The sequence below is a fragment of the Centropristis striata genome, chromosome 9 (assembly GCF_030273125.1).
Source record: "Centropristis striata isolate RG_2023a ecotype Rhode Island chromosome 9, C.striata_1.0, whole genome shotgun sequence".
NCBI lineage: Eukaryota > Metazoa > Chordata > Actinopteri > Perciformes > Serranidae > Centropristis > Centropristis striata.
In genome coordinates, this window is record NC_081525.1 from 38554008 (window position 1) to 38626096 (window position 72089).

General features: G+C 35.4%; 2 protein-coding genes across 2 annotated transcripts; both read right to left on the minus strand.

Annotated features, from left to right (window-relative positions):
- Positions 1–17511: 17511 nt before the first annotated feature.
- On the minus strand, positions 17512–18959 carry rxfp3.2b (relaxin family peptide receptor 3.2b). Its single transcript, XM_059342014.1, has one exon. The coding sequence runs from the start codon at positions 18720–18722 to the stop codon at positions 17529–17531; it is 1194 nt and encodes a 397-aa protein (XP_059197997.1). The 5' UTR covers positions 18723–18959; the 3' UTR covers positions 17512–17528.
- An 18682-nt stretch (positions 18960–37641) lies between these two features.
- Positions 37642–57485, minus strand: creb3l3a (cAMP responsive element binding protein 3-like 3a). The gene is made up of 10 exons (XM_059342008.1): positions 57190–57485; positions 55694–55810; positions 54374–54617; positions 50627–50760; positions 48675–48785; positions 47749–47855; positions 45902–45970; positions 45611–45695; positions 42646–42739; positions 37642–40479 (listed from the first exon to the last, which is right to left on the minus strand). The coding sequence occupies exons 1-10, from the start codon at positions 57208–57210 to the stop codon at positions 40163–40165; spliced, it is 1299 nt and encodes a 432-aa protein (XP_059197991.1). The 5' UTR covers positions 57211–57485; the 3' UTR covers positions 37642–40162.
- Between the last annotated feature and the right edge of the window lie 14604 nt (positions 57486–72089).

Sequence of the window (72089 nt, forward strand, 5' to 3'; positions counted from 1 at the left end):
TGTAAGACTGAAAGTCTGTATATAAAAGGAAGGAAAGTTTACTTTGTTGAGAGAGATTACTGAGACTCTCTCCGTGATATTTGCTGCTGTGGCATTACTGCACACATGGAAACGTTCACGACTGAAAGCAGTCTCTCTAATCATTAAACCTCTCGTACAGCAACATAACTTAATAAACAACGTAGCCTATGGCAGTGGCTCTCAACCTTTTTGAGTTGCGACCCCCAATTTAACATGCACATTGTCTGCGTCCCCCGCTCACTGAACAGAATTTCACGCGCACAGTTCAGATCAAAAAAAGACACAAAATGACCCAAAAACACATACAATTAAGCAAAAAAGACTCAAATTGACCACAAAATGACCACAAAAAGACACAAAATGACCAAAAAAGACACAAAATGAGCCAAAAAAGAAACAAAATGACCAAAAAAGACACAAATAGACCACAAAATGATCAAAAAAAGACACAAAATTACAAAAAAGACACAAATTGACCACCAAATGATCAAAAAAAGACACAAAATGACCAGAAAAGACACAAAATGACCAAAAAAGACACAAAATGACACAAAATGACAAAAAAAAGACAAAATTACCACAAAATGACCCAAAAATAGATACAATTAAGCAAAAGAGACTCAAATTGACCACAAAATGACCAAAAAAGACACAAATTGACCAAAAAAGACACAAATCGACCACAAAATGATCAAAAAAAGACAAAAATTGACCACAAAATGATAAAAAAAAAGACATTAAATGACCACAAAGACTAAAACACATTAACACATGAACACTTGTGGAGACAGAGCTGATTTCCAAAATGATTTGGCGACCCCCAAAAATCATCTCGCGACCCCAATTAGGGTCGGGACCCCAAGGTTGAGAATAGCTGGCCTATGGGACTGATAAAGGGGGGAAGAATTCATTCAGATAATGTTAAGACAATCTGTACATTCCTATTACACACTGTGTATTTGCTCAATGACTTGGCCATGCAACAGTTAGCTATAGATCATATAAACAGGTCCCCATTGACGTTTATCAGGTATAATATTCACCTCACTCACCTTCTCAGCTTAGCCTGCTGTGTGTGATAATAATGGCCCCAGATATGGATGACAGGATCTGTCCCATTCTGGCCTCGTCTGTTTCAAGCTTTCTTTGTCTTGACATGAGCTTCATTACGTGGCAAGGAACAACAGATAAAGCTTGAAACACTGGCTGGTATTTTAGCTAATCTATGTTCCTCAAGGCTGGGTGAGATCATCATCATGAGGGAAAGGTCAGCAGGCCTGCAGCAGCTGATGAGTTTAAACGCCAGAGCTGTAACCCAAAAAGCCTTTATGTGAAATAAGAGCAGGTCAGTGGAATGTTGCAAAGAAGGGTGAAAACGGTACCAATTAAAATACTTTCGCTGGTTTATTCACCACGGCCATATTGGTCTGTCAGTCCGCTGTTTAGTGTCAGTCTAAGGCTACGTTTACACGAGGACGGTCTGAACAGAAGACGCAAAAGTGGCGTCACGTCTTCACTTTTTATTCCTCGTTTAGACGAGCGTTTTCAGGAGGAAATCTGCTGCATACGGTGACGCAAAAGTGTGTGGAATTGGATTGTATGCAGCCAGGCGGCATCACTTAAAGCCATAAGAGCATCTTTGGGCATGCAGAAGTTTTCACGCCACACATTTCCATCAGCTACTCCTTCCACAAAGTTCTCCTCCATCACTAGATCTCCCAGGTCTCCTCCAAAGCCGTCTGGCTCCTCCCACCAATCGCTGCATCCAGAATGTGATGGAGGTAATTCCAGATCCTTCTCTGTTCACTAATACTATCTGTACATATCCTGGACATTTGGTGGAAAGACTCCTGTAAGTTTATTAGAGCTGCCAGAGCAGCTTGAAGGTCCCACCATGGAAATAATCCCACGTTTCTTTATTTCCTGTACTGGAGCATGTATGTGACGTAAACACATACGTGACGTGAGCAGATCAGATCAGAGTTTTGTGTCTTGTCAGTGTAGACGACACGCTACGGAGGAGAGGATTTAACTTTTACGCTCTGGAGGGTGGTTTCAGATTTTTGCGTCTTTAAGCCCCCAAAAACGCCGTCACCGTCTAAACAAAAGTTCGTTTTTACCCACAAGCGTTCTCGTGTAAAAACGGGGCCTAAGACTATTATCACATGAATAGTAAAAACTCAAGTTCAGTGGATTGCAGCATTAGCATCGAGCCCAAAGCACTGCTGCGTCTAAGTACAAATTCACAGAGCTGCTGGCGTCTCAAGCCTTCAGATTATAAGAAAATTTCCCTTAGCTCACCACGAGAAGGGAACAGTGCAGCTATACGTAGGAAGCTAAGTTAACATTAGCTATGAAGTTAGCTAAGTCTTCAGCCCAATCTGAATGCTTTGGGGAACTTAGAAACACCAGAGACAGTTTTTCTTCCACGTTCCTCCCTGCTCGCTTATGTCACTTGCACCAAGCTGCTGTCTCAGTGGTTGCACTTTGAAATTAAGCACCGAACAAGTTAAAAGTTTAAATTATCTAAACATTGAACGCAGTGCTTGGTGGCATTTTTGAGAGGCATGTAACACCAATTTTACAGCTGATCATAATGTAGCTTTTAGTCTCATTTTAACATACGTTATTTCTTGTGTAGGCCTATCCACTGGGTAAAAAAAGATAAACAATATCTACTCAATAAAATTGAGGCAACAGATTGCACGCAATATTATTTATTAAATCTAACTACGTTACAAGTTGAGTTAATAACTTAACAGGAAGTGCCTGTCAATTAAAAACAGACAGGATTCATTCAAAATTCTCTTGATTTAGAATTACATGCACATAAAGATTATATTTAATGTGGTGAAATTAAATAGATTCTATCTCAAACATTTTTATATTAAAGTGACTTAAACAACTGCCTCAAAATCAAGGACGCATTTATATTTAATACATTTTATCAAATATATTAAGTAAAATTAAATGACTACAGAATAATTTATTACAGTGTACTGTGTTCACTTGTGTGTAAAAAAGGATGGGTTAAATGCAGAGGTTGAATTTCCCCATTGTGGGATTAATAAAGTAATCTTCTTCTTCTTCTTCTTCTTCTTCTTCTTCTTCTTCTTCTTCTTCTTCTTCTTCTGCAAGACCCAATCAAGAACTTTGGATCATACGTGATTTGACACATTGATGTTCAAGCTGAGCCGATACTTCCCAAAGTAGAAAACCTCCGACTCACCTGGGGGAATGTCTGATCTGGTCTAGGGATGCTCACTGAACTTGGAATTTCAGGTTCACAGAAGAGTTGCTTGACATTGACTTGTTTCCCCCCGGGGGTAATAAAAGAAATCAGCAGTGCTGATCTTATCCTCTCTGTGGTGCCTGCAGTATATCGGCATCATGCAGGCTGCAAAGTTGACAAGACACTTGAGTGACTCAAACAAGCAAAGAGTCAGACAAGTGAAGACACAAGTATCAGCGGGAATAATTAATGTATCATCAGCTCTGTCTTGAATTTGGGTTACTGCTCTGATAAGATAAATATAAGAGTGTCTCTCCTCACTGTTAACCCATTGACGCCGGGAAAGCATTATCGCATTTCTACCATTATTTTTTTTCCAGCTATTTTCGGTCTCTTGGCCGATGAAATGCATCAGAATCATGATCAGAATACATGTGGGAGTGTCGCAATGCAACATCGGACTTTTCCAGAACTTTAAATCATGGAGGAAGACGACTATACTGCCCTACAAAGCCTAACAGCAGTAACTACACAAAAGGTAAAATGGAGAAAAACTGCTTTAAAGTTTTTTAATGTTTTTTAACTGGTCAGCCAAATGGGTTATGGTGAGGTAAGTGATATGACACTTATTTCTACATGTATTGATGATGTAATTTTTATGCTCAAAAATCACGATGATGCATTTGACCTTTGACCCCCAAAACATGGTTTTGCTGTAAAATGATCTAGTAGTAATGCAGAAACAGAGTGAAGTAACTACAATGTTGTTGTCTTCTTTCAGCTTTTTTAATTTCGGTGAATAAACAATTTCAAATGGATTTTGTTAGAAGTGTCTTTAAAAGTGTTTAACAACTATATTCAAAGATGTGTGTATTTTAGACTTAATATTATAAAGAAATGTTATTTTTTTTTAATTTATTGTTTAAATTAGTATATAGACCCAAAGCAGACTGTGATAAGTGCAATTGCTGCTTGGTTTTGAGTTGGATTTTGTGGTTTTTATATAATTATTTCATCTGAAATAAAGCAAAATTGAAATCTAAAACTCTGTCACAAGATAAAACAGACATCAAGGAGTTTATTTTTAGTTATAACTCAATTTTGACCGAAATGTAGTTACTGCAGTTAGGCTTTGTAGGGCAGTATAGTGGAGGAGCTCAGCAGGAAGTGACGGAAGAGATCTGATGAAAACAGCGCCGATCATTTTATTGCTGATCTGGACTTTGAACCTTCGGAACCAATCGACCGGCATTTATGGATGAGGAATATGTTTTTAGACGACATATTTTCACCGAAGAACAGACAGATTTGTGGCCATCTGGAGATAATAATAATATTATTAATAATATATTAATAATGATAATAATAATAATTGATTGTGATGATGATATAATCATGACTGTTTATGTCTTATATTACTTTATGCGTCGTTGAGTACCCTGAAAAGTGCAATATATAAAATGTATTATTATTATTTATTATTATTATTATAATATATGTCATATATGCCGGCTTATGTATATTTTTATTACAGTAGGCTAATGAGAACTATGTCTTGTTCTTCCAATGGTCATATCATGTTTGCATCTTGCTAATGGGCATGTATTAGTATTATGCATAGGATTTTTTATTCAGTCAAATGTAACATTTGCTGAGTTTGTTGATTTTTTAAAAAACTTTATTGAAGATTTGGACAAATAAACTCAACTTCGTATGAAAGCCACGGGTATAAGCTCTCAAATACTTTTTATCTGCTACAGAGGCTGAAAAATCTTTTATTTAGTAGGTGTTGAATTTCCAGAAAAACTTCAGGTTTTAGGGGGTCATTTGAAAATCGCCCAGAGGTTTGACAGGCATTTTTTCCCAGGCGCTTTAGGCCTTAATGGGTTAAAGTCAGCCACAGCAAAAGCTTTAAAATCTCTGTGTGTGATTGCAGCCAAAAAAGTAACCAAAGTTCGCCAGATGAAAGTGGCAAAAGTATCCTGTCTCGCTTAGATTACAGCCAGGCACGGCTCCCACTGGGAATGGTGGGAATTTAACATGCATGTTGTCTGCGTCCCCCGCTCACTGAACAGAATTTCACACGCACAGTTCAGATCAAAAAAAGACACAAAATGACCCAAAAAAACATACAATTTAGCAAAAGACTCAAATTGACCACAAAATGACCACAAAAAAACACAAAATTACCAAAAAAGACACAAAATGACCCAAAAAAGAAACAAAATGACCAAAAAAAGACACAAATTGACCACAAAATGATCAAAAAAAGACACAAATTGACCACAAAATGTTAAAAAGAGACACAAAAAATGACCAGAAAAGACACAAAATGACCAAAAAAGACACAAAATGACCAAAAAATGACAACAAAAAGACACAAAATTACCAAAAAAGACACAAAATGACCCAAAAAAGACACAAATTGACCACAAAATTATCAAAAAAGTCACAAAATGACAAAAAAGACACAAATTGACCACAAAATGATCAAAAAAAGACACAAAATGACAAAAAAAGACACAAAATGACCAAAAAAGACACAAAATGACCAAAAAATGACAACAAAAAGACACAAAATTACCAAAAAAGACACAAAATGACCCAAAAAAGAAACAAAATGACCAAAAAAGACACAAATTGACCACAAAATTATCAAAAAAGTCACAAAATTAGAGTGTCTCTCCTCACTGTTAAAGTCAGCCACAGCAAAAGCTTTAAAATCTCTGTGTGTGATTGCAGCCAAATGAGTAACCAAAGTTTGCCAGATGAAAGTGGCAAAAGTATCCTGTCTGGCTTAGATTACAGCCAGGCACGGCTCCCACTGGGAAAAGAACCATCCAGTAGCTACACCCGATTATCCCAGAGGGTCGTCGGGGCGCTGGAGCCAATTCCAACGGACATCGGTGGAGCAGGAAGCTCAGAGGCAGAGAGAGAGAGTCAGCCTCTCACTAACTCTGTGTTAGTGCTCAGCACTTATGAGGCCTCTTAATAGTCAGAGAGATAAGCACATTCTGTTGCTTTGGGAGACTAAATTGAATTCCATGATGGACTTTTGAAGATATGGGCGTGACTGTGCAACTGGATATGACCAGAAAAAAATGGAGCCACTCACAGATGCGTTGATTGAAAATCTTCAAACTGTTTCCCCCTCGACCTGCGAGAAATATCTTGCAAATGAAAACAACTTCCAGTGAGAGCAAGGTGCTGCTTTGAATGATTAATTAGTCATGACTCAGGTAAATCGTGGCCTGGTGATTTTGTGGGGGGAAAAAAAGAAGAAGGAAAGTGTTTATTAAGCAGGAATACACTTCACGTGTGAGATAGCGGAAATAAATTGTATAAAATGGAGATTTGATTGCAGGAGGGCTTTAACTTTAGGAAAAAATTAAATGTCACACACTAAAAAAAAAAACTTGTTCCCAGAACGTAATAAAATTATGGAAATAATTTCCACCTAAATAAAATGCTTTAATTTAACGAGAAACAATTTTGTTGAGTGAACAAAATGTAAATATGTTGGGTCAACATGATGTATTTGCGTCACTGTTAATTAATTACCAGGGGTCAGTCCAACTAGATTTGTAAGGGTAATTGTAACATACTAACGTAATTTTATTGGGCCATTTAAACGTGTATGACATCATTAAGAGTTACTTAATTGAATGGGGTAGTTACAACTACTTTTTAAATTGGTCCAGTACATGAATTAATTGTGATGAGCCAACAAAACAAAGCTGGGTTGAAGTGGTTTAGCCTAAAAGATTACCTTTATCATATGAAAATGAACATAATAGTAATTATTCATTTATTCAACCTATATAACCCCAGCTGGTGTCAAGTTTAGAAAAGAAAAACACAAAGCAAATTGGGTTGTTTTAACATAAATGATTCTAGTAAATTTAAAATTGTTGCATTTTATGCTTAAACTACATGTTTTAAAATTGTTCAACCACAAAACATCATTGTATATAGTAGAAGCTACATGTTAGACTAAGGAGAAGGTAACAGACACCCAGTCTGCTTTTTTTTCAGTGCACGGACACCGGTCTGTTGGTTGAAGGTCCGGGGGTTTAATCCTTGACTGAATAAAACACATGGTGACAGGGTTTATGTGGAAGTGTTTTAAGTAATAAGACTTTAGCAGAAAAAAGGAGAGGATTTCAATAAAAACAGAAATATAGAGAGAAAAACTGAATTATAAAGTGGCAATAATTGACAAGTGGATGTGGTCTCACTTGTTTTCAGGCATTTTAACAAACAGCCTCCTAATTATTAACTAATGAGCAGTCTGCATCTCCTGCTGCATATATGGCAGCCCCAGCTCTTGGATCTTTATTTATTTATTTATTTATTGTTGTTTGCACTTAAAAAAAACATACAATCGTTAGGAAATAACAGTACAAGAAACAGTAAAAGAAAATGCAGGAAAGATCAAAAAGCCCAAAGGGCTTATACGCGACCCTCCCTCTTAAACCTATAAGTAACTATACTTTACTTAAATTACATAGCCAGATGAAAATAAAAAAAATACAAACAAAATTTAAACAAAACAAATACAAAGGTGTAGAACATCTATATCTTCAACAGAAAATCCTATTTATTTTATATAATATTTTTGTAAATTACTTTTAGCATATGTAAAGCACTTTCAATCAGCTGGTGCAAGGTGCCATACAAATAAACATGCTCTGCTCAGCCTTTCATGAGCCGCCCAGTTAGCTGCCTTACATGTATAGATAATCGATACAGCAGTGTGGGGTCACTTTCACCTCAGGAGCTTTTGATGGAAACTATGTGACATTCAGACGCTATGTGTCTCACCTGCTTCTAAATAATCCCACCCATGTTTGAAAAAGTCCAGCTGAGTCTTCCCCTGTGTATTGCTAATGAGGGATGATTAAATATTCTAAAGATGCAAGTGTTGTTAGGCTATCATTAGGCCATAGAGAAAGGTCAGCGCCCAGGGTGTCATGCAACCTTCTACTACCACTTCCTGTCCCGGGGGAAACTTGGATGAGTATTGATCAAACATCCCAACATGAAGTGCATGTTGATAAGTCCATTAGTTTACAGTTAAAACACCATTAATGGCAGTTACAGCAGGGCACTTCCACTGTTGTGCAAGTTCTCATTACACAAGAGCTAGCTTAAAGTTTAGTTCACACAGATTAACCCATAAGAACCCATGGTGACACGTGTGTAACAAACACTTTAAATGTTCTATAATTTCCCATATACAGCTTTATGCTTCACCATAACTCATTAAATCCCTCAGCAAGACTGTTTGACTGTGACAGGAAGTTACATCTCCAAAATATGTGTGTGACTGAAAACTGAAATGTGAAAAAGTAGCTAATTTCAAAAATGTTATTTTTTGTTACAAGGCTAAATTTAAACCCATTTAACAATTCTAATTCGAATCTAAGTACATTTGACCAAATATAAACAAAAAATAATCCTATTCTATACTGTCACAATTGTGTTGTGGAGATGTAAAGAAAAGGGCAAATTTGTGTTTCTGTAAGCAGAAAAAGTGTCTAGTTTATTTATTTTAAAATAAGAAATATCATACACATAACTTCCATAAACGCCCAATGTAACATATATGTCATATCACAGATCTTTGACATTTAGGGGTTGTATTTTTTTATTAAAACATCATAAATGTGTTCTATGTGGTCCACTTGTTCTGTGGTATATCCCCCATAATTTTCCGTTAAGGACAACTGGGTCTGGGTTCTTATGGGTTAAAATAATCTAGTTCACAATTTTGAATTAAGTTCAAGGCCCGAAAAAATTAACAAGATTCACGTTCATTTCTTTCATTTTCTGTTAATGCTTCAACTCCATGTCTTGTTTCAATTCCTGGCCAATGTGACTGATTTTCAGACTTGTTTTATACAGACCTGGCAGACACAATTTGCATTAAAATTTTTTTTTTTTTTTTTTTTTGGAATCTGTAAAGGTTTTTACATATAACTCTTTCAAATAGCAGTACCAGTGTTTACAAGTGACCGGTTTAACTGGTGACTTTAGGCCAAATGCATTGTGGCTGCTTGTAGTATTTAACGTTAGTGGTTGGTGTAGATAATAAAAACAGATGAGTATGTATTTAAAATTGATTATTCGCATTTTTAACAGCAACAAACAAAGTGCATTTAGCTGAGTCACCAGTTAACACACAAATTGTCGGTATCTAACAAGTTGGGAGTGAAAACAGGCTGGAAATACAAGTCAATGCCTGAGTATTGTTAACTGTTGTGGGAGACAGCAATGCTTATGTTTATGTTCATTATTTGCAAACTCATACGTTCAGTTCACTGTAACCTTAGCATGTTCAATAAACACACTGCACAATGGGCACTTCTTTGTGTGATATTTGGTCCTCATAGAAAACTGATAAGATAGAAAGCAACAAAAAATAATATACCGTAAGCCTTTTACCATAATGTGTGAGTGTTAGCACGTACAAAGTATTCATTGAGTTACAGCCTGGTGTAATATAAAAGATAAACCTGACAGCACTGTAATAAAACAGGAGCTCAAAGTCTTTCTGAGGCCCCAGCTTCCTGCCACGCCTCCAGGTCCCGCCTTACAGGTGTTTTTCCACTTTTCTCACTGGAAATGTTTGCTCCATTAAGTCTGAGGTCATGGCTTTCACAAAACATCCTTTTACTTTAAATGAAAAGCTATTATTTCCACGTTATGGTTCAGTCGAAATCAATTTGTCTTCTCAGTTTGTTTATTTTAACTACATGCTGGCAGGGTTTATGAAAAAAAGATATATGGGAAGTTGTATTCTTGAGGCAAACTGAGCTGCTGGGGGCAGAGATTATTGTGTGAAAATTATTTTTCTGTTCGTAGCTACACGCACACACACACACACACACACACAGAGAAAGAGAGTCTCAGGCTGCTGTAGTACACTGTAAAAAAAGAAAATCTGTTTAATTTACGGTAAAATACCGGCAGCTGTGGTTGCCAGAACTTCACCGTAAGAAATACAGTGAGCGTATGTAAATGTAAATATCAGCAAAAAAACTGTAATTTATACTGAATAATCCCATTACTTTCCGGATAATTGTGTCATCATGGTATATCTCCATTCATTTTACATGAAAATTGTTTATTTTTACATTACAACTGTGTTTTCTACAGTTTATGACAGTAGAATTTAAAATTTTATGCTATTCTTTGATTTACAGTAATTAAAAGTATCTACTACGGCAGACCTGGGCATTGGGCGGCCCGCGGGCCACATCCGGCCCGTTGGCTGTCCTTGTCCGGCCCGCTTGAGGTTACCAAGAAATTAGAAATCAATATAACTGCAGTGCTTTTATTTTGAAAAAAAAAAATCGCAAACATTAGCATTAGCACTAGAGCTAACAAGCACTTTTACTATAGTTAAGACAAGAAATATAGCCACTAATATATATAGCAGAATAAAATAAACTTTAACAAACCTTGTGTCCTGTCAGTCAGCCACTATAGAAGCCTTTTGATACTTTATATCAACTTTATATGAATTACTACGCACTCGTTATTATTTACCGTTCGTTTTTCATTTAACCGTTCTACCGGTTATTTCCTGTCACTAGCTTTCAAAATTAAAGCACCCGTTTTACACTGGACGGCACCTTTTCAAAATAAAAGCATCACAACATTGTAAAACACCTTGAAAATGTACAAACATGAAAAACAAGCTATATAATACAAAAACATAAATAGGAACCTTGCTAAAGGTCATTTACAGTTGTGTTTAAAATAAATGGAAAAGTGATATAGTGATTGGAGTATTTACTACTTTTTACTTCTATACTTGATTTACTCCACATTAACAGTCTTATCATAACATGTGTTCCTATCAGTAGCAGCTCAAAACCAGATAATTTACTATATTTTATAAAGCGATTACATTAATATTGAGCAGAATTCAGTTCCGAGTTTTGGTCCGGCCCCTGCAACCTTCGTGGTATTGGTCATGTGGCCCCTTGGGAAAATTAATTGCCCACCCCTGTACTACGGTGATGTACAATGTTCAATTTTACGACCTATTTCTGATGCAATTTGACAGGGTTTTACTGTAATTTCTACAAACATTTTTTACAGTGTAGACCTGTAAATGATAGCACTTAAATGCTACAACATATTTTCCCTACATGGCAGTTAGTCATTATCAGTTTATGAGCTTTGCACGCTTGAGTTTTCATTCAGGCCTTTTTGCTGTTGTTATTGGAATGAGGGTAACCCTGAACTATATTCTGTAGGTTGCCCAGCAGGGTTTAAAGGACACACAGGCTGAAGCTACAAATCTCAGTTGTGCAGGTTTTGGTAATTACAGAAGCAATCATCTACAGCTGAGAGTAATAATAGTAGGCCAAATAATTCTGTCCTCGCTGTGGCTGGATTAAGCCAATAGGGGGCCCCTGGGGCAAAAATGGGCCTTGGTCTCCTGTTGACCACCCTCCTTCAACCCAGTGCTTTGTATATATGTCCAACCCTCAAGTACAGCACGCTCTGCAGATTGATTATATCTTCCCTGCAGCGCCAGAAACCAACCAGTGCTTTCAATCATGCTAAAGCCAGAGGTCAGTTAGTGTATTCATGTTTAATCAATTTTATGAATACGCACCATATGCAATGCATAATATAAATAGAAATCATACATGAGTCTTATTATAGGTCTCGGCACAGGGCACCATACAAGACTGAGCATCTAGATTAGGTCCCAATACAAAACACCTAAAGGGAGAATATGTAACAGCAAACATCTAGATATACACTACCGGTCAAAAGTTTTAGAACACCCCAATTTTTCCAGAATTTAATTGAAAATTATGCAGTTTAATGTCTCAGTGTACTCGGAAATTAATGCACATTTGCAACATTTAAAATTCTTTATTGAGCATGATAGTATTTTGAAAGTAAAAAAAAGATTCAAAATCACATTTTATGTTGGACTAAAGGACTAAAAAAAGACACAAAATGACTAAAAAAAGACACAAAATGACGAAAAAAAGACACAAAATGACTTACAAAGACATGAAAATGATTCAAAAATGGTCAAAATAGCCCAAGACTCCATAGAGTTAAGTTGTTAACCCATTTCTTGTTCCCTGAAAAAGGCCTACTTGTATAATTCTGAAATGTACATTATTTTCCAGTTTTGGTTAAGCTTACCTTTTTTTATTTACCTCTGGCAGTTCACCACTTACCTTTGTACCCTTTCAAGCTGTTCATTTGACTTGAACTGCTTGAATTTCAATAAAAAACTGGAAAAATTAGGGTGTTCTAAAACTTTTGACCGGTAGTGTATGTTTTATATTTTATTGAGTTGTATAGTGACATTATCCCAAATGTTTCCAACAATTTTCTGTAATTTTAATTCAGGTCACAATCCATGAATTGTTTGCCTTCAATGGTGCCATGCATGCATCAGTGTCATGCAGCTAAAGTCATAAATTTACTTTATTCAGTTTTAAGCTACATTTTTACAAGACACGTCTTGGTTGTTTGTAACTATGTGTATTAACTGGTAGAATGATTTTATTCTTTGGACATCTGGATCTTAACCCATAAGAACCCAGACCCTGTTATCCGTAAAGGAAAATTATGGGGGATATACAACAGAACCTTCTGGGTCTGGACCACAAAGAACACATTTTGATGTTTTTAAAAAAATACTACCCATAATTGTCAAAAGATCTGTGATGTGACATAAATGTTACATTGGCCGTTTATGGTGTTTGTTTATGATATTTCTTATTTTAAAAATAAAAAAACTAGACACATTTTCTGTTTACAGAAACACTAATTTGCCTTTTTCTTTGCATCTCCACAACATTTGTCAAAATTGTGACATTAGTTTGTTCAGGAAATATGGTCAGAACAAGTTAAATGTAATACAGGACACCCTGTTAACAGATTATAATTGTTAAATGTTTTAAACTTAGATCTGAAAAATAAGCTTTTGAAATTAGCTAGCCTACTTTTTAAGGGTTTTTTAGGTTAAACAAAGAAACAAGCTGAGCAAATGTTAGCTGCAGCTCTCCGAAAAAGTCTTGTGTGCACCAAACATCACCAGAGAAACACAGATTTTTTAACATGAAATGACTTTATTCAGATTTTACACTGGTTTAAAATACCGGGACCATTTGTTTTGGAGAGGAGGAGACATTCCTGGTAAAAATGAATCCTGAACAATAACCCTGCAGGAATCCTGACTGTGAGAAGCGGACTACTATGACCAATGGTGATGAAAACAACAACTCCCATGATCCCACACTTCACAATATCACCAAACTTTTGCAACTCTTTTGTTATTGTTTCGATTGAGAGACCCCCAGCATCAGAAAATCACATTTTTTGTGTATAATGTTCTTATCATCTCATACTTTACTGTACTTGTGTGACATATTTCACTATAAATCAGCAATTAATTAAAATACCACAAATTAATTAACAAACTCCGAGGCCACAGGTTACTTCGAACCAGATAAATATAACATCATGGTGTTTTTTTAAAGTATTTATGTCAAAATATTTTGAGTAGGCTTTGTTATATTCACACTCCATCACACGGGAGCTCTGATTCAAAGAGAAAATTAAATTTTTCACTTTGTCCCAGCTCATCAGAGAGAATTAGGAAAATCTATTCCTTCAATCTGACAGCAATTCTTGTTAACAGCACTTTACTCAGCACTTTGTTTATTGGTTATTTGTGCAGTGCAGTGCTGATGTTAGTCTTTCTGATTTAGATGTGCTGTGCAAACACAGAACGAGAAAATTAAATCTTATTAATAAAATTAGAGAGGCTCTGTCTATCATCTGAGGCCCTTCTGTTAGCCAAGGATTGTTTTACTACATTAGTCCCACTTTATTTTCTTCTTTCTATATGCTCTGAATTCTAACTTGTCCAATTATTGCAAATAGTTCAAGCTGAGGGCTTTTAATTTCATCTTTCCTTCACTGAAACATACCATTGAAAACATCATATCAACAAATGTCTTGATAAAAGATCATGATTATATGAGTACAGACAGACGTCACATTCGCAGAAGACCACATTATCACGTCAGTTATGTCCTCCAACATACATAACGTGTAATTTAACAGGGAAGGAGAGGCTGGTGTTGACATCAATGAGCCATCCACAGAGAAATGCTTCATTTGTATTAATGGCCCTGTGTGAATATGCTGCAAAGATACACCAATCTGCAGATGTAATGTGGATTTTAAATGAATAATTTTGTTGTTTAACCTCACAAATTTATAGCTAAAATAAAACTGCACCCGGTCAAAAGTTTTAGAACACCCCAATTTTTCCAGTTTTTTATTGAAATTCAAGCAGTTCAAGTCAAATGAACAGCTTGAAAGGGTCCAAAGGTAAGTGGTGAACTGCCAGAGGTAAATAAAAAAAAGGTAAGGTTAACAAAAACTGAAAAATAATGTACATTTCAGAATTATACAAGAAGGCCTTTTTCAGGGAACAAGAAATGGGTTAACAACTTAACTCTATGGAGTCTTGGGCTATTTTGTCCATTTTTGAATTCTTTTCATGTCTTTGTAAGTCATTTTGTGTCTTTTTTGGTCATTTTGTGTCTTTGGGTGTCTTTTTTTGTCATTTTGTGTCTTTTTTTGGTCATTTTGTGTCTTTTTTTAGTCCTTTAGTCCAACATAAAATGTGATTTTGAATCTTTTTTTTACTTTCAAAACACTATCATGCTCAATAAAGAATTTTAAATGTTGCAAATGTGCATTCATTTCAGAGTACACTGAGACATTAAACTGCATCATTTTCAATTAAATTCTGGAAAAGTTGGTGTGTTCTAAAACTTTTGACCGGTAGTGTATATATATTTTTCACATGTGCAAATATATATGCATGTAACATATAGTGAGCATAATTAACTCTACTTTTGTGCATACAATACAGTTTATGTGCAGCTTGAGCGAGCCTTGCAACATTGGTTGCCCTTTCGAATCCCCCCAACTCCTGATCCTCAGGTTCCCTTTGGGATCAACTTTGCACACGCTCTGTTGAGCACTTTGACGCAATCTGTCATACTGCATTACTTGAAAAACAACAAGAAATTGATTTAAGTGTTTGAACCTTGTATTGATTTATTTGCCTTTTATTTTCTCACAGTATAAGGAGTGAACCTTTTCCCCCCAAGACAGTGCAGCAAGCAACTACTATGCTATTCTTTGCTTCTATAATAAATAGCACAGATGCTGTACAGTGTTTGACCTTGCCATTTTCTCAGTTTTCAACAACTATATACTCATTTGCTCGCTTGTTGCTCTTTAAGATGTAAATACGAGTATTCACTATTAGTCTACTTTTTAAATAATTTGGTTAGGCTTCTTATTTGCCAGTTTGCTTTTACTGTATGAAACAATGTCCACAATTGCACCATATAACAAACACAAACACAGCAACTGACCAACACACTGGGAAACCACCTCATTACTCACAATCTACTCATTTTTTCCAATGCATTTGGTTCTGATTTACTCTTGTTTCCATCTAGTAAATTCCTCACCAACTCACAGTCTCACAGAGAGTTTGATCAGTGAAAATCTCATTGCCTTGGTAAATGTTAATTGAGGTTGAGCTCCTCTCAGACAAGTGTCTGAGTGCTGCAACTATTTAAGTCTCATTTATGGTTGACAACTATACACACGACAAATTAGTCAAAGGCAGTGAGACAAAGAGAAAGAGACACAGCGCGGCGAGAGAAACACAGGGAGAAAAAGTCATTTTATGACAAGTAAAAATATTTGCTGAGCGAACCTTGGCAATAAAAAGTGGGACAAATCTCACTGGGTAGTCCGTTATGATTGTGTTGTTTTTAAAAGCCAAAAAGATGCTGACAGGGTCGAGATGGATGCACAGTCATGGTAAGCAGCTCCAGATCAATAGTATAGGCCAGTAGTTCTCAACCTTTTTGAGTCGCGACCCCCAATTTAACAAATGCACGTTGTCCGCGACCCCCGCTCACTGAACACAATCTCACACGCACAGTTCAGGTCACCCAAAAAAGAAACAAAATGACCAAAAAAAGGAAACAAAATGAACAAAAAAGACACAAATTGACTACAAAATAATAAAAAAGACACAAAATGACCAGAAAAGACAAAAAATGACCAAAAAAGACACAAAATGACCCCAAAAAGAAACAAAATTACCAAAAAACCACCAAATGACTAAAAAAAGACACAAAATGACCAAAAAACGGAAACAAAATGACCAAAAAAGACACAAATTGACTACAAAATGATCAAAAAAGACACAAAATGACCCAAAAAAGAAACAAAATGACCAATAAAAACACAAAATGACTAAAAAAAGACACAAAATGACTAAAAAAAGACACAAAATTAACAAAAAAAAAGGAAACAAAACGACCAAAAAAGACACAAATTGACTACAAAATAACCAGAAAAGACACAAAATGACCAAAAAAGACAAAAAATGACCCAAAAAAGAAACAAAATTACCAAAAAAACCCCAAAATGACTAAAAATAAGACACAAAATGACTAAAAAAAGACACAAAATTACCAAAAAAAGGAAACAAAATGACCAAAAAAGACACAAATTGACCACAAAATGATCAAAAAAGACACAAAATGACCAAAAAAGACACAAAATTACCAAAAAAGGAAACAAAATTACCAAAAAAAGGAAACAAAATTACCACAAAATGATCAAAAAAGACACAAAATGACCAGAAAAGACACAAAATGACCAAAAAAGACACAAAATGACCCAAAAAGAAACAAAATTACCAAAAAACCCACAAAATGACTAAAAAAAGACACAAAATGACTAAAAAAAGACACAAAATTACCAAAAAAAGGAAACAAAATGACCAAAAAAGACACAAATTGACCACAAAATGATCAAAAAAGACACAAAATGACCAAAAAAGACACAAATTGACCACAAAATGATCAAAAAAGACACAAAATGACCAAACAAGACACAAATTGACCACAAAATGATCAAAAAAAGACACAAAATGACAAAATAACACACACAATGACCAAAAAAAAGACATTAAGTGATCAAAAAGACTAAAACACATTAACACATGAACACTTTAACACAGTGGAGACAGAGCTGACTTCCAAAATGATTTGGCGACCCCCAGAAATCATCTCGCGAAACCCCCAAATTGGGGTCCCGACCCCAAGGTTGAGAATAGCTGCTATAGGCAACTTCCACTTTGTGAGTCATTCCCTCCACTGTCCACCAGTAATCCCAGTCAGACGTCCATCTGAACCAGCACCAGAACAGGCGGCGCCTCGGCCACTTTGGCCTTGCGGTGCAGCAGGTGAGTCAGGCTCCTGAAGGACGGCGTGGCGTGGAGGAGGAGCTCCTTCAGACCGGCCCGGAACTCCTGGCGAATCAAGCAGTAGAGCACCGGGTTGAGGCAGCTGTTGGTGTGTGCCAAACACACCGTGAGCGGGAAGGCGTAGGCCTGAGCGTTGTAGAACGCCTTGCTGAAGGGCACAAGGTCAAATTTTATGAGCACCCCCCACAGAGTCAGCGCCTGGTTGGGCAGCCAGCACAGGAAGAAGGACAGAACCACGATAACGATGGATTTTGTCACTTTAGAGCGACGCTTTTGGCGGCCGAGCTCCACCTCTGGGCCCCCGGCGCCTGCAATCCGCCGGCTGAGGATGAAGCGGGACAGCAGCAGGTAGCAAACACTGATTATGATCAGAGGAATAAGGAAGCCCAGGAGGACCTTTTGCAGCTGGTAGAGACCTAAAAGAAGCTGTGGATCCCACCTGTCTGAGTCTGGGAAGCGAACCAAGCAAAGCTCCTCATCCGACACCTGGACGCTGGTGGAGTAGATGGCGTGAGGCAGCGTGGCCAGCAGAGAGACCGCCCAGATGCCCAGGCTGGTCCACTTTGCTCTGGTAGCCGCCGTCCGCCGGCAGTGCATCTTCAGCGCGGAGGAGATGGAGTAATAACGTGCCACGCTCATGGCCGTGAGGAAGAACACGCTTGCGTACATGTTCATGGTGGTGACAGAGCTGATGATTTTGCACATCACGTGGCCAAACGGCCAACGGAAGTCCAGGGCTGTGTCCACCGCCCAGAAAGGTAAAGTCAGAACGAACTGCAGGTCTGTGATAGCCAGTCCCATCACAAAGCAGTTGATGGATGATTTCTTCTGCCTGTAGCGTGAGTGCAGCAGATACAGAGCCAGTGAGTTTCCCACCAGCCCCAGTGCACACACTATAGAGTACACACAAGCTATCATGACACGCACCACTAAACTGGAGCTGTCTCCTTGAAATTCCATGATGGATTCCTTGGTGAGCAGCTGCAGCCAGCAGTGCAGCGACAGGTTGCTGGTGGAGTCTCCGCTACAGTTTCCAGTGGTGTCCTCCTGTAGTATCTGCTGCTCTGGAGCCAGGGTTTGAACTCCAGTCTGATTCAGCTGCATGGCTGGACTCTCCTGCTCACATATCACCTTGGAAATCAAAGTTGCTACAGCTACATGTTACAAAAAGACAGATAAAGTTTGTGATGGTGCCATTTTTTCAGCGTCCCTGATGTATCAGTGTCAAGTTATCTCCAACTGCGCTTCAGATCCTCTGCCACGATTATCCTCTTCTCCTCTCTTCACGACTTCTCACAGCCTTGCGCGCCACGTCCGTTTATAGGCTCCACGTGAACGCGCAGCGCTCAGTCGCGCGGTCGACGCTCATCTCCTCGACAGCTAAATCATTGGACCAGAGCACATTCACACTCTGATACACGCATCCATATCAAAGTCTCCCAGCACGTCCGTCAGAGGTGAATATAAATGTATTTCGGCATGACACCGACACCTTTTAGATAATCATGTTGGTGCTGTGCCGCTGTGGAGACGTGGATACAACGGTGCGCGTAAAATATGCAGTGATGTGGAGAGGATGCCTGCATGTACTGAATTCCGACTTGACATCATCAAACACACTCCTGTTTGATGCTCTCACACGTTTGATAATGAGGTGCAGGATAAGGTGCAAGGTCAGAGCATTACAGTGAAGCTTTTGTAAAAGAGCACCTCTCTGGGTGAAATACTGCGAGAGCACTATAGTTTCCTTTATGAGAAAGCTGTCTTTGTATGTATATAGTGCAGCCTATGTGCTTAGAAAATCCCCCACCGTGATAACTTTTTAACGGAGAAAGGAAACGAGGTCAGGAGCGTCTCTACAGTTGTTAACGCCGCAAAAATAAACAGCGTTGCTTAAAGCAGTAGTTCTCAACCTTTTTGAGTTGCGACCCCCAATTTAATATGCATGTTGTCCGCGACCCCCGCTCACTGAAGAGAATCTCACACGCACAGTTCAGATCACCCAAAAAAGAAACAAAATGACCAAAAAAGACACAAATTGACCACAAAATGATCAAAAAAGAGACAAAATGACCCAAAAAAGAGACAAAATGACCAAAACACACAAAATGACTAAAAAAGACACAAAATGACCAAAACAATGAAACAAAATGACCAAAAAGACACAAGATGACCAAAAAAGACTCAAAATGACCAGAAAAGACACAAAATGACCCAAAAAAGAAACAAAATGACCAGAAAAAGCAAACAAAATGACCAAAAAAGACACAAATTGACCACAAAATGATCAAAAAAAGACACAAAATGACCCAAAAAGAAACAAAATGACCAAAAAAGACACAAAATGACCAGAAAAGACACAAAATGGCCAAAAAAAGCAAACAAAATGACCAAAAAAGACACAAAATGACCAAAAAAAGACACAAAATGACTAAAAAAAAGACACAAAATGACCAAAAAAAGACACAAAATGACCCAAAAAAGAAACAAAATGACCCAAAAAAGACACAAAATGACAAAAAAAAGACACAAAATGACCTAAAAAGACACAAAATGACCAAAAAAAAAGACATTAAGTGACCAAAAAGACTAAAACACATTAACACATGAACACTTTAACACAGTGGAGACAGAGCTGACTTCCAAAATGATTTGGCGACCCCCAGAAATCATCTCGCGACCCCAAGGTTAAGAACAGCTGGCTTAAAGGAACACACTGAAAATAACGGCATTTTGCCAGTACAACAACAACAACAACAACAACAACAACAACAACAACAATAAGAACAACTAGTTATACTAGTGGTATTTTAAAACGTGCAAATTATCATACATTTGAATATTATAATATTTTTTTTTTATTTATTTAAGCTTTGCAATATTTTGGCTATTAATGTTTAAGTTATTCCATGAAAGATGAAAGGAATTATTGAGGCATTATAAAGCTGTCAATTATGTTTACAATGGTTGAAGACACTAGTTCAACTTATTAGCAAGAAGTAAAGAAAAATAAATTATTTAACATAATACTTTCTGTTACACAGTTTTTCCTAGTCATTTGCCATTTACATGTTAGATAACACTCAATAAAAATAATAATTATTGCATAAATCACTGTTTTGTTTGGTTTTAGGAGCATCATTCTTTCCCGCTTCATGTGAATTTATGTAAAAAATGGATCCCTGTAACTGTCAATGAGACTTCTGCACCTCTCGGCAGGTATTTTGGCCCACTCCTCATGAGCAAACTGCTCCAGTTGTCTCAGGTTTGAAGGGTGCCTTATCCAGATGCTCAATAGGATTTAGGTCGGGCTCATAGAAGGCCACTTTAGAATGGTCCAATGTTTTCCTCTTAGCCATTCTTGGGTGTTTCTAGCTGTGTTTTGGGTCATTATCCTGTTGCAAGACCCATGACCTGTGACTGAGACCAAGCTTTCTGACACTGGCCAGCACATTTCTCTCTAGAATCCCTTGATTGTCTTGAGATGTCCTTGTACCCTGCACAGATTTAAGACATCCTGTGCCAGATGCAGCAAAGCAGGCCAGAACATAACAGAGCCTCCACTATGTTTCACAGTAGGGACAGTGTTCTTTTCTTAACATGCTTCATTTTTTCGTCTGTGAACATAGAGCTGATGTGCCTTGGCAAAAATTGCCATTTTTGTCTCATCTTTCCATAGAACATTCTCCCAGAAGCTTTGTGGCTTGTCAACAAATTCCAGTCTGGCTTTTTTATGATTTGTTTTCAACAGTGGTGTCCTCCATGTCCTCCTTCGGCTCAAACAACGACGGATGGTGCGATCTGACACTGATGTTCCTTGAGCTTGAAGTTCACCTTTAATCCCTTTAGAAGTTGTTCTGGGCTCTTTTGTTACTATTCATATTATCCGTCTCTTTGATTTGTCATCAATTTTCCTCCTGCGGCCACGTCCAGGGAGGTTGGCTACAGTCCCATGGATCTTAAATTTCTGAATATTATGTGCAACTGTAGTCACATGAACATCAAGCTGCTTGGAGATGGTCTTATAGCAGGGGTGGGTAATTAATTTTCCCAAGGGGCCACATGACCAATACCACGAAGGTTGCAAAACTCGGAACTGAATTCTGCTCAATATTAATGTAATCGCTTTATAAATTATAGTGAATTATCTGGTTTTGAGCTGCTACAGATAGGAACACATGTTATGATAAGACTGTTAATGTGGAGTAAATCAAATATAGCAGTAAAAAATAGTAAATACTCCAATCACTATATCACTATTCCATTTATTTTAAACACAACTGTAAATGACCTTTAGCAAGGTTCCTATATATGTTTTTGTATTATATAGCTTGTTTTTCATGTTTGTCCATTTTCAAGGTGTTTTACAATGTTGTGATGCTTTTATTTTGAAAAGGTGCCGTCCAGTGTAAAACGGGTGCTTTAATTTTGAAAGCTAGTGACAGGAAATAACCGGTAGAACGGTTAAATGAAAAAACGAACGGTAAATAATAACGAGTGCGTAGTAATTCATATAAAGTTGATTTAAAGTATCTAGAAGGCTTCTATAGTGGCTGACTGACAGGACACAAGGTTTGTTAAAGTTTATTTTATTCTGTCATACATATTAGTGGCTATATTTGTTGTCTTAACTATAGTAAATGTGCTTGTTAGCTCTAGTGCTAATGCTAATGTTTGCTATTTTTTTTCAAAATAAAAGCACTGCGGTTATATTGATTTCTAATTACAATATTGTAGAGACAACTGATGCTAATAAGTGGACACACCTTGATTTAACATGTCCCTTTGGTTACATTATTTTCAGTCTTTTCTAGGGGTGCCATCATTTTTGTCCAAGCCTGTTTCATGAGTTTATTTTTTTAAATAATTCTGTTGAACCGCGGTTCAAAATCAATGTCGGATTTTCATTGGCTAATTTTCATAGAATTTTTATGTATTATTACTATTGTCAGATTCAAGTTATTTCTGTGACCATTGTGGGTTTTTCTTTCATTAACTAAGGGGTACCAACAATTTTGTCCATGTGTGTAAGTGGTTTAACTGCCTAAAGTTAACCTTTTCCTGTGAACACAGAGGGTTTTTTTTTTTTTTTTTTAAAGCCACTTTGCACCGTCCCCAACACATCAAACGTAAGCAGACCCGTCACAGAAGTAAATAATCATAAGGGAATTAATCACACAAGGTGAAACATTTGAAAACATTCTGATGAGAAAAATGTTTTCTGGCTCATAATTGATTTACTTTCATCTATCTGTGGTTTTCTGTCTAGCCAAATTGTAATAATTGGCTTCTTTTATGCTGCAAAATCACAGCTGTAATCACAATTTGCTTTTCTCAGTTCCTGTTGTCTTCCAGCTGGCATCAACAGAGTTTTACTGGGCAACTTGTTAAAGCTGATCTCATATTTCTCAATACAGGTGGTAACAAAATGGTGTTTCTGCTGACTATGATATCACTGGTGTGTTGCCCTTGAATGTTTTTAACTCACAACCCTTGCCTGTAAGAAATCCCTCTCTTTAAAGTAAATTAAAAAGACGTGACTGGATGAAAAAATATATAATCTGCACTGTTTTAATCCGTTGTGACCCACTTCTTGACATTTCAACAACCCTTAAACCTCCAAATGCGTAAGCTCTGACAGTATGCCCGGTTTAATGTTCGAAGCATTAAAATCTGTGATGTAGAATAATTCTGCACAGGCTGCTTACTAAGCACCTGACATTTCACAGGTTGCATACCAAACCAATTTAATTTACTGAAAGTTATTATGTAACTGTGAAGGACACCTCACATTAACACTGCAATTGAATTGTGGATTAGCAGTCAGTAGAGGAAAGTGCATATCACTAAAACATTTGTGTTCCTTTTCATATTCTGTTTGTGCTCAATTATGGTTCTGCATTTTAACACTAGTTCTATTACCACAGACAAAGACCTCCAGGCTCAATAGCACTGATACTTTACTGAAGGCCTGGGGCCTTCTGACCTTTTTCTAATTAATTATGAAAATAAATAGATTCACAATGGGCTTGTTTTGTACTTTCAATGTAAATAAGATGTTAGAGTACATTAAAAAAATCGGTAACACTTTACAACAGGGGTGTCAAACTCAAATACAAAATGGGCCAAAAATGTAAAACTTGAATAAGATCGCGGGCCAACATTGAACAAAAAAACCTTTTAATATATACCAAACATGTTTTGCTTTAACATTAAATATGGAACCAGCAACGCTTATAAACATACAATATATAACTAAATAGTGCAGACATGCAAAATCAAATTTTATATAAAAAACACATCAATGTCATTAATTTATTAAATAAAAATCGTATGCCTCTTTTCTATTTGCATCCTTCTGATTTAAATATCAAAATAAACTTTTTCAACAGGTTAATACATTTAAAAATAAAATAACAATAATAAATCTAGTAATAGCGGTAAATGCGCCGTATAATACCGGCGGGTCAGCTTTTATAGTACAATAATAATATAATAATTTGATATTGGCTCGCGGGCCAAATAAAATTACACTGCGGGCCAAATTTGGCCTGCGGGCCAGAGTTTGACACCCCTGCTTTACAATAACCATCTAATTGATGTTTATAGATGGTTTATAAACCAATTATTAACCATTTACAAAGTGCTATACATATTTAATCTTTAAATGTTTTCAACCAATTTCTTAAAGAGATATGAATCATTTCAAAATCATTAACATACTTAATATGGTGTTAACATTTTCATAATGAGAGCAAAACTATTAATAAACTAGCCTATTAATTATAATTTAATTGTTTGTTAATGGTACAGTAACAAGTACATTAATATACCATCTATTTGCCATTTATAAATGATAGTTAAACATTAATAAATTATGTATTTAGTTTATAAATGATGATTAAACTTTAAACTATCTGTTTACCATTTATGAATGGTCTATTTACCATCTATAAATGATGGTTATTGTAAAGTGTTACCAAAAAATCATCTAAATAGAGCTTGTTTATCGGAAATAAGGGCCAGGGGAAGATCTCTTGGTTGAAGATGAAAAAAAATGGCTTCTCATTTTTTAAATACAGTATGTTTTGCAAGTTATAGAGAGTTGAATGAGCGAAAAAGAACAATAATTGGAGATTTTTAAACGTCTACTTCTCCGGCATAATTTCACCTAGAGACTCCATTTAAACTTTAAACAGTAGACACAAGTCTTGTGTATCGGTGTATCGACCATGATCATTTTTGGAGAAATTCTGAGATTATAATGGGTGTGTATTGCACGGAATGTTCGTGTCACAGTGTGTGACATCATCGCCAGAGTGTAGAGGGAGAGAAAAAACTGTCAAAAAATAAATTTGAAAACTGCGCTTCAGGCCGCAAATTCCACTCTACAGAAATAATTTATACATAGAAACGTAGGAAAATTAGTCTTCTCCCTCACAATCCTCTGGTAAAGCTGTCAGAGTTATAGTTTGGGTGTAGGACGCACAGATGATCCACCAACACCACCAACAGCCTCATTCTTCTTTTGCAACTTTTGATCCACACAAACCTGACAACCACAACGTCAGCAACTTGAGGAACAGTATCAGCTGTGCTCATATGAATCAGAGTGTCATGTGAGGTGAAGTTGCTTCACAAAGCATTATTGGATAGCGTGTGAGTGATTGGATAAGGTGGGAGTGACCATTGTGAATAATTGTAGGGTAAGATGTGATGCAGATGTCTTCTCTGGAGGTAGAAGATCATTTCTTAGATTGCATTAAATAGAGCACACAGAATGAAGGGCAACTTGGCACAAAGGCATCTAAATTGCTGACATCTTTTCAATGCTCGCTAACAAGGGAGCGTTGAGAAGAGGCAGATCAAGTGTCACACAATTTGTTGTCTTCCACAGGGCTTACATGGTATCTATAGGATAAAGCCTGGTAATTCACTCCCTACCAAGACATCACCAAGATACATGAATGGAGTCCAGATGGTCTGACCACATAGCAGAACCTCTATTCTTAGCCCTGGTGTTGTCCTTGTCCCCAAGGAAAACACCAGACAGGGCCATTTTTGACCACAGGGTCAAAACTAGCCAAGTGCAATCAAACAAGGAGAAGAAAAATGGTAGACTCAAGATATTCGATCTGTTTTCAGCCAAGGACCCCGTACAAAACAGACACTATAACAGTGACATCATGTATGTCCCTTGGAATACTTGAACACATTTCACTTTTTTATTTAAATTTTTTTTTTTTTTTTACACTTTTGTAGTCCTATATGTGTATGGAAATAGGAGAAATGTATAATAAAGATATTAGACATGCATTAAACACCTTTGCAGATTTTACATATTTGAGATTTTTTATACTAGAATGTAATCTATGAACTATATTATTATTATTATTATTATTATTATTATTATTATTATTATTATTATATAATTATTATTATTATTATTATTACTATTATTGTTGTTATTATTATTATTATTATTATTAATAATAATAATAATAATAATAATAATAGTATGGCAGACAGATCCAACTTTAGAATCAGTGCAGTAGAGGATAAAGCCACTACACTGAAATCTTCTGGCAAATAGAGCTGCTGTTGTTGTTGTCATCCAATTGAGGTCGCTAATGAATTAATAATGTACTGTGTTTGTCCCCTTGGGGGAATTTATTTTTTAATTCTGTTGTTATTTTTCTTGATTTGTGATAATATGTCAGAATGACGGACGCTGCAGCACAGCACCTCCAGCAGGTGCGTCTTGCTCAAGGGCATCTCAGAAGTGGCCAGGAGGTGAACTGGCACCTGTCCAGCTACCAGCACACACACCTGAAGCAGATATCCTCTGGTTCTCATGCCAAGTCCTTACAGACTGATGGGTCCTGAAAACTAACTTTTTATTTTTATTATTTTATTATTATTGTTATTATTATTACTTTTACTATTATTATATATATATTTATATAATATATATCATATTATTTTATTTATAATTATTTTATTTATTTTTATTTTATATTGTTACTATTTATTATTACATATTATATTATATATTATATACTGTACTATTATTATTATTATTATTATTACTTTTACTATTATTATATATATATTTATATATTATATATCATATTATTTTATTTATAATTATTTTATTTATTTTAATTTTATATTGTTACTATTTACTATTACATATTATATTATATATTATATACTGTACTATTATTATTATTATTATTATTATATACTGTCTAGTCACTATAGCATTGTTGCTATCATATCATCAGTATAATTATAATTACCATCATCTTGCCAACCTACCAACTGATCTGCTTTTTTAACTTCTTAAGTGTCCTTGTTCTATTCTATTCTATTCTATTCTCTATCTATCTATCTATCTATCTATCTATCTATCTATCTATCTATCTATCTATCTATCTATCTATCTATCTATCTATCTATCTATCTATCTATCTATCTATCTATCTATCTAACACCTGTCTAACACACAGGTGTAAGAAGGATCTGTAGATAGATAGATAGATATACTTTATTTATCGCAAGCTGGGAAATTACAGCGTAGCTTGGCTTCGTCTGGGGCAGGAGGGACAGTGACTCAGCTAAAGAGAAGACAAAGACCTCCTGTAGCTGTCTTACTTGTTGTGTTTTTTTTATTATTTGCTGAAAGGAAGTGGATGTGACATTAAGGTATGACTGTAGCATCCCTGGCGGAATGACGGCCGACTCCTTTACTGAAGTTTCTCAAGATTTATTTATTATTTATTTTATACACCGTAAGAGCGTGTGCCCCCGTCAGCCAGGCACTATAGAACATTTTGGTACCGTATACTAATTTGGATTACGAGGCACTCGTTACTTTAATTTCACCGATTCAAAATAAAAACAACCATTTCACACTGGACGGAACCTTTTCAAAATAAAAGCATCAAACAATCCCAAAACACCTAGAAAATAGGCTATATCATACAAATACACCACAAAAAACCTTGCTAAAGTTAATTTACAATGACTATTCAGCCATTTCAGGGGAGGGGATCATGTAGATCATGCAAATTTGAATGCAGGAAGTGAGCAAACTGCAGCATCTGTCTGCAACAACCTTTTCCTTTTTTTATTGATGATCCCACAGTGACCTCTGTCTTAGTGACCCATGAGACAAGGATGTGAGTGTTGGTTCATCCTAACTGACAGAATCCTTAAAACATGAGAGAATGATTAGATGGATATGTTTTGATGTTTACCTGCCTGGAGTGCTGACTCGGTCTTTGAACGTATAAACAGTTTACTATCTTGTCCCAGCAGGGGCCAGAGATAAAGCCAAGTGCATCCCGCCACATTTTTGATGGCATAAAAAAATCTGTTGTTGGAGCGATGGCTACCAGTTCACAGAGCTGGCTTCAGGCTCAGAGGCAGGGTCACCTTGAGAATTATTAATATTCCAGAGTGGAGAAAGAACAATTTCACATCATCATCTGTTAGGCTAATATTTGAAGCCATTCTGCCATCAAACATTCATCCATGACCAGACAGCTCCTCATCAATTTAAAGTGCTTCATGTGCACCATTTTTCCCGACTCTATCCACAATTCTTATCCACAAGTAAACTCCTTTGTTTCTGTCCTTTGCTCAGAACATGTAAGATTGATTTTATCTTTTCTCCAAAATGTGTAATCCCATTTAATAATTTAAAGGAAATACACAAGAATCTGTCAAAACAGAGTACCCGGTCGACCATGAAGTCCTGTCTTTGAGCTCCATGTGATGTTTTTTGCTACTATTACATCTCTCTATCGAGATTGAACTGACATTTGTGCTTTTAGCTTCTGTAAACACAGACTGGAATAGCTCATTTATGGAGCTTTTTTGGGATTAGTTTAAGTGCCAAGTGGAGCCATGAGCCGTGACACAGTGCCCATTTAATGAAACCTTCATTTGCTTGCACTGTGAGTGTGTGTGTGTGTGTTTGTGTGTGTGTGCGTGTGTGCGTGCGTGCATATGTGTTGACTTTGTGTGTTTACCACCTCCCACTTCACTTCCATATAAATGCACCTTTGTCAAGCTGCATCTGAGCCAAGTAGACTGAAGTGTAGTTTGTTTTGTTGGTAATGAATCATTTGCATTAGAAAAGCCAGAAAGAAAAGCTAAACTCCTCTCTCTGGTTTGTCTACTTAACAAATCATCTCTTAATGGACAACAATTATCAAAAAAAGCCAGAAATTACTCTTGGATATGAATAAATGAGTATGTACCTTACTTCTTTATTAAAGAACCGGAAGATTACAACTATGGCAAGAAGTAAAACTATGACAAAAACTGAATTAGAAAGTTCTGCATGGATTTGCATGTCATTAAACCCTTTCAAATCCTTCGAAGCACTGGCAACTTAAAAAAACAAATTATTTTAGGAGCAGATTAATTATTCTGACATGTTGCTGCCTTTCAGGAACAAAACTTAAATGCAGGAGTGTCATTTTTTTATTTCATCAGTAAATATATTTAAACATCTTCTCAACAGCAGGGAAGATAAAAATATCTCTGTTTAATTACCCCTTTAAGTCAAAAAGTGTACTAATTATACATAACGTCTTAATTGCCAAACATCTTCATAGGGTGACTGGATCCAAAGATGATTTAAAGTGCTTCCAATTCACAGCGAGGTGTCTGCTCTAAATGTTACAGTACTCGTCCTGCCTACACTTCTGACATACTGATTAGAGGCACAAGTAATTGAAGTGACTAGCAGACGTTATTCGGACTGTCTGTGCCTTTAGAATTTATTGAGATTTCTCCATCAGAGCCGTATTAGTTAACTGTTTTTTTTTGTAGGCTACAACCCATGCCTCGTTGAAAATACACTGTGAGGGGATTTTTCTTCTTTTTTTTAGCAAAATATAGGCAACGAAACTGCTGCGCCAACCATCTGTGGAGAAATTCTCCATAAATGCTGATGACAATCTCTGCTAAGACAGATGTGATTTTTTTTTTAATTTGGTAATGATGTTCATTCAGTTCATCCTTGGATACTTTTCCTTGCTGAAAGTTAATTTGTCAAGTCTGTTGGACCAAGGCCACTCTCTTTACACAGCTCCCTAAAAGCACCAGTAGAAGCTGATAATGTAATAAATTCCCGATAATGTAATAACCCCGATAATGTAATAAAAATCTGCACTTGAGTCCATTGGAAATGTAATAAAACCTGATAATGTAATAACTTCCCGATAATGTAATACACTTTTTACCAATAATGTAAATATATATACATATATACATATATATACATACATACATACATACATACATACATATACATATATATATATATATATATATATATATATATATATATATATATATATGAAAAAGGCCTACTTGTATAATTCTGAAATGTACATTATTTTTCAGTTTTGGTTAAGCTTACCTTTTTTTATTTACCTCTGGCAGTTCACCACTTACCTTTGGACCCTTTCAAGCTGTTCATTTGACTTGAACTGCTTGAATTTCAATAAAAAACTGGAAAAATTGGGCTGTTCTAAAACTTTTGACCGGTAGTGTATATATACATACATACATATATATATATATATATATATATATATATATATATATATATATATATATTAGACTAAGTATATACTAGACTAATAGACACTCAAAGTAGTCGATGTTCAGTTTTTAAGTAAGTTACGTACATTTTGATTTTGATTTGTGCTAGCCAAAATTAACACCCCAGTTAATGCTAACATGAATTAGCAGCGACTTCTGTATCTATAACAGAACTGTATTCTATAAAACCGTTAGATTTAAGAATGTCAAAGAATGAATCATGCTTTGTCTCCATGAGACCTGGACTCTTTTCATCTCTGCTCTGCCTTCCTGCAATCTTATCTAAGAGCACAGGTGAAGTCATCCAGCCACGGGGTGCCAACAGTGTTAGCCTCAGGTCTTTTCAGTTTCAGAAGAGCTACACAGAGTGTCAGCATGATGAGTTAAGAAGAGAAACAAGCCTCTCAGTGATGTTGGAGGGGGGAAGGATATCTGAGATAAGAGGAACGTGAGTGAGCATGAATTTGTTCAAGGAATATGTGGCAGATTGGACAAGGAAGGGATGATAGGAGGGGTCAGGACGAGTTGGATTCAAACACAATCAGAAGATTCTCAGAAACACCAATATCAGCGATTTACGGTTGGAGAAGGAGAAACCAGATAAAAACACAAGATGTAATGCGTGACACTTGTGACACTGATAGAATGGGATTAGAAAGGCATGTGAATGTTAGAGTCCCCTAAAATCAGAGTGAGAGGCCATGAATAATAAAAAAGATCAGAAAACTCTTGAATGAAGTCACTGTTTTTTTAAGGTTGTCTGTACACCAGTGCACAGGGGATTTTTTTTAAAGTTGTATTTTAAAAGTAGGGAATGTGTACATTGTATAATAGTTTAACTCTATGGAGTCTTATAGGGCTATTTTGTCCATTTTTAAACCTTTTCATGTCTTTATGTGTCTTTTTTGGTAATTTGTGTCTTTTTTTGGTAATTTTGTGTCTGTTGTTGTGTCTTTTTTAGTTATTTTGTGTCTCTTTTTTTGTCATTTTGTGTCTTTTTTTTGTCATTTTGTGTCTTCTGTGGGTTTTTTTTGTTATTCTGTCCTCTCATTTTGTGTCTTTTTTGGTCATTTTGTGTCTGTTGTTGTGTCTTTTTTAGTTATTTTGTCATTGGTGTCATTTATGTGTCTTTTTTGTGTCTGTTTTAGTTATTTTGTGTCTTTTTTTGGTCATTTTGTGTCTTTTTCAAGACATTCAAAGATTTTGAATGCTTAAATATCATCTTTGCCATTTTTTCATGTGCTATTGTGCCCCTCTGATTAAACACTGGCCCCTCCTTGGCCCCCACAGTAAAATTGGTCTAGAACCGCCACTGCTGCCAAGTATTTCTTGAGAGTACCAGTTTCCAGTACCAGTTTCTCAAACCATCTGGCAAACAAGGTTAAACTTAAATGGGCATGGTAAAGCGGTAAAAAATATTCTAATTATAGCACTAAAACTGATGAACATGTTTGGCTGCTGTGCAATCCTGCCTGCTTCTGAATTCTGAACCATCACTTTAACTCCTTTTTCAGACAGTTTTAATAAGGCTGCACACAGATTAATAAGTGACATATCAACAAGGCCATCTTGTTAATTTACATGAATTGGCACAAAGAAATTTACTCATGCAAAGAAATATCCGTATGGGTTTAGATGAGTCAATGAATTGTCTGTCTGCAGTAGTTGCCACACACAATGAGCTGTTTGATAATTAATTTGTACACAAAAACACCACAAAACACAACATCTGGATGTTTGTGCATAGAATAAAAGATTATAGTGTCATGTCTTTTGGAAAAACAAGATCTCAAGATTCTCAAGATTTCTTATGGCTGTTATTTTATTCATGCATTGTTTTTTAATACAACATGGTATTGTACTAATGCATTTTTGTAAAAGGAGCAAAAGGCAAATGAGAACATCTGTTTATCTAAACAGTAAATATTACTATCTAGTATGAATCTGCAATGTATGTAACAGCCGTCTGATGTGTTTTAATGCTTGCAAATTTTACTGTGGGGGCCAATGAGGGGCCAGTGTTTAATCAGAGGGGCACATTAGCACATGAAAGAATGGCAAAGATGATATTTAAGCATTCAAAATCTTTGAATGTCTTGAAAAAGACACAAAATGACCAAAAAAGACACAAAATGAGAAGAGAGAATAACAAAAAACCCCACAGAAGACATAAAAATGACAAAAAAAGACACAAAATGACCAACAAAAGACACAAAATAACTAAAACAGACACAAAAAAGACACATAAATGACACCAATGACAAAAAAGACACAAAATAACAAAAAAAGACACAACAGACACAAAATGACCAAAAAAAGACACAAAAATGACCAAAAAAGACACAAAATGAGAAGACAGAATAACAAAAAAACCCACAGAAGACATAAAAATGACAAAAAAGACACAAAATGACCAAAAAAAGACACAAAATAACTAAAACAGACACAAAAAAGACACATAAATGACACCAATGACAAAAAAGACACAAAATAACAAAAAAAGACACAACAGACACAAAATGAGAACATCTGTCTATCTAAACAGTAAATATTACTATCTGGTATAAATCTGCAATGTATGTAACAGCCGTCTGATGTGTTTTAATGCTTGCAAACTGCACAAATCCCACAATTTAATTATTATTTTAATTGCCTTTTCTAATTAATGCCAAATTATTACGACCAAAGAATTTAAGCTACTATACCACAAACTATCGGTAACCCAAGTATGACTCATTTCCTTATCGGTGTAGAGCTGCACAAATGTCTGATGTGTGCATTTTTCATTAACTCATGCAAGAATTCTGTCTGATTCACAAATTAGTCATTTGCCAAGCTTAGTGGAAGTTCAGTCAGGGAGACACTTCATGCTCTCATTCTTTCACACGCTCTCACTTCTACTTTATAAACTGACGAGGGGCGTTCATGGTTAAACCGATGACATTTTGCCACAATCTCCCTGAGCCATACTGTCGCTGTCAAACTCCAGACCCGTTCCTTTCTCAGCTGCTGGCAGTTTTTGTTGTTTTAGTGCAAAATACATGTGACCCTCCTCCACCCTCCTCTCATCAGAAGTCCTGCTCCACATCTCATCCATCCAGATATTCAGCCAATTTTCCTCATCTCATGTCTTCACCACCATCAGCAGTGGTGGTTCTAGACCAGTTTTACTGTGGGGGCCAAGGAGGGGCCAGTGTTTAATCAGAGGGGCACATTAGCACATGAAAAAATGGCAAAGATGATATTTAAGCATTCAAAATCTTTGAATGTCTTGAAAAAGACACAAAATGACCAAAAAAGACACAAAATGAGAAGACAGAATAACAAAAAGCCCCACAGAAGACACAACATGACCAAAAAAAAGACACAAAATAACTAAAACAGACACAAAAAAGACACATAAATGACACCAATGACAAAAAAGACACAAAATGACAAAAAAAGACACACGTGAAATAGCCACGGATTTGCTTAACTCAAAATCCGTGGAATAGCCACGGAATCACTCAAATTTCCTTGAAACTGACACGGATTTCGCTACAATGCAAGTTAATGACAGTCATATCCCGTGGCTATTCCAACATACAAAGTGATTATGTACATTCACTGAGTGAATATTTAGAAAATAAAACATATATTTCTTGCTAGAAATGTGATCAAAATCCATTTTTATGCAGAAACTAAGTCAAAATATTGATTTTTTCACTAAAAATGAAAATGTGTGTGAACGGGTGAATGAGTGTAGTGTAAAGCGCTTTGGATAAAATCGCTATATAAGTGCACTCCATTTACAATGAGCCAGACCAAAACACAATGTTTTTTCTGAGTTATGACTAAAAAGAACTTGATACACGCTGCTGATTTTTAAATTGATGTTCAGGTTCCACCTTTCCCTGTTTACTGTTGGTAATACTGTTTACTGTCGAATAAAGATCCCCGGTAACGCTTTATATTAAGGTCCTTGTAATAACCATTAATTAACAAGTAATAAGGCCCTTGTAAGTCCTTACAAGATGCTTATTAACATTATTGTGTGTTTATAAGCTTATATAAGTGTTAATAATGGCATTACAAACACCCATGACCCACCCATTATGTCTTTGCCATGCCTTTATTAATCTTATTTTGTTTGCTTATTGATATTAAAATATACTTTATTGCTCATCTATTATAAGTTAACTATAAGTTAACTATGCTTTTTGCAACTACCGGATCTAAAGCGAGAACAATGCCTTATTACTTGTTAATGAATGGTTATTAAGGACCTTATTATAAAGCGTTACCATCCCCTGTTCTCATCTAAAAAAGACATTAATTGTTCTGTGTGGGTATTTTAGGGTTAATTCTGTCTCTCTTCCTTTGAAGTTGGAAAAACAATTTAGTTAACAAGAAAGTTTGGAGATGCTCAGGAATCTTCCGCCAAACAAGTAACACACCTAAGTGTCAACGACACACCTTGAAAGAGAGACCTTTTTGTTGATAAAAAAAAAAAAGATGAGAGCTCTTAATAGACACTCGGTTCTCTTATGTCCAACAATCTCAGCGGGAGACGACCTTTATGTATTGGCCTGCCGGCTCCAAAGGACTTGGGCAATCAAAGGGATGGGTTCAGGTGCTGATTACGCTGATGGTCAATAGACTTTCACCCTGATTAAAAAGAAGAAAGAAAAAAAAACCCTAAGACACTCAAGTATAAGTAGAAGAGGGACAGATGGAGGTCAGAGAAAGTAGAAAACCAACCAGCTATTACATCATCACTTCATGCTAAGACAGCATATTGTGTCCGCGTGAGGGTACCCAGTAATTAGAAATCAATATAACTGCAGTGCTTTTATTTTGAAAAAAATAGCAAACATTAGCATTAGCACTAGAGCTAACAAGCACTTTTACTATATAATAGTAAAAGTGCTTGTTAGCTCTAGTGCTAATGCTAATGTTTGTCTTCATTTAACCGTTCTACCGGTTATTTCCTGTCACTACCTTTCAAAATGAAAGCACCCGTTTCACACTGGATGGCACCTTTTCAAAATAAAAGCATCTCAACATTGTTAAACACCTTGAAAATGTACAAACATGAAAAACAAGCTATATAATACAAAAACATAAATAGGAAGCTTACTAAAGGACATTTACAGTTGTGTTTAAAATAAATGGAATGGTGATATAGTGATTGGAGTATTTACTACTTTTTACTGCTATAGTTGATTTACTCCACATTAACAGTCTCATCATAACATGTGTTCCTATCAGTAGCAGCTCAAAACCAGATAACTTACTGTATTTTATAAAGCGATTACATTAATATTGAGCAGAATTCAATTCTGAGTTTTGGTCCGACCCCTGCAACCTTCGTGGTTTTGGTCATGTGGCCCCTTGGGAAAATTAATTGCCCACCCCTGCCTTATATGCAAGAAAAATATGTTTTAATTTAAGTTAACATTATTATTCAATTTAAGTTTCTCACTGAGACTTAAATTAATCAAAGTATACACTTCGATGTACACAACCCTAGCCTCTGCAGACAGGTGATATTTATTAGCATGCAATACAAGCCCAAAGCACAGACAGTCATTAATAAACTGAATGGCGACAATTGATTAAAGTTTTTCAGTGATTGTGGAGGAATGGAACCCTCTACATAGAATAGTATTTCATTAATCATACATAAAAATACCTAGAAATACGATAATCCGATGTCCAGGAAAATTAATGTTTGAGGCATCTGATTTTATCTTGGATTTAATTAAACCACAAAAGTTAAAGTATTAACGGCTAAAACTCAACAGCAATTTGTTTGAGTGTAGTTAAGGCCAAGGTTTGCTCAGAAACGTTCAAGCAGTTGCACTCATTTGTACGCACACACAAAAAGTGAACAAAAAAACGTTTGAACCCACCATAATTTAGCAACACTATGGCTCTTGGAATGGAAATTACATGCACAGTGGTCATTTTTTACTCTTTGCTTGGTGCGTCTTCTCCAGTGGTGGAATAAGTTTTCAGATCCCTTACTTTAGTAAAAGTACTAATAGCAAACTGTGAAATGACTCCACTACAAGTAAAAGTCCTGCATTCAAAACTTACTGAAGTAAAAGTACAAAAGTATCAGCATCAAAATGCACTTAAAGTATCAAAAGTAAAAGTACTTGTTATGCAAAATAGACCCACTTAGACTGTTTTATATATTCCAAATATATTATTATATTCTTATTATTGATGCTTTTATGTAAACAGCCTTTTAATTTTCTTAAGCCAGGGCTCATTTAAACTACTTAATATACTGTTATGAGTCTAATCACTCTAAATTAATCACATTTTTTGCGTTAAATCTCGACCTGAAAAGTAACTAAAGCTGTCAGCTAAATGTAGTCGAGTAAAAAGTACAAGCTTTGCCTCTAATTGTAGTGGAGAAGAAGTATAAAGTTACATTAAATGGAAATACTCAAGTAAAGTACAAGTACCTCAAAATTGTACTTAAGTACAGTACTTGAGTAAATGTACTTAGTTACATTCCACCACTGGTCTTCTCCATGAAGGGAGAGTGAGTGAAAACCTAACAAGGTTTGAGGAGGCTGGAAAATTCCGTTGATGCAATGACTTCATGTCAGCTTTGATTCATTATTAAAGACACATTTTTTTCTTAAAAGCCTCTCCATTATTTAAGGTTTCCGTTGTTCTTTCTTTAAATTTATTAACCCTCTATGGTACGGTGTTGCTCTGAGGCAACCATTTTTGGCCTGTTAAAGTTCTACAATGCATGTTTTTGAGTGATGCGATACTTCAAAAAAGAGGGAAGAGTATAGGGAACCAATAGCAATGCTTTAATTTGTCACATGACCTCCAGGAGGCCATAATGAAACCCTATTTTGCAGACTTTTCCAAAGGAAACAGCTTTGCCATTTTGCAACACAAAAAATCACTCAAAACGTCATTTCCTGGCCCTTTACCATCTGGAAACAAATATATTCCTACTGATAGGTGAGTAATCCTTCATTTTTGATAGTTTCATACACTTATATACTGTTCAAGATATTCATTTCAATGGGTCGTTGGTTCAATGGTACAATGTTTCCTTTTGATGTTAAAATTAATTTAAAAAACTTCCTTTTTCACTTGTGCACCGTTATGATGCTATGTTGCCTATGGACTACAAACCCCAAAAACTTCCACAAAAAAAAAAAAGAATTATAACATTTCTTCAGATTATTTTATTTAGTCTATTTTAAGACAAAAAAACACTCCAATTTTTTTTTCCTAACTGGCATCACAATGCGTACCATAGAGGGTTAATGTTATGTATAAGCCAATGTAACAATAATAATCCGTACCTTTTCTGTACCTGAATGTTTTCATAAATCCATGTGTCAGGTATGTTGCAATATTTTTTCATAAAGTCACTCAGTTCAGGGTGAATTTGTTTTAATGTGAACAGTATCGGTGGTTAATTCTTAAGTCAAATAATTTTTATCAAGCCAAAAAAAAAGATACATACAGTATATTTTTGTGTCAGTGCTCATTTCCTTTGACATTACAGAGTTATGAAATTATATTCATGTAAATTCACAAATAGGTACACTATCGGTCAAAAGTTAGAACACCCCAATTTTTTCAGTTTTTTATTGAAATTCAAGCAGTTCAAGTCAAATGAACAGCTTGAAAGGGTACAAAGGTAAGTGGTGAACTGCCAGAGGTAAATAAAAAAAGGTAAGCTTAACCAAAACTGAAAAATAATATACATTTCAGAATTATACAAGTAGGCCTTTTTCAGGGAACAAGAAATGGGTTAACAACTTAACTCTATGGAGTCTTGGGCTATTTTGTCCATTTTTGAATTCTTTTCATGCCTTTGTAAGTCATTTTGTGTCTTTTTGTGTCTTTTTTGGTCATTTTGTGTCTTTTGGTGTCTTTTTTGGTCATTTTGTGTCTTTTTTTAGTCCTTTAGTCCAACATAAAATGTGATTTTGAATCTTTTTTTTAACTTTCAAAACACTATCATGCTCAATAAAGAATTTTAAATGTTGCAATAGTGCATTCATTTCAGAGTACACTGAGACATTAAACTGCATAATTTTTAATTCAATTCTGGAAAAGTTGGTGTGTTCTAAAACTTTTGACCAGTAGTGTAGGTGCAGGTGAAATAAAAGATACAGGGTTGTATTTTGAGATCGGAACAGTATAAAGAATAAGAGAAAAAAGCAAAATAAAAAAAATAATTGAGTAAATATAGACAGAGATAAAGATAAAGTACATGTGTATAAACTAAATAAAAGAGACATAAATAGACACAACATATAGACATGAATTTGATTAAAGATGACAGAATAAGAATACATTTCTGATAAGGTGGTGGTTTATTCTTGTATTTCTTATTATTTGTAGTGGCTCATTTAATCGAAGTATTGAGTTTCCGGTCAGCCCTCGAAGTGAAGCCGAGCTGACCGCTGGGAAAATGTCAACCTGAACATGTCAGACCTTTAGATAAAATTCTGGGCCAAGTGGCACCGAGGATAACAACACTTTCATCCGATCAATGTGCGGTCTGCACTGACCACACAGATACGGTGAGCAACAGGCCTTTAACGAGTAAATATATCAACTTGTCAATTATTGGGAAAGAACTCTGAGTCATGAGATAAGAGGTCATCTGTCTCACCTTTGTCCCAGTTTCCTGCTGTCTCCCTCTCTGCCTCCAGTGACATCCAACCTACTGTACTTTTGTGGCTTGTCTAGACACTGGAGCATATCTTTTCAGGCAGTGTCAGGGGAAATATTGCACAGTGTGCTTTGAGTCCCTTTTAATTATTAAAGCTCAAGAACATGACAGAGAAAATGAAAATGCAGTACTTTAAGGCCACTGTTTTTCACTCTTTTTACATTTTTATTTAATTTATTCGAGGCGCTTTCATCCAGAAATTGATCTAAACAGTTATTTTAATGAAAACGTCCTTTCAAAAAATCCTTTCAACAGTTTACAAATTATCCATCAAGATCAAAACTTATCAAAAAATGTCATTTTTGTCAGCCTTATTTACCCTGACAGCTTCAAACACGCTAATTTACACTTGCATTTTAGCAAAGAGGCAAAGGATACATCTTGACAGGCAATCTCAGAGTAAGATTTAAATCCATTTACCGATATAAAATGTATAACAAACAAGGAAAAGGCACACGGACTGAATATATATATTAAAGGCAAAACAGCTATGATTAAAATCAAATTTTCTCCGTATTTGTAAACAAACAGCAGCTGCAGATTATCCCCTGCTCTAGAAGGATGATTTAGGGCAGAGGTGTCAAACTCTGGCCCGCGGGCCAAATTTGGCCCGCAGTATAATTATATTTGGCCCAGAAAGGCAATACCAAATTATTATTACACAGCGCAAATAATACTACAAATCCCAGAATGCTCTGCTGGTGTTTTGGCTTGAACACAGTAGATCAGTGTGGAGCAAACTGAGCAACAATTAAAGTTGTCTTTATTCAGTTTTTCTTGCTAGTCCAAGGCTTGAATGGTTGCACATTCATTGAAGGATATTATTATTAGTTATTTGGTTTATTATTGTTATTTTATTCTTACATTTATTTTTAGCCTGTGGAAAAAGATAACTGTTAAATTTAAATTTAAAGAAGGCCGCATATAAAATAAAGGGACATACGATTTTTATTTAAATTTTATTTAAGAAATGAATGCCATTGATGTGTTTGTTTGTTTTATCTGATATTCGATTTTGCATGTTTGCAATATTAAGTTATATCAAGCTTTGCTTTTTCCATTTCGTTTGAACTTGTTTAGGTCCATTTTTTCAATAAATATCAATGTTGGCCCGCGACTTTGTCCAAGTTTTACATTTTGGCCCACTGTGTATTTGAGTTTGACACCCCTGATTTAGGGAATTCATGCAGGGATAATTTATTCACTTCTTTTACATGTCATCAGCGTGTGGTCGCAGCCTGGTGGAGCGCTGCGGATCCAAGGTCAAGGTAGCTATGTGACCAGTAATCGGGTCTACGTGGAAATGACCCGCCCTTTCTTCCTGAGTGCCGTTCAGAGACACGGGCTCCGAGCTGGACTGGTCTCGCTTAACTCCCAGTTTTCCCATCATGGTAGTAATATCTTCCAGTCCGAGGTCTCCTGGGGGATGCCGGTGCAGAGGCTCAGCTTCCTCCTCAGCAGAGAACGGGGATTCAATGACATGCAGCACACGTGAAGCCTGCAGGTTCTGCAGGGACCGTGACTGGACTGCGTGAGAAAAAAAGATACGGAGAGAAAATAAACAAGTTGAAGCTTATGCGGACATGCAGCTTTGCTTATTAATACCATGATTTCTATGCTGGCACTGTATTAAGCAGGTGTGAGTGATCTGCATCTTTCTGTGGTGTGACTCAGGCTCTCAGCTACTGTTCGCACTTGAAAAGTAATGCACTGGAATTCATATATAGCCCATGCAATGGTTAGCCAGGAAGTGAAGCTTATTATGCCCCGTGGAACCTGGTCTCACAGGAATCCGTGAAATAGCCACGGATTTGCTTAACTCAAAATCCGTGGAATAGTCACGGAATCACTCAAATTTCCGTGAAACTGACACGGATTTCGCTACAATGCAAGTTAATGACAGTCATATCCCGTGGCTATATCCCATGGATATTTGTTCCTATTGGTTTGTTCCAAGTCACGTGACTTTCAAGGTCCCGGCGGTCAGAACAAAAAACATGGCGGACAGTTCTCTCATTTTTAGTGAAAAAATCAATATTTTTGACTTAGTTTCTGCATGAAAATGGATTTTGATCACATTTCTAGCAAGAAATATATGTTTTATTTTCTAAATATTCACTCAGTGAATGTACATAATCACTTTGTATGTTGGAATAGCCACGGGATATGACTGTCATTAACTCGCATTGTAGCGAAATCCGTGTCAGTTTCACGGAAATTTAAGTGATTCCGTGATTCCGATGATTTTTATCCAGCAGATGAAGGTTCATGTCCCCAGTTAAAAACAAGAAAAGAGGTTGCCAATGATTCCCAAAAGTCTTAAACTTGTCAGAGTTTTTAAATGGAATTACTTGTTTATTTATAGGAAATAAACTACTTGGTTAGGTTTAGGAGGAACTTACTAGTAACCAGTTAGGTTTAGGAAAATACATCTTTACATTGTGTCACATCAAAAAAACCAACAAGTGTTGACTGTTTTTATTTCAAATGAGACATGAACACTAGTCTCCTGGGCCAAAGTCCTGAAGTGGAGTCTCGCAGTCTTTATGTTTCTTCACCTCACTTAATGTTTTTACACCTGTAATATTGCAAAGATGACTTATATGGCTATTTTTTGGGGGGGTTAACACAGTCTGGTGAAACCAGTTATTTTGTCAACTTGTAAGTTAACATCCGTACACAGCTTTTTACTAAAGTAGTTAGTTAGTTAGGTAAACAATCCCATTTTTTTTCTCAATTCAACCAAGTAGTTTTGGTGTCTAAGGGCTTCCAAATGCACCAGAATTCAGTTTGCTGCAGGTGAGAACGTAGTCCGAACCAAAGGAAGAAAGCGGACCAAAAGCAGAGTGCATTCTGGATTGAATTTAAGTGGAAATTTGAAAAAATGAACACCAGGCACGGTAGGAGTAGGCTTGAAAAATGCCTCGTGGACAGACGTGGCCTTATGATTAAGTAAAGGCACTTCTGAAATATGGTTAGATGATCACATAACACAGGTGCTTGTGGAACTGTCCGCCATGTTTTTTGTTCTGACCGCCGGGACCTTGAAAGTCACGTGACTTGGAACAAACCAATAGGAACAAATATCCATGGAATAGCCACGGGATATGACTGTCATTAACTTGCATTGTAGCGAAATCCGTGTCAGTTTCACGGAAATTTGAGTGATTCCGTGGCTATTCCACGGATTTCTGTGAGACCAGGTTCTGTGAGTAGATTAAATTCAAAACTAAAGATATTCCAGACTGTAAAACTAGTAACAAAGTCTTTAGCATTCAGGGAAAGTGCAGGATCTGTTGCTTATCCAAAGCTGTCAAACAGCTTATGGTAACAAATGACACCTTGGTGCTCTGCAGAGCCTGACCTTGCCTCATAATTAAATTTACATTTCGGACATTTGTGCCAATAAATCTATTAATAAAGCAGTGATTAATGGTAATTCATCAGAAGCTGTTGACAGAGCTGCGGCTTAACAACCATAATGATAATACACGATCTCGTGCGTTGGCTCTAATCTTTAAAGTTTTAAGTCGACAGTAAATCCTCAGACAGGCTGCAAGGCTCTGCAGGTGAGAAGAGCTTCCAGCGGTGGGCGAGACTGCTGTTCTAACAAGCTCCTCGGTGGTGACGGAGAGCTGCTGGATTAGCTGGCAGGCGGGGGAACAAAGCTATTTGCTGCTGAAGGTTACTCACTTCTGACTGGACTGAAGTCTCCTTGGCTGACCTTGGTGTCAGAGAAGGGCTTGAGGTTGGGGAACAGGATTAGAGAGAAGGACAGCAGAATCACCTGTAGATGTGATAAAAAATAGATAAGTAAAAAGGGTTGGAGAGAAACAGGAGAATATAGAAAGAAAGATGCTGAAAATCTCTACACTGTAAAAAATGTTTGTAAAAATGACAGTAAAACACTGTCAAATTGCATCAGAAAATTAAAAATGTAATATCACCGTAGTACAGGGGTGGGCAATTAATTTCCCCAAGGGGCCACATGACCAATACCACGAAGGTTGCAGGGGCCGGACCAAAACTCTGAACTGAATTCTGCTCAATGTTAATGTAATCGCTTTATAAAATATAGTAAATTATCTGGTTTTGAGCTGCTACTGATAGGAACACATGTTATGATGAGACTGTTAATGTGGAGTAAATCAAGTATAGCAGTAAAAAATAGTAAATACTCCAATCACTATATCACTTTTCCATTTATTTTAAACACAACTGTAAATGACCTTTAGCAAGGTTCCTATATATGTTTTTGTATTATATAGCTTGTTTTTCATGTTTGTACATTTTCAAGGTGTTTAACAATGTTGTGATGCTTTTATTTTGAAAAGGTGCCGTCCAGTGTGAAACAGGTGCTTTAATTTTGAAAGCTAGTGACAGGAAATAACCGGTAGAACGGTTAAATGAAAAAACAAACGGTAAATAATAACGAGTGCGTAGTAATTCATATAAAGTTGATATAAAGTATCTAAAGGCTTCTATAGTGGCTGACTGACAGGACACAAGGTTTGTTAAAGTTTATTTTATTCTGTCATATATATTAGTGGCTATATTTGTTGTCTTAACTATAGTAAAAGTGCTTGTTAGCTCAAGTGCTAATGCTAATGTTTGCTATTTTTTTTCAAAATAAAAGCACTGCGGTTATATTGATTTCTAATTTCTGGGTAACCTCACGCGGGCCAATGCCCAGGTCTGCCGTAGTAGATGCTTGTAATTACCGTAAATCAAGGAATAATGCAAAACTTTTAGACACAAACACAGTTTTTTCATGTAAAATGAATGGAGAAATACCATAATGTCATAAGGACACAATCACCCTAAAAAATAAAGGCACTACTCAGTCTAAATTACAGTTTTTGCTGATTTTTACATTTAAATTTACAGTAGAAAACTCCCTGTATTTTTTACGGTGAAATTCTGTTTTTTAAATTTTAATAGTGTACATTGTTAAACTTTTTTTTATGGCTTGTATTTTGGATAGTACCACTCTGAAAAATGTTTTTTAATGCATTTCTCAGGAGAAACAGTAATAGTTTTCTCACTGTTCTTTTCTTGTCAAGCAAAGGATTCTGTGTCTGGGAACTGAGGCTCATTTATATTTATAGATTAAAAGTTTTTTAAAATTCTTCTCCACGCATGTTGCCTCAGGTCCTACACTTTATTCCATTGGTGTGATCAAAGGCAATGAATGGCTTCTGTTCAGACAGGGACATAGGGGACTGGGCCTTTTTTGTGTCCTTTGTGCTTTCTTGTCCATTGTGAACATATGTAGATTGCTCTATGGTTGCTCCATATAATGGTTGTTGCTGTTTTGCTTGCTGCAATGGTGGAGTTTTATTTAACTTTGAGTCAAACAGCTTTGTCTGGGTTTCACACACACACACACACACACACAGAGCCGGCCCAAGGCATAAGCGAACTAAGCGACTGCTTAGGGCCCCGTGGCCACTAGGGGTCCCCAAGAGCAATGCAAAACAATATTTTTTATTTTATTTAAAAATGCCAAGATAAAGGTATGTTGTCTTGGTAATGGATTGTTTATCAAAGAGATTTGTGCAGCTGTTAAGAGCAAATTAGCTAGTTGTTTTTGCAATTCGGCTACTTTATATAGTTTGAGATTTGTTGTTTGCACAAATTGTTTGCTGCACATTGCTGTTGCAGTTTTTTGAAGCCAAAAATAATAAACCAGATGAAACTTTTACTAAAATATATATAATATAGGGTTTTTTTAATATAATATTTTACCATTTGGAACGATGTGTAAATCAACCCTAGCTCGCTCTTCTCGTTGAATGTGCTACATTTTGAGATTAAAAACCATATTATGTGACACCCTGGACATCATCTATTCATTGGTATTATTTTTATTATTATTGCATTGGGCCACCCCCATTAATGTGTAAAGACATATCAGTCTGACAATAGGATCATGTAAACAACACTGACAGAGCCACAATGAGTTTATAGTAGGTGTGTGAATATAGGGGTGTGCCATATCGTATCGTTGACGATAATATCGGTATATTTTTTTTATGGTTAAAAAAATGCATATCATGATATTGGCAACATTCCTACTTCTTGATATAGTGGTTAAAGTTGTTTTAATCACAAAAAGCTACTTACTCTCTGTCGCTAAACACATGCAGCTTTCAAAATAAGAGCACAGTGTGTTAAGAGAATCCACCACAGAATTTACAAGAAGACTGTCAAAATAAGATGCCTTAAATAAAACATACAAGAACCTTTATTCTCCTTTACAAAATGTCATTAAAATATGCCCCTGAAACCCCTAAATGGTTATTTTTTTATTATTTGCTCATACTCAAGAGTACATTTTTTTGTATTTGGCAACTGTTGAGATTTGCACTTCAAACTACATTTTATTTTATTTTTTAAATTATTGATACAGACTAAAAAAAATCATATTTCCTATATCGTCAAGAATATCGTTATCGCAAAAATAGCCTGAAATATCGTGATATTCTTTTAGGGCCATATTGCCCAGCCCTATGTGAATGATCAACAATCAATTATTAAATTGTTTAATTTTTGTTTAATTAGAGGGACCCAAAATCGAATTCTGCTTAGGGCCCCATGGTGGCTTGGGCCGGCTCTGCACACACACACACACACACACACACACACACACACATACCAGTACACATGTCCCAGTCTGGGCCGGCTTGTTAGATGAATTCATGACCATCGCCTGCAGCTTGTGCAACTGTTCCATTAGAGTCCTGCAGAGAGAAAGAAAAAAAAGGGGAAAAGTAATAATAAGGAAAAAATAAAAAATAAAAATAAAAAAGACGGACAAAAATAATTGGATTAACAAGGGTTTGAGGGAACGAGATGGTGCAGTAAAATGCTGAAGGCAGTTTCTGAGTGGAAAAAATGTCATTACAAATGTTGTCAGGAATTAGACAGAGAACTTTAAATGTCTCACATGTTACATTTCTGCAGCTGGGACACTTTCCTCTGCAGCTCCTGGTTGTGTGCATTGCAGGCAGCCATCCTAGAGGAGATGATGCACAATTATCAATCCAATCCAATCCAATCCACTTTATTTATGTAGCACAATTTTAGCAAACACAAGGTTTCCAAAGTGCTGCACAAACAATAAATACTAGGGCTGTCAAATGATTAATTTTTTTAATCGCGATTAATCGCAGAATTTCCATTCGCGATTAATCGCGTTTTGAATTACATGTTTAGAATTCTGTTATTTCGCATTTAAAGGCAGTTTTAAGCCCATAATGTAAATCATTTGTTACCATTGTGTCTTAAATGGGAATCAAATGAACACAAAGAAAGAATTTCCTTTTTGACCTTTTGTATTTTCTTTCAAAAAAGTGCCATGTAGATGAACTTAATACACTGTCTACTTCTAATACAGTTTTTCAAATAAAGTACAACTTGTCTATTTCAAAATAAAAAATACAAAAATACAGCTTAAGCAAAATGCTACAACAGTGTGGTCATGAAACCATGGCTTAGAGGCAGGAAACAACTTCCAAGTATTAAGAGGAATAAAGTAACATAGATTAAAATGCAATTAAAAAAAATTAACGCGTTATGGATTGCATTAATCTAATGTCGATTAACGCGTTAACGCTGACAGCCCTAATAAATACATAACACAATACAAAGAGATGTAGTAAACAATAGAACAGTAAGATGCAATAAGATAGAATAAATTAAAAATGGGATAAAAATAAATAAAATAAAATGTAAAATGTACTGCCCGCACAAAATATGTGTTTTTATCACAAACTGGATGCACTTTTTATTGCTGGCATGTATTGTACAGTAACATATGTGTGTGATTAATATTCCATCTGTTTAACACCAAGCTTTTAAAACTAAAATGTATATTCCTGCTCATTCATTCAATCATAACATACTGGAAAAATATGTGTTTAGCCGCTCAGAAAGCTGATGTTTTAAAAAATATTTCAGCAATTTGTCTGACACAGCTCATAAAAAAGATAAAATGGGAAGTAAGGTTGACAGCATGTGACAAAAGTGAGAATTAAAGCAGGGTTATGGGTACCAGCTCATCAGGATGCCACAAGGTGACTTTAATAATGTACTGGAATTAAGTGAACAAGTGTTGCCTGAAGGGCATTTACAGTTTGCTTTAGAAAATGGTTAGCATACACTGTAACAAATTGCTGTAAGAAAACAGCCAAATTGTGACAGTAACATACTGTTTTAAAATGGTATTATACTGTAGAAAACAATGCATTCTGGGCAATATTTGTAGGTAGTTTGCCATTTCCCATAAAAAACTGTAATATACCATACATAGCATTGCATTCTGGGAGTTATGGTAGAATCAACAGCGGTGAGGCTGATAAAATACGGAAAGCTGCTGTATTTCTAGAGGAGACGTTCAGCATACTCTGGTCTTTCCTTTCTTGGAACATCCATTTTAATCATGCATTTCTTGAGCAAATCACTTAATTAAATCAATCATCAATTAAGTTGAACTATGTTTTATTTGTTAGATGATGTTTGCAGTATCAGTATTTTACTGTCAAATCAAGGATGTAAAGGATTGTACTGTAATTCAGTATGTGGTTTTATCAAAGTAACATACTGTAAAAAATAATAAATAAAAAATAACAGTAAGGGAATTGTAAAAATAACAGTAGAATGCTGGCAACCCTGCTGCCAGTATTTTACTGATAATTTACAAGACAATTGTTTACAGTGTATTACATATGCTGTTCAAAACATTTAAAATAATCATAATTCATCTTGCTTCTCGTGAATACATGTGATGCTTACCTGCTCTCCAGTCCATCAATATACTCCTTCTTCTTCTTCCTGCTCTCCTGAGCCGACTGCTTATTGCGAATCTTTCTGCGTATTTTCTTCAGAATCCTTTCTTCATACTAGATTGACAAAGAATGGAAGTTTTTCATTTTGAGCCTCTATATTAGATACACTCGGGTTTAATTGTTTGCATTTGATAAATCTTTATTGTCCCCGAGGGCCAATTTGTTCTGCATTCAGTAGTAAAAAAATGTCACACAACAAACAAATAATCATAATAAATACAAAACACAGAACCAACCTGGTCTCACAGAAATCCGTGAAATAGCCACGGATTTCGCTTAACTCAAAATCCGTGGAATAGCCACGGAATCACTCAAATTTCCGTGAAACTGACACGGATTTCGCTACAATGCAAGTTAATGACAGTCATATCCCGTGGCTATTCCATGGATATTTGTTCCTATTGGTTTGTTCCAAGTCATGTGACTTTCAAGGTCCCGGCGGTCAGAACAAAAAACATGGCGGACAGTTCTCTCATTTTTAGTGAAAAATCAATATTTTGACTTAGTTTCTGCATAAAAATGGATTTTGATCACATTTCTAGCGAGAAATATATGTTTTATTTTCTAAATATTCACTCAGTGAATGTACATAATCACTTTGTATGTTGGAATAGCCACGGGATATGACTGTCATTAACTTGCATTGTAGCGAAAATCCGTGTCAGTTTCACGGAAATTTGAGCGATTCCGTGGCTATTCCACGGATTTTGAGTTAAGCGAAATCCGTGGCTATTTCACGGATTCCTGTGAGACCATGTTGCACAGAACATAAAAACATTAAAGCATAAAAGAATATGGGAGACATCATGGAATATGTAATTTACATTGCTTAAGAAAGACAAAGCGATTGTGCAGGTATTAATTGCAGTTTACCTTTGTAAGAGGTAGTTGGCTGGGGAGAGCCACCCCCTCCTTGGCCAAAAGCTTCTTCTCATCTTCATTGAGAATCAGCTCTTGAATGGACTGCTGGGATGGGTGTGGGGCCTGGTAGTGAGATATGATTACGAATATTTAAAACATAATCTCTCCTGTGTGATTAAATTTTCTCTTAGCCCCCACCCCCCTCTCTCTCCCCTTAGAGGCTCACGGGGAGAAGTAAAATGAGTGCAGACTATCAGGCCGCCTCCATCACTCTCATTTCATGGCTACCTCAAAGCAATTACGGCGTGAGAACCTAGGTTGCATTCTGTCACTCTCTCCATCTTATTAAACTGGTTTGTGAAGATGGGATCAATACCCGGAGTGGGATGAAATCCACAACGCTGCACACACTCAAGTTTCAGAAGAGCAAACACACTAATCTGCTTGTGGTGGTCCTGTGTGTGCACATCCACTTTTAGGAATATTTATTTGGTAATCAAATAATTCAGATGAAATATGGTGGTCTACCCCCCATGACAAATGGGCTATCTTACCCTTAATAACTCTCGGTCAATTTAACCTTTAGAACTGAGCATAGTCAACAACCCTCTTTCAATAAATATGCACACACACACACTCACTAAACCAGTAGTTCTCAACCTTTTTGAGTTGCGACCCCCAATTTAACATGCATGTTGTCCGCGACCCCCGCTCACTGAACACAATCTCACACGCAAAGTTCAGATCACCCAAAAAAGAAACAAAATGACCAAAAAACGGAAACAAAATGACCAAAAAAGACACAAATTGACCACAAAATGATCAAAAAAAGACACAAAATGACCAAAAAAGACACAAAATGACCAAAAGAAGACACAAAATGACCGAAAAAGACACAAATTAACCACAAAATTATCAAAAAAAGACACAAAATGACCAAAAAAGACACAAATTGACCACAAAATGATCAAAAAAAGACACAAAATGACAAAAAAAGACACAAAATGACCAAAAGAAGACACAAAATGACCAAAAAAGACACAAATTAACCACAAAATTATCAAAAAAAGACACAAAATGACCAAAAAAGACACAAAATGACGAAAAAAAGACATAAATGACCAAAAAAGGAAACAAAATGACCAAAAAAGACACAAATTGACCACAAAATGATAAAAAAAGACACAAAATGACCAAAAAAGACACAAAATGACCAAAAGAAGACACAAAATGACCGAAAAAGACACAAATTAACCACAAAATTATCAAAAAAGACACAAAATGGCCAAAAAAGACACAAAATGACAAAAAAAGACATAAAATGACCAAAAAAAGGAAACAAAATGACCAAAAAAGACACAAATTGACCACAAAGTGATCAAAAAAAGACACAAAATGACCAAAAAGACACAAATTGACCACAAAATTATCAAAAAAAGACATAAAATGACCAAAAAAAGGAAACAAAATGACCAAAAAAGACACAAATTGACCACAAAATGATCAAAAAAAGACACAAAATGACCAAAAAAGACACAAAATGACCAAAAGAAGACACAGAATTACCAAAAAAGACACAAAATGACAAAAAAACAAACACAAAATGACAAAAAAAAGACACAAAATGACCAAAAAAGACACAAAATGACAAAAAAAACAACACAAAATGACAAAAAAAGACATTAAATGACCAAAAAGACCAAAACACATTAACACATGAACACTTTAACACAGTGGAGACAGAGCTGACTTCTAAAATGATTTGGCGACCCCCAGAAATCATCTTGCGACCCCAATTGGGGTCCCGACCCCAAGGTTGAGAATAGCTGCACTAAACAACAGGTCCTCTGCATGAGTCAAGCAGCCAAAATAAAATAGACAAACACCAATAAGATACACCCCCCCCCCACCACCACCACCACTATTACTGTAGCATCACCCACAATCAGCCAGGACACACTTACGGGCTCGGGCGTGCCAGACAGCAGCAGATCCTTGACAGTCAGCGGGAGGCCGGGGGACAGCTGTGGCCTCTGGACATGAGAAGGATCTTGTGTAATCCTCGTCCTGCCCGTTGGGAGTCCAGGCTCCCAGCCATCTGCAGCCACAAAGGCACAAAAACACACATAAAGCGCCTGCAAACAGAGATCAGTATGACGAGCTATTGTCAATGTTTGGCTCTGTGATAAACAACAATAGAAGTAAATGCGAAATGGCATTTGGAGCCTGAACATTACACGAATACCAATTACTATGTTGTATTCCCAAAACATAGTAACTGGTATTTGTGTGCTTTCCATAAGCAATAACATCAGTGGCTAGATCATTTCAGTACACAGTCACAAAAGATGTATGTGATCCTACTTTATCTTCTGTGATACAGGAGATCCAGGGATTCATCTTCAAAAGATATTGCAACTTAATTTCACATTCACTACTTCTCCTGGAGCAGAAACGCTATATAACCCTTGTGTTTCCTTCTGGACAAGATTTATTGGTAACACTTTACAATAACCATCTAAGTTATGTTTTTAGATGGTTAATAAATATTAATTACAAATATTAACCATTTACAAAGTACTACAATTAGGTCTACATATTTCATCTTTATAGATTTTTTTTTCAACCATTTTCTTAAAGCTATATAACTAATTTGGAAATCATTAACAAATGCTTAAAATAGTGTTTAAAATGTTATGAGTGCAACTATAAACCATTAATAAAAAGTCCATTGATGAACATTATTAATTAGAATTGAATTGTGTATTAATGGTAAAGTAACTATTAACTTACATTAATAAACTATCCATTTGCCATTTATAAATGATGATTTAACATTAATAAACTATCTATTTACCTTTATAAATGATGGTTATTGTAAAGTGTTACCGATTTATTTTCATTTTTGATTGTAATTAAATCATTTTTGACTGTGTTAATGCATATTGAATATATTTTGCCAATAGTATATATTTTTTTTCCTGAGACCCCGTGAAAAAAGGGGTGAAAAAAATCAAAAACTGATGTGTCCTTTTTATTAACAACCTTTATTAAAAAAAGGAAATTAAATTGACCTTAAAGGTTAAAAACTGTGAAAATAAATGAAAGGCAACCAGAGGGAGTTTATTTAAAGAGACACACAGGGGTTGATGTAGTGTTATCAGGATTGCATGATGATGTTATTAGTAAGCGGGTTAATTAATAATTAGACCAGCTATTCTCAACCTTGTGACTTTTTTGGTTATTTTGTTTCTTTTTTGGGTCATTTTGTGTCTTTTTTGGTCTTTTTGTGGTCAATCTGTGTCTTTTTTGGTAATTTTGTTTCTTTTTTGGGTCATTTTCTGTCTTTTTTGGTTATTTTGTGTCTTTTTTGGTAATTTTGTGTCTCTTTTGGTCAATTTGTGTCTTTTTTGGTAATTTTGGACTCAGACTACCCATAATGCCTTGCACACACCGGTCTACCGGGAGATTTAAAAATGGCGAGCATAGAAACAGCGACGCCGGCGGTGCAATATGCATTTAAATATATAAGTATTTTCAGTTTACACTGAATGTTATCACATAAGCAAAAACATATGCATAAACAAATGCCAGAATATTTAGCTAAAGATAATAAACGTCATCTTGATACATTGCCGGTGAAGTTAATTAATGCTGTCTCAGTCGCTAAAGTTATTGTTAATTGTTATACATTTCTTTATTGTGTTTACAGGGACCGAAAGTCCGCTATTATCCATTATTGCTATTTATAAATAACTGTTATTGTACTGTACTGTAAAATAAAAAATAAAATGTATGTGTCGCTGCTTTTAATGAAACTAAGTAGCGGCCAAATTCAGCCAGGATCAGTTAAATATTCAGGTTTAATCCACTTTGTGGCTTTTACTTGCTAAATGTGGAGATTCAACCTTAAAGCATCTTCTTCCATTTTCACAAATATGTGAAATGAGTGCTGATGCCAAAGAAACATCCATGTCGTGAACTGATTTAGAAATTTAGAAATTTCCATTGTGGATTATCCCCCTTGTGTCTATTTCCCTGTCCGTATATTATCTATTTCTATTTTTGTTTGTCACCCACTGTCTGCTATTGGGTCTGTTCTTCAGGGAACCTTAACACATCTATCTGCTTATACTCTGGTCATTTGCCAGTGGGAAAAAATGAAGACCTTTAATTTATATTTTGCAATCAAAGTAAAAGGCTGGTAATGGCTGTGGGTCTGACTAATGCTTGGAGCAATCATTTACATCCCAAAAGGTTCTTATGCAATGAAAACCACTCCAATGACTAGGACTTGGTTAAGCTGTTAGCCAGAAAGCTCACGTTATGCTAAAAAGTTTTTAAAGTCAATAACATTGTATATGGTTGACAACAAATAGATAAAATGTGACAGTATGTGAAACAACAAGACTAACTAGCTATCCAGCCATGAGACTGTCCCCGAATCAATATCAAGATTTCAATAACAAATGATAAATGATAACTTTATCTAATGTGTACCGTCAGGTAAAACCTGATGTAGTGAGCTGAACAGAAAATGGGACATGAGATGATCATTTATGGGACACAAGGTATCAGTAAGTTTAAAGAAGTAGTGTTCTTATTCAGCTCGTGTGTTACAGTCTCCATCCGCTGGTGTTCAGAGGACGAAGCACTCCGTATTGGAAATAATTAAATTTTACTGCATCCCTGCTGGGGTTTGGTTACTGCTTGTCGGCGCATTAATTCAGAACGGTGAGCAGAAAGTTTAACTGGAACACACCCTGCAGCCAATCAGAATCGAGTATGCACCCAGACTGTGGTATAACAGAAAATGAATTAGCAAACATTTGGAGAATTGAGAAAGTGTGGTTTTCATGGGTCTTGAACATGAATATTTTCTGCATTTCTTCTATAATTGAATAGTCTCTGGGATTTTGACTGTTTGTCCGACAGAACACAATATTTGTTGGGATGTCTCTGGACGTTTTTTAACAATCTTATGACAATTTATAGACTCATAGAGCAGTAGTTCTCAACCTTTTTGAGTCGCGACCCCCAATTTAACATGCATATTGTCCATGCTCACTGAACAGAATCTCACACGCACAGTTCAGATCACCCAAAAAAGAAACAAAATGACCAAAAAAGACACAAATTGACCACAAAATGATCAAAAAAGACACAAAATGACCAAAAAAAGACACAAAATGACCAAAAAAAGACACAAATTGACCAAAAAGACACAAATTGACCAAAAAAGACACAAAATGACCAAAAAAAGACACAAAATGACTAAAAAAAGACACAGAATGACAAAAAAAGACACAAAATTACCAAAAAAAACACAAAATGACCAAAAAAAGACACAAAATGACTGAAAAAAAAGACACAGAATGACCAAAAAAAGGAAACAAAATGACCAAAAAGACACAAATTGACCACAAAATGATCAAAAAAAGACATAAAATGACCTAAAAAGACACAAAATGACAAAAAAAAAACACAAAATGACCCAAAAAAAGACATTAAGTGACCAAAAAGACTAAAACACATGAACACTTTAACACAGTGGAGACAGAGCTGACTTCCAAAATTATTTGGCGACCCCCAGAAATCATCTCGCGACCCAAATTGGGGTCCCGACCCCAAGGTTGAGAATAGCTGTCATAGAGGATGAAAATAATCATAGATTGTAACATATTTTTCATAACTGGATATTTGTGACTCACTGAGGTCGATGGAGATGTTAGCTTCAAGGTCTGCCTTGGTTTGTGGCCTCATATTGAAGTACTGGGCGTCTCCATGAGGGCTTTCAGGGCGCTGAGGGCTGTCCATCTGGTCTGATGGGGGGTCCTCACTGATCCCACTGTCACTGGGAGACGGGGACCAGAGTGGCGAGCCCGACACAGAATCCTTTCCACTCAGAATGGCGTTGAGGAAGTCATCGTCTGTCTGTTCGACCGGCTGCAGCATCTGCTGGGTGGAAAAAACAGAGCTGCCATTAGTCTGTATAATAAAATGATCAATTTATAACAATGAACAATGGAACAATTCTAACCTTTTTTTTTGTTTTGTTCAAACAATATCTCATTTTACACAAAAGGAACCCAGAATGTTACATTGTACATTGTGTCTTTTTTGGTCATTTGTGTCTTATTTTGGTAATTTTGTGTCTGTTGTTGTGTCTTTTTTAGTTATTTTGTGTCTTTTTTTTGTCATTTTGTGTCTTTTTTGGTAATTTTGTGTCTGTTGTTGTGGTTTTTTTTGTTATTTTGTGTTTTTTTTTGTCATTTTGTGTCTTTTTTGTCATTGGTGTCATTTATGTGTCTTTTTTGTGTCTGTTTTAGTTATTTTGTGTCTTTTTTGTCATTGGTGTCATTTATGTGTCTTTTTTGTGTCTGTTTTAGTTATTTTGTGTCTTTTTTTGGTCATTTTGTGTCTTTTTTTGTTATTCTGTGTCTTTTTTGTCATTGGTGTCATTTATGTGTCTTTTTTGTGTCTGTTTTAGTTATTTTGTGTCTTTTTTTGGTCATTTTGTGTCTTTTTTTGGTCATTTTGTGTCTTTTTTTGTCATTTTTATGTCTTCTGTGGGGTTTTTTGGTTATTCTGTCTTCTCATTTTGTGTCTGTTGTTGTGTCTTTTTTAGTTATTTTGTGTCTTTTCTTTGTCATTTTGTGTCTTTTTTGTCATTAGTGTCATTTATGTGTCTTTTTTGTGTCTGTTTTAGTTATTTTGTGTCTTTTTTTGGTCATTTTGTGTCTTTTTTTTTGTCATTTTTATGTCTTCTGTGTTTTTTTTTTTGTTATTCTGTCTTCTCATTTTGTGTCTTTTTCAAGACATTCAAAGATTTTGAATGCTTAAATATCATCTTTGCCATTTTTTCATGTGCTAATGTGCCCCTCTGATTAAACACTGGCCCCTCCTTGGCCCCCACAGTAAAATTGGTCTAGAACCACCACTGCTACAGAACATACACGACACAGTGCACACAAACATTTGCTATCTGTAGCATGCATGGGTGACGTTAGAGATCCCACAGTCTCACGCACATCTGGGTCCTGGACTGGCCAGCTGTAATGGTTGCCATGGCGTCCTGTTTCCTCATGACGGAGAATCCCTTCATTTTGATCAAACAGCCAGTCGAGCATTTCAATGCCATCACAACCCTGAAATGAGATCATGACATTTTATGACTTCTATGTATTTCATGCTTTCCGAAGTAAAGACAACAACAATAGTGAGGTTTCATATATTGCAACAGCTGGGGACTGCTTTTTACTGTCAACCTTTTTATCATGTGTTCATCCCCCAACACACACTATGCTGTACAATATGTCCCCTCAATCTGTCAGCCCCTTAATAATCATTTTACTGTTTAATGCCATTTTAAAGCAGCCATTTTCTGTGGATTAATATGATTGCATTTAATTTGCATTGATGCCTGAACTTTGCTCTGCTGGTTTCCCCAATAACTCATAACGAAACTATAATCTCAAGTTGTCAAATAGCAAGCCTTATGAGTGCAGTGGTACATATCAGTATATGGACCTGAAATAAAAAAAGGAAAAAAAACATGGTGGAATTTTTTTTAACTACACTGTAAAAAAAAATCTGTTTAATTTACGGTAAAATTACGGCAGCTGTGGTTGCCAGAACTTCACCGTAAGAAATACAGTGAGCGTATGTAAATGTAAGTATCAGCAAAAGCTGTAATTTATACTGGGTCATTCATTTCATCATGGTATTTCAACATTAATTTGACATGAAAATTTTATATTTTTACAGCAAAACTGTGTGTGTTTACAGTTTGCAACAGTAGAATTTAAAGTTTTATACTATTCTTTGATTTACAGTAATTAAAAGTATCTACGACGGTGATGTACAATGTTTAATTTTACGACCTATTTCTAATGCAATTGGACAGTGTTTTACTGTAATTTCAACAAACATTTTTTACAGTGTAAAGCTGAGCTCTGTGAATACATATTTGGCTAGCTAATTTTCTACACATAAATAGAACTTTTATACTTTAACAGACCAACTTTCATCATAATTTAGCATAAGCGTGGAACTAAGAGAGAGGCAAACATAAATATCATTAAACATGAAAAAAAGAAGTGAAAGTTTATGTTCACACTCAATTCTGCATGCCATTTTTGTGTCAATGGCATTGTAGTCTTTTTGGAAACTACAAACTAACAAGGTGGGAAAAGACTTCAGGGATAGAGTACATAAAGAATGTTTTGAGCATTTTATATAATTTGATGGCTTATAGTTTGTGTAGATGGAGTACAAGCAGCAAAAAAGAAAAAAATAAAGAAAAAAGATCAGTAAAAGTATTTTTAAAGGTCATTATTCTGTGTTTATGTGATAAAGAAGGCTTTAGTCTACAATTTAAGCCATGTGTTATGAACATTTGACACATTTTTAATTAAAAAAATATGAGGAAGTAATTCATGGGCACTAATCAGGATATAAGGAATGACCCAACTGGCAATCCGCAAAGCAATAAAAAAAATTAAAAGTGTTATATTTGGTTAATTACCTGATCGGGGTAGTGCTCCATAGTTTCCTGGCTTGGGTGGAAAACCAAAGAAGCCTCCAAGACAACAGAGATCCAGCCAAAATATCCAATTTAATTTGTTGTGGGGCGGTTTTGTCTCCGTTCCTACTGTATCTCTCAATGCTTCTTCTCAGGTCCAAAGTGTAAACTCCAACTCAACACACCCAGACAAGTCGCTTGCTTCGTCCCCATTGGCTACAAGGAGATCTAATCTGATTGGTAGCCAAGAGTACACAACTAAGGAACTTCACAAGTTGGTCTATCAGGAGACGGAGGACATGAAGTCTCCACTTAGATGTAAAACAACATAAGGGTCAAAGTCTGCTCTTTCTTTTCCTCTTATTTATTTGATTGCTTATTGACAGAAGGATAGCTCTGACCTCATGGATAGGATTTAGAAAACAAAAGTCAAAACGGTTTACAAAAATATTGTAGATTAAAGGAATTTCTACCATTCTGTAGTAGCATTGTTATCACTGTGTTAGTATTTTAAACTGACTAAAAAGAAATACTTATACACTACCGGTCAAAAGTTTTAGAACACACCAACTTTTCCAGAATTTAAATGAAAATGATGCAGTTTAATGTCTCAGTGTACTCTGAAATTAATGCACATTTGCAACATTTAAAATTCTTTATTGAGCATGATAGTGTTTTGAAAGTAAAAAAAAGATTCAAAATCACATTTTATGTTGGACTAAAGGACTAAAAAAAGACGCAGAATGACCAAAAAAGACACCAAAAGACAAAATGACTAAAAAAAGAAACAAAATGACCAAAAAAAGACACAAAATGACAAAAAAAGACACCAAAAGACACAAAATGACCAAAAAAAGACACAAAATGACTTGACAAAGACATGAAAAGAATTCAAAAATGGACAAAATAGCCCAAGACTCCATAGAGTTAAGTTGTTAACCCATTTCTTGTTCCCTGAAAAAGGCCTACTTGTATAATTCTGAAATGTACATTATTTTCCAGTTTTGGTTAAGCTTACCTTTTTTTATTTACCTCTGGCAGTTCACCACTTACCTTTGTACCCTTTCAAGCTGTTCATTTGACTTGAACTGCTTGAATTTCAATAAAAAACTGGAAAAATTGGGGTGTTCTAAAACTTTTGACCGGTAGTGTATATGTAATATGTATGTATAAATACAGTTCCCATATTAGTGTGTCACAGCAGTTCTTGAGGAAACAATTTATTAAGGGAGAAAATGATTTGTAGAATAAGGATTATTAATAAAAAAGCAACCCGAGGCTTGTCAAAGCACTAATAAGCCGCAATGTGGTTTAAAACAGGAATGTGTCCCTCAGCAAGTACACAAATAAATAGATAAACATAAAGAAAAACCTGAAAGCATAAATTCTTCCTCAGCAAGTACACAAATAGGAACTAGATAAATTAATCTTAAAGGAAACCTGGAAGCATAAATACTTTCTCAGCAAGTACACAAATAAATGAATTCATCATTAAGAAAAACCTAAAAGCAAAAATATTTCCACATTAGCAAAGAAATTATAGATGGACACTGAATTTTCATGTTAGAGTGAAAGAAGAAAGGACAAAAACAGACAAACTAGAACACGACGACAAACAAAATAAGGAGTATAAAATGTTTTTGTATATTTTTTGAAGAGACATGTTTCTGAAGAGACATTGTGAAGCTCAGAAAGAACTTGCATGATAAAATAGCTGCAGGTTTTTTTTGAATATCGTTGAAATGCTCCATTTATCTGGGCAACACGAGCTAACACTGGATTAGAAATGGAGTCCACTAACATTATAAACAACTGGCATCCACCACAACACATAGTTGAACACAAAGTCCATTTGGTCCATTAAGCCTGTCTGGCCAAATGGGAATGTCATTAGCATCAGCAGGGCAATGGATTGTGAGGCTGCAAGTACACTGCAAAAAAAGAAAAGTTGGGTGAACTCAAAATTTCAAGGCAACAAACTTCGATAGAATTTTAACTTGGACAATTAAACTAAATATTTTAAGTTTTGTTTTTGAGTTTGCTCAACTCTGAATTCAGATTTTTGTAAACTCAACTTCAGGCTACATAAGATGGCTCTCATCCCAGAGTATCAAAACACAGGAAGTCAGAATGGATCAGTTCACTTTTTAATATAAATGCAATAACATGCAGCACAACAAAGCAAGATAATAGGCCTGCAGGGGAAAATGGGTGGGCAAATTAGCCTGCAGACACAGAAATGTCCTACTAGCAAATTTAACACTGTCACACTATTATCATAATTTTCACGTCCAACTGTATGCCAGATGGCCAGTCCAGCCCTGCTTTCAGCAGATCCAAGTCAAATAAACTTTCAGCCATCACCAACTGCAATGCATGACATCAGTTACTCTGATAAAATGATGACTCATTTCTACATGGCAGTGACTTTAAAGAGGAAGTGAAGCTGAGATTTTGGTGGAACGGAAAAAAAGTTGTGATTCTGACTTTGTTCTGCAAAGGCAAAATCATGAACATGCAATTGATTTGTGTTGGTCAAGTTGGTAGTGGGAGTTTTATACTGGGGAGAAGCTCTGAGATTTAAAGGAACAATTTTTCCAACCTGCTGCTGGCTGTAGCTTCCCATTCACTGTACAGACATGAGAGTGTCAATCTCAACATCTAACTCTCTAAAAGAAAACAAACAAGCATCTTTCCAAAAATGTTAAACATGATCTATGTGGAAACTTAAAAAGCGCCGATCGTCCATCGTTGAATGGACGCCAATATTACGCCAGTACAGAATCAGTATGAATGTCCTTAGGTACGATTCGACAACAGAACTCATTACAGCACCTTTGCTGCACTTTTACGAAATGTTTCACCATAATTATATTACAGTTATAATCTTACATATCCACAAATATGTGCATTATCTCATTGCTATCCATCTAACATATCTATGTATGTTACAGCTGTGTTTGAAGAAGAAAAAAGTATTAAAAATAAGTCTGTCTTTCATTCGTTTCCAAAACAAATGCCCATGGAAACACTGCTGCTTTTGTCCACAGGGGGCGCCACAATCAACGCAAAATTAAAGTTAATTATAATTGCTTTAACTAAGCGATATAACCTCAACAGGAGGATAAAGCAGCAGTGAAGCAAAGCAGCATCAGTGAATATGAGCAGTGAGATTTGATTGGTATGATAAGGTAGCCTGCAGCTGACACAACACAAAGTCTGAGCGTTAGTCTATTAGGTTTTCATAAAAGAAGCATTATGTAATTGTTATTGCTTCATTATCTGTCAGAGGAAGGTTCCAAAGGTCAAAAGCTCTGTAATTACTCCACACACTGTAGTTGAAAAGCATTTAGTTCAAAGCACTGCTATCCTTTGTCTTACTGAAAGTTATGCTGCTATTTTAAATAACGTCATGTGAAATAAGATTAAAAGTCAGAAGATGATACACGTTAAGGAGCCAATAAAAACATTTTTTAAAGCTTATTCTACACTGTGATTAATATCACATTACAATTAGATCTTTATCTGCTCATATGCATATTTTGCAAAGACTACTAAGATAATAAAATGAATATTTTAGAAAAAATGTAAATTGGAGCTACACTGTAAAAAATGTCTGTAGATTTTACGGTGAAAAACTGCTAAACCATGACAGTAAAAGACGTAAAATGATAAATGAGTTTATTCAGTTTCAGTAACAATGAAACACTGTAAATCTATATATCAGCCAAAACAGTATTTTTTACAGTTTTGTTTTTTTAAAAAATACATTACTCCACTGTTAAATACACTGTAAAATGTATATATACAAGCCACCACTGTAATTTTTGCATTTATCTTTTGTAAAAAAAATACTTTTTCTCACTGTTAAATGAACTAAACACCATATCTCTAACAAAAATGTACTGTAATATTTAAAGGTAAAATCTTTCATATATGCGTTTTCATTTATGAAGTATTTTTCTCGTCAATTATATGGCAAAATAGCGTTTATTATGATGATAGAGGACAAATTTGAATAAAATGGCAATCTTAAATGTGAAATTAACAGTGCCAATATATTTTTACCGTAATATCAAAAAAAGTTTCACCGTATTTATTACACTGTAAAAAAGCCTTTAAAAAGCCGGTAAAAAACTGGCAGCTGTGGTTGCCAGAACTTTATCTTAGTAAATACGGTGCAACTTTTTCTAATATTACAGTTAAAGGATATTAGCACTGTTGATTTCACGTTTAAGATTGCCATTTTATTCCATATTTTACCGTAAAAAAAATCATTTTACACCCTTTTTTGGTAATTTTGTGTATTTTTTATATTCATTTTACTTCTTTTTTTGTAATTTTGTGTCTTTTGTTGCAAACACAGTGCCAGTGTAATTAACAGTGGACTAATTTTTTTTTTTTTTAAACTGTAAAAAAACAACAGCAACACTGTTTTGGCTGATATATACATTTACAGTGTTTTATTGTTACTCAAAATGAATTAACCCATTTATCATTTTACGGTCTTTTACTGTCATGGTTTAGCAGTTTTTCACCGTAAAATCTACCGACGTTTTTTACAGTGTATGGTAAAGTTCTGGCAACCACAGCTGCTGGTTTTTTTACCGTATAAACAATAGGGGTTTTTTTTTTTACAGTGTACATTACTTATTCCTGGCTGAATCTTGGCTTGTTGGAGCTGAATGCTTCTGTGCAATCAAGCGTTTCTGGGCGCACACACACAATTCCAGGTGACCTCCCTGCAAAACATTGCTGTGTGAGTGTTTGTTGGGCTGAGATACATACATACCAAGAGCATACATACAGTACCAGTCTGGACATATGGAGGCAGGAGACATTACCTTCTAACTATAAGGTCAGCAGTCTGACAGCACTGTGAAATATTAATCTAAAGGTGTCTGGACGGATGCAGTTGGATACTTTACAACCTAGGCATACTTCAAGCAATAAAATATAAAAATACAATAAAAATACAATTAAAAAAAATAAGTTTGCAGGACGTAATAGCACTTAAGTCTTCTGGGGCTAAATAACCTACCTACCTGACCTTTGGTCATTTTGTTTCCTTTTTTTGGTCATTTTGTGTCTTTTTTGGTAATTTTGTTTATTTTTTGGGTCATTTTCTGTCTTTTTTTGGTTAGTTTGTGTCTTTTTTGGCAATTTTGTTTCTTTTTTGGTAATTTTGTGTCTCTTTTGGTCAATTTGTGTCTTTTTTGGTAATTTTGTTTCTTTTTTGGGTCATTTTGTGAGGTTTTTTAATGTCATTTTGTGTCTTTTTTGGTCAGTTTGTGTCTCTTTTTTTGGTAATTTTGTGTGTTTTTTGGTTATTTTGTGTCTTTTTTGGTAATTTTGTGTCTCTTTTGGTCAATTTGTGTCTTTTTTGGTAATTTTGTTTCCTTTTTTTGGTCATTTTGTGTCTTTTTTGGTCATTTTGTTTCTTTTTTGGGTCATTTTCTGTCTTTTTTTAGTTATTTTGTGTCTTTTTTGGTAATTTTGTGTCTCTTTTGGTCAATTTGTGTCTTTTTTGGTAATTTTGTTTCTTTATTGGGTCATTTTGTGGGTTTTTTTTAATGTCATTTTGTGTCTTTTTTTGGTCATTTTGTGTCTTTTTTGGTCATTTTCTGTCTTTTTTTGGTAATTTTGTGTCTTTTTTGGTAATTTTGTTTCTTTTTTGGGTCATTTTCTGTCTTTTTTTGGTTATTTTGTGTCTTTTTTGGTAATTTTGTTTCTTTTTTGGGTCATTTTGTGGGTTTTTTTAATGTCATTTTGTGTCTTTTTTTGGTCATTTTGTGTCTTTTTTGGTCAGTTTGTGTCTTTTTTGGTAATTTTGTGTCTTTTTTGGTAATTTTGTTTCTTTTTGGGTCATTTTGTGTCTTTTTTTGGTTATTTTGTGTCTTTTTTGGTAATTTTGTGTCTCTTTTGGTCAATTTGTGTCTTTTTTGGTAATTTTGTTTCCTTTTTTTGGTAATTTTGTTTCTTTTTTGGGTGACCTGAACTGTGCGTGTGAGATTCTGTTCAGTGAGCGGGGGTCACGGACAACATGCATGTCAACATTGCTGTGTGAGTGGTTGCTGGGCTGAGATACATACATACCAAGAGCATACAGTACCAGTCTGGACATGAGCCCCAGGAGACACTGCCTTCTAACTATAAGGTCAGCAGTCTGACAGCACTGTGAAATATTAATTTAAAGGTGTCTGGACGGATGCAGTTGGATACTTGACTTAGTCTTACTACAGCGTCTACTTTTCCATTTACTGTAAGATTGTATTTCAGGCTACTTCATTTCCAATTTCTAAGAGACAATTGTTTTTAAGAACTTGGTCTCACAGGAATCCGTGAAATAGCCACAGATTCGCTTAACTCAAAATCCGTGGAATAGCCACGGAATCACTCAAATTTCCGTGAAACTGACACGGATTTCGCTACAATGCAAGTTAATGACAGTCATATCCCGTGGCTATTCCATGGATATTTCTTCCTATTGGTTTGTTCCAAGTCACGTGACTTTCAAGGTCCCAGCAGTCAGAACAAAAAACATGGCGGACAGTTCTCTCATTTTTAGTGAGAAAATCTATATTTTGACTTAGTTTATGCATAAAAATGGATTTTGATTACATTTCTAACGAGAAATACACTACTGGTCAAAAGTTTTAGAACACACCAACTTTTCCAGAATTTAATTGAAAATGATGCAGTTTAATGTCTCAGTCTACTCTGAAATTAATGCACATTTCTTTCTTTCTAAATTCTTTATTGAGCATGATTGTGTTTTGAAAATAAATAAAAAATTCAAAATCACATTTTATGTTGAACTAAAGGACTAAAAGAAGACACAAAATGACCAAAAAAAGACACAAAATGACAAAAAAAAAAGACACCAAAAGACACAAAATGACTTACAAAGACATGAAAAGAATTCAAAAATGGACAAAATAGCCCAAGACTCCATAGAGTTAAGTTGTTAACCCATTTCTTGTTCCCTGAAAAAGGCCTACTTGTATAATTCTGAAATGTACATTATTTTTCAGTTTTGGTTAAGCTTACCTTTTTTTATTTACCTCTGGCAGTTCACCACTTACCTTTGTACCCTTTCAAGCTGTTCATTTGACTTGAACTGCTTGAATTTCAATAAAAAACTGGAAAAATTGGTGTTCTAAAACTTTTGACCGGTAGTGTGTATGTTTTATTTTCTAAATATTCACTCAGTGAATGTACATAATCACTTTGTATGTTGGAATAGCCACGGGATATGACTGTCATTAACTTGCATTGTAGCGAAATTCGTGTCAGTTTCATGGAAATTTGAGTGATTCCGTGGCTATTCCACGGATTTTGAGTTAAGCAAATCCGTGGCTATTTCACGGATTCCTGTGACACCATGTTGGTTTTTAAAGTCATGGGTAGTTGCCATTGGTGCCATGGGAAATAAAAGCTAAAGATTCTTAATGAATGAATTAGATTCAGACTAAATGGCTCTTGTTGATGAGTGGATGACATTTGACAGAACACTATTAATTCCCCATTTGAACACGACTCTCCACTGGGTTTCATATTCCAGAAATCTGAAAACAAGGGTCAGATGACAACACATTCCTAATTGAAACTTGTGAGGAAAAAATATGGTAATGAGCCTCTGATAACAATGCAGCAGTGAGATGGACAGATGCTGAAGACCAAATGTCAATCATTACAGTAAATGCCAGTCTGACAAGAGCTGTAACACTGCAAGACCCCACTGGTGGTATGCATAATTTAAAATTTAAATCCCACAAAATATTTATTACCCCGGAAATAAAACTAATGAGAGTTCCAAAACTATAACGATATGGATTATAATGACAGTGTAATGGCTGACAGATGTGACATTTGGTGGCCGTCTTCAAACATTAATATTTTAATTGGTCCAGTGGTCTTCTCACCTAAGACCTGACACTTTTACTGTAATACTTTGATTGATGGTTTTCTTGATAATAACCAAAATCATTATCAAGAAAACCATAGAAAATGGCTAGATATCAGCTCTATTTTTGTTGTGATCATTATATTTCTCCAAACAAATGTACCTTTAAGAGTTGAACAAGAAAGCACAGAGAAAACAAGGGTGGTCTAATCATTTTTTCCATGACTGTACAGTGCTTAACAAATTTATTAACAAATTTATTAGACCGGTTTGTGCCACAGCTGTCCTAAATTAACAGCATTAGTAAGTACCAAAATAATTTATCATTATGCTTCTGTAATGGTTAATACACCAGTATGTAGAAGCTCTTTAATCAAAACGATATTTTTAAAGCTAAAATATAATTATTATTCTTATCCATGAATTTTCAAACTTCCTGTGTTACAAAAAACTGTTAAAATAGTGAATCACATTATTATTATTTCTTGATTAAGATGTCAAATTATAGTTATTTGCTTGCATTCCTGCAACCATTCCGGTAACGCTTTATAATAAGGTCCTTAATAACCATTCATTAACAAGTAATAAGGCATTGTTCTTTAGATCATTCTTTAGATGCTTTAGATCCGGTAGTTGCAAAAAGCATAGTTAACTTATAGTTAACTTATAATAGATGAGCAATACAGTATATTTTAATATCAATAAGCAAACAAAATAAGATTAATAAAGGCATGGCAAAGACATAATGGGTGGGTCATGGGTGTTTGTAATGCCATTATTAACACTTATATAAGCGTATAAACACACAATAATGTTAATAAGCATCTTGTACACTGTAAAAAAAATAATTTGTTAAATTTACGGTAAATTACCAGCAGCTGTGGTTGCCAGAACTTCACCGTAAAAAAATACAGTGAGGGGGTTTTCTACTGTAAATTTAAATATCAGCAAAAACTAATTTAGACTGAATATTCTCGTTATTTTTAAGGTAATTGTGTCATTCATTCACACATCATGGCAAATCTCCATTAACTTTACATGAAAATGTTATATTTTTACAGCAAAACTGTGCGTTTCCTACAGTTCATGACAGTAAAAGTAAAAATTGTGCTATTCCTTGATTTACGGTAATTAAAAGTGCCTCCTACGGTGATACACAATTTTTAATTTTACGCCCCATTCCTGATGCAATTTGACAGTGTTTTACTGTAATTTCTACAAACATTTTTTACAGTGTAAGGACTTACAAGGGCCTTATTTAAAGCGTTACCCATTTTTCTAATTGTGACTACTGTCGCTTAATGATCGCAACATGTTGTAAACTTGACAAACAATGTTTTGAAAATACTAAAAACCTTTGGTTAAGACACCAAAATCAATGTTCTTTTTGAGAGATGTAAATGACAAAAATGAAAAAAAATAAAGTTTTGCTTTACAAAGAATGTGTACATAAAACCACTACTTCTGAACAAAACTTCCATCAAAGGGATGCAATCACCGCTCTCCTGTTTCAAAGTCATTGGTCTGTCTGTTCAACCCACCTGTATTTAATATTGATAACAAAAGGATTACAAACATCCGAGTTCATCCGTCTTATATAATCCAAATTGTTCTAAATGAACCGTAGGGATGTACTTTACTTTTGCAGTTTATTTACAAGTGCAATACATTTGTGAATCTTGACGCTTTTTGTTCAGAACAAACAATCAGGAGAAACAAAACACCACAGAGGAAGCTAATACTGCATCTAGCAGGCATACAAAGTACCATTCAAGGTCTGGGTCTGAGAGACTATTAGCATATCAGATAGGCAATGTGACAATAGGCTCATTTGCATTAGCTCCCTTGTGTGAGTTAAGGTCGACATCAAGGCTGTATGAATAACTCTGATCTGAGATCTGTATGATGCCATGTTTTTTTTAAGAGAGAGTGGAGGCTTTATACGCAGAGAGAAAGGAGAAAAAAGAAGACATCTTTTTGATATTGCAGAATAAAACAGCTGCACTTCATCACTGAAAATAAGTTTCTAAGACCTTAAGTTCAGCACTACTTCATTAGCATTCAATTATTTGATCCATACATAATAAATCAAAGGCAAAAGTGACAATAGTTGAATCATTGGAACTTCCAAATAAAGGTGGCAAAGTATTACTTCTCTAAAATTTTCGGTAACACTTTACAATAACCATCATTTATAAATGGTAAACAGATAGTTTATTAATGTTTAATCATCATTTATAAACTGTAAATAGGCCATTTAGAATGATAAATATATATTTTTATTAATGTTTAATTAACTAAATCATTTATAAATGACAAATAGATGGTATATTAATGTAAGTTTATAGTTACTTTACCATTAACAAACAATTAAATTATAATTAATAGTTTATTAATAGTTTTAGTTGCACTGATTATAACATTTTTAACACCAAATTAAGTATGTTAATGATTATGAAATGATTCATAAACCTTTAAGAAATTGGTTGGAAACATTTAAAGATTAAATATGTATAGCACTTTGTAAATGCTTAATAATTGGTTTATAAACCATCTATAAACACCACTTAGTTGGTTATTGTTAAGTGTTACCAAATTTTCAAATACTAAGATTTTCCTATTTCCCTTTATTTAATTTAAACATCATTTGATTCAATTCCCCAGCATACACACTCAACGTTTGTGGCAGCAGATTGTTTTTGGTCCCTGTGCTGGCCAAACAAATTAGTGATATCACAGCTTATTTCAATATACCAGTAAAGTTTCAGTTCACTATTGAAATGTATCAGCCACTGTCAAAAGAAATTATATTTTTACTCGAGCATAAACAACTCTGGCACCATAATCCGAAGGGAACACATAATGTTAAAAATAAGGAGATGCATGCCTGCGTTTCCTCTCAGTGCTTTGGTTTCTTCCGACAGTCAACAGAGATGCAGGTAAGATGAATCTAAAACACAAAATTACATTTGGATGTGAATAAATTGTTCGTTTGTGTTGGTCCTGTGAGGCCAATGTGTGCCGGCGTGTGCTGGGAAAGGCTGCAGCCCCCTAATACCCTGAACAAGATTAAATGTTACTGAATGGAGGAGTCAGAATTTACCATTTCAAGCCTTGTTTGATGTTCATATAATGTTCCTAAGGGCATAAACGAACCATGCCTGCAGACATCAGGGGCTAAAACTAGCTGCACACAGCAAGTCTGACTTTCACTTGAAGCAGCAACAAGCAGCAGAGCAACTCAAAGAAAAGCTGAGCACAGAGAGAGGTATTTTTAAAATTAAAAGGTAGGCTGTTGCTGAGGTTGTCCATTGTGGTTGATGCCACTAATGTTTAGATAGATAGATAGATAGATAGATAGATAGATAGATAGATAGATAGATAGATAGATAGATAGATAGATAGATAGATAGATAGATAGATAGATAGATAGATGGATGGATGGATGGATGGATGGATGGATGGATGGATGGATAGATAGATAGATAGATAGATAGATAGATAGATAGATAGATAGATGAATGATAGATAGATAGATAGATAGATAGATAGATAGATAGATAGATAGATAGATAGATAGATAGATAGATAGATGGATGGATGGATGGATGGATGGATGGATGGATGGATGGATGGATGGATGGATGGATAGATAGATAGATAGATAGATAGATAGATAGATAGATAGATAGATAGATAGATAGATAGATAGATGAATGATAGATAGATAGATAGATAGATAGATAGATAGATAGATAGATAGATAGATAGATAGATAGATAGATAGATAGATATATGGATGGATGGATGGATGGATAGATAGATAGATAGATAGATAGATAGATAGATAGATGAATGATAGATAGATAGATAGATAGATAGATAGATAGATAGATAGATAGATAGATAGATAGATAGATAGATATATGGATGGATGGATGGATGGATGGATAGATAGATAGATAGATAGATGAATGATAGATAGATAGATAGATAGATGGATGGATGGATGGATGGATGGATGGATAGATAGATAGATAGATAGATAGATAGATAGATAGATAGATAGATAGATAGATAGATAGATAGATGGATGATGGATGGATAGATAGATAGATAGATAGATAGATAGATAGATAGATAGATAGATAGATAGATAGATAGATAGATAGATAGATAGACTTTATTTATTACAGTGTAGCAGCAGCATTACACACAGAGACAATGACAACACAATTAAATAAAAAGAACAACCTAGGCATACTACTAGGCATACTAAAATATAAAAATACAATAAAAATACAATAAAAAATAAAAAATAAGGTTGCAGGACGTAATAGCACTAATAGTCCTCTGGGGCTAAATAACCGACGTTTCTGAGCCTTGCATGTAAACTCATAGACCTGAGCCTCTTTCAGCTCATTTATTTGGGTTCACTGGTCTGTATGGTTGACTCAGTTACACTCAGACAATCCAGCTGGACTCTGCTGAAAAATGGATTAGCTAGAGCTGAAGTAGACGAGTGAATGTTGAAGACAGTCATCTAGATCAGCTATTCTCAACCTTGGGGTCGGGACCCCAATTGGGGTCGCGAGATGATTCCTGAGGGTCTCCAAATCATTTTGGAAGTCAGCTCTGTCTCCACTGTGTTAAAGTGTTCATGTGTTAATGTGTTTTAGTCTTTTTGGTCACTTAATGTCTTTTTTGGTCATGGTGTGTCTTTTTGTGGTCATTTTGTGTCTTTTTGGTCTTTTTGTGTCTTTTTTTGATCATTTTGTGGTCAATCTGTGTCTTTTTTGGTCATTTTGTTTCTTTTTTGGGTCATTTTCTGTCTTTTTTTGGTTATTTTGTGTCTTTTTTGGTAATTTTGTGTCTCTTTTGGTCAATTTGTGTCTTTTTTGGTAATTTGTTTGTTTTTTGGGTCATTTTGTGTTTTTTTTAAATGTCATTTTGTGTCTTTTTTGGTCAGCTTGTGTCTTTTTTTGGTCATTTTGTTTCCTTTTTTTGGTCATTTTGTGTCTTTTTTGGTAATTTTGTGTCTCTTTTGGTCAATTTGTGTCTTTTTTGGTAATTTGTTTCTTTTTTGGGTCATTTTGTGTTTTTTATGTCATTTTGTGTCTCTTTTTGGTCATTTTGTATCTTTTTTGGTCAGTTTGTGTCTTTTTTTGACTACTGATCTAGATATGGTCTATATGCATATTGTTATATTATTCTGTTTTTTATATCTGTATGTCTGTATCTTGAGCTGCTGGTGACTAAATGTCCCCAATGCAGGATAAATAAAGTGTTATCTTATCTTAGAAAGCTAAAATGACCAAAGGAGTGAAGGATCAAACCAAAGCTAAACGTTGAGTAAATGCTGGACTTTAAACCAGACATTTATCAGGTCAAGTATGAGCATTGATTGGAGAAAAGAAGTACTAATGAAGTCAGTGCAGAAGTGCCTTAAACCTCCATTATTACTAGTGGCCAGCAGGGGGAGACTCCACTTGTTGCAAAAAAAAAGTCGGATTGTATGAAAGTCAACGAAAAAAAACGACCCTACTTCTCCCTTGATTTATTACCTCAGTTAACATTTTCCTATTGAGTTTATGGTCTCAATCACTAGTTTCAAGTCGTCTTCAATACAGCATGATGTTCATTTTGTAAATGATGATCCCTTATGCCTATCTTGTGATTGACAGGTTGCTACCGCAGCACACGGTGTGTTTTCATCTCTCGTCTTTGACCTTCCACAGTGTGTTTTCAGTTCATGAAAGCTAATTCTAACATGTTGGTCACTTAAAAATGTCTTGTTCAGCATTCACTTATAGAAATGATACCCTAAGGCAGTAGTTCTCAACCTTTTTGAGTCGCGACCCCCAATTTAACATGCATGTTGATCAAAAAAGACACAAATTGACCAAAAAGACACAAAATTACCAAAAAAGAAACAAAATGACCAAAAAAAGACACAAAATTACCAAAAAAGATACAAATTGACCACAAAATGACCAAAAAAGACACAAAATGACCAAAAGACACAGAATGACCAAAAAAGACACAAAATGACCAAAAAAGGAAACAAAATGACCAAAAAAGACACAAAATGACCAAAAAAGGAAACAAAATAACCAAAAAAGACACAAAATGACCAAAAAAGGAAACAAAATAACCAAAAAAGACACAAAATCGCATAAAGTTACCTGTGTTTGTGTGTGTGTGGGTGTGTGTGTGTGTGTGTGTGTGTGTGTGTGTGTTACCCAAAAAAGACCCAAAATGACCAGAAAAGGAAACAAAATGACCAAAAAAGACAAATTGACCACAAAATGATCAAAAAAAGACCCAAAATGACCAAAAAAGACACAAACTGACCCAAAAAACCCCCACAAAATGACCAAAAAAAGACATTAAATGACCAAAAAGACTAAAACACATTAACACATGAACACTTTAACACAGTGGAGACAGAGCTGACTTCCAAAATGATTTGGCGACCCCCAGAAATCATCTCGCGACCCAAATTGGGGTCCCGACCCCAAGGTTGAGAATAGCTGCCCTAAGGAGTCAAGGAACGTTGACTAATGATTACGACGGCACATTGCTAACTGAGCTAGCTAGCTAGCTAGCCTAAGGATTTACTATTAACTTAGCGTCTAAGTCAACCTTCTCCTCCAAATATAGTCGTTTCTGGCTTCAAAAAAACCAACAAACCAAATTCAAATTTGACTACATCCACTTTTATTTTCACAGTCTGTGTATTTATCACAGAGATTTTGACCAATTTGGACCCAGATAACAAACAGCATGAATGATTGCTCAGTTTTCTTCATCTGTGCCAGTAACATTGTGCTGTGAATCACAGGACTTTTCATCAACGCAGTTCATTTGTGTAGTTTTGTTCAACTGATTTGAATAATAATAATGGTTACATCATGTGCATTCATGTTCTGTTAAATGAGTTTATTCTTTTTAATGTAACGATGCAGCTTTACTGTACTCTCACAGCTTCTGATCC

What these genes read in the sequence shown, in the direction of transcription:
- creb3l3a (XM_059342008.1), bottom strand. Translation starts at nt 57,210, where the DNA reads ATGGAGCACTACCCCGATCAG. An exon ending in TGGAGCACTACCCCGATCAG is followed by an intron (nt 55,811 to 57,189) that starts GTAATTAACCAA and finishes ATCTCATTTCAG; the next exon opens with GGTTGTGATGGCATTGAAAT. An exon ending in ATTGATGGACTGGAGAGCAG is followed by an intron (nt 45,971 to 47,748) that starts GTAAGCATCACA and finishes CATCTCCTCTAG; the next exon opens with GATGGCTGCCTGCAATGCAC.
- rxfp3.2b (XM_059342014.1), bottom strand. Translation starts at nt 18,722, where the DNA reads ATGCAGCTGAATCAGACTGGAGTTCAAACCCTGGCTCCAGAGCAGCAG.